At 37.7% G+C, this 72,089-nt stretch overlaps 4 protein-coding genes across 4 annotated transcripts in view; 2 read left to right on the top strand and 2 right to left on the bottom strand.

The window, feature by feature from the left end:
* LOC103954833 (transcription factor EGL1) overlaps nt 1–2,578 on the top strand; it is a 4,711-nt gene extending 2,133 nt beyond the window's left edge. Inside the window, 7 exon segments of the mRNA XM_009366663.3 lie at nt 181–277; nt 425–439; nt 614–670; nt 774–971; nt 973–1,641; nt 1,719–2,162; nt 2,304–2,578. Coding sequence (XP_009364938.2) covers nt 181–277; nt 425–439; nt 614–670; nt 774–971; nt 973–1,641; nt 1,719–2,162; nt 2,304–2,372 — 1,549 coding nt within the window. The 3' untranslated portion in view covers nt 2,373–2,578.
* A 4,051-nt stretch (nt 2,579–6,629) lies between these two features.
* On the bottom strand, nt 6,630–9,962 carry LOC103954826 (GMP synthase [glutamine-hydrolyzing]-like). The gene is made up of 6 exons (XM_009366656.3): nt 9,250–9,962; nt 8,159–8,409; nt 7,673–8,048; nt 7,441–7,572; nt 7,175–7,350; nt 6,630–7,023 (listed from the first exon to the last, which is right to left on the bottom strand). Exons 1-6 carry the CDS (start codon nt 9,793–9,795, stop codon nt 6,900–6,902), a joined length of 1,605 nt encoding a protein of 534 aa, XP_009364931.2. The 5' UTR covers nt 9,796–9,962; the 3' UTR covers nt 6,630–6,899.
* Nucleotides 9,963–27,023: 17,061 nt separating this feature from the next.
* LOC103954831 (probable carotenoid cleavage dioxygenase 4, chloroplastic) lies at nt 27,024–28,990 on the top strand. The gene has a single exon (XM_048590065.1). The coding sequence runs from the start codon at nt 27,063–27,065 to the stop codon at nt 28,827–28,829; it is 1,767 nt and encodes a 588-aa protein (XP_048446022.1). The 5' UTR covers nt 27,024–27,062; the 3' UTR covers nt 28,830–28,990.
* Nucleotides 28,991–48,887: 19,897 nt separating this feature from the next.
* On the bottom strand, nt 48,888–54,442 carry LOC103954830. The gene is given in 7 exon segments (XM_009366659.3): nt 48,888–49,772; nt 49,867–50,223; nt 50,300–51,740; nt 51,743–51,910; nt 52,353–52,420; nt 52,492–52,703; nt 53,943–54,442. Coding segments are annotated over 6 exon segments (2,760 nt in total). The 5' UTR covers nt 52,676–52,703; nt 53,943–54,442; the 3' UTR covers nt 48,888–49,230.
* Between the last annotated feature and the right edge of the window lie 17,647 nt (nt 54,443–72,089).

Below are 72,089 nucleotides of genomic sequence, written 5' to 3'. Positions count from 1 at the left end.
TTATATTCATTGATCAACCATAGCGTCAATTGCAAACTTTAGAAGTTGAAGCTTGAAAAGAGATTATGATTTGGCTAGACAATAAGCACTGTATTTTGTAAAAGACAGAATATATTTTGTTCTACATTCATGTCTTCATAGTTCTTATGACTTACAATGCTCTTCCCTAAACTTTTTCAGGTTGCCGGGAAGAACATTAGCAAATGGTAAACCTACCTGGCTATGCAATGCTCACTATGCGGATAGTAAATTTTTTTCTCGTTCACTACTAGCAAAGGTAGCTTGCTGTTTCTTCATTTATATAAGTATCATGATTGGTTTCTGGTTCAAGTTACTTAACTAGTTTGCTCAGAATGAAGTACTAAAACATCTGTTTTCTGTTTGGTTTTCTTTCGATGCCTGGATTTGTACCTGTCACCCTCAGAGCGCATCCATTCAGGTACGGATACAAGCATAAGATAAATTTTCTGGTATATGTCGCCACAGTTTCAGACAGAGCAGACTTCTGAATTGTCAAAAAATGTTTTCTGCAGATTATACAATTAAATTGGGCAGAATGAATGCACAAAGATGATTTCTTAATCTAAGCATGTTTTTCTTATTTGCTTTCCAGACTGTTGTATGCTTTCCTTTTTTGGGAGGAGTGATCGAGATCGGTGTGACTGAGCTGGTAGGTATTATTGCTTTAGAATCCTGCCTCAGGTATATTCAATTAGAATTACATATTGTTTCCGAATTCTGATCCACTGCATATTTTTACTTTCTTTTTGTAGGTTCTGGAGGACCCTAGTCTCATTCAGCATGTTAAAACATCTTTCTTGGAGGCTCCGTATCCAATATTAGCTTCCAAGAGAACCAATCCTAGTGCAGGAAGCACAAGAAACGACAATGATCTTGCCTGCGCCATGCTTGATGATGATGTGGTTGACACCAAATTCATTCCTGTTGTAGGATACCCAGAAATGGATGTGACTTCACCCTGATGACAGTTCAAATTGTTTGGGTCGTCCGAATCAACCAGTTGATGATTCATTCATCATTGAAGGGATGAACAGGGGAGCTTCTCAAGTGCAAAGCTGGCAGTTTATGGACGACGAGAAAAGTAATTTTGTGCATCATTCCATGGATTCCAGTGATTGTATATCTCAGACTTTGGTGTACCCAGAAAAGGTTCTCTTCGGTCCTAAGACTGAAAAGGTAAATGATCACTGTCCGCATGAACTTAAAGAGTGCAATAACACGAAAATGACCTCTTCAGATCCTCAAGGCAATGACTTGCAGTATCAAAGTGTTCTTTCTGCCCTTTTAAAGAGCTCACACCAATTGGTTTTAGGGCCACACTTCCAGAATTCTCATCAGGAATCCAGCTTTGCCAGTTGGAAAAGAGGGTGGTTTGTAAAATGTCGGACACAAAGAGGAGGAACACCGCAAAAACTATTGAAGAAGATTTTGTTTGAAGTTCCTCAGATGCATGTTGATTGTGTGCTGGTGTCCCCAGGAGATAAAAGCAATGCAAATGGAGTTTGGAGACCAGAGGCTGATGAAATTGGTACGAACCATGCATTATCTGAGAGGAAGCGAAGGGAAAAACTGAACGAAAGATTTTGCATTTTGAAATCAATGGTTCCCTCAGTTAGCAAGGTAGGTAAAACTCGATTAAGATTTTGTTTACTGACATCAAATGCGAAGTAATTTGTTTTTTGACTTTGTTTACACAGGAGGACAAAGTATCCATATTAGATGATGCAATAGAGTATTTGAAAGATCTTCAGAAAAGGGTTGAAGAGTTGGAATCGATACGGGAACCAACAGATTCAGAAGCAAAAATAAAGAGGAAACTCCAAGATACAGTTGAAAGAACATCTGACAACCGTTGCAACACCAAAATTAGCAACGGGAAGAAGCCCATAGTTTATAAGAGGAAGGCCAGTGACATGGATGAAACAGAACCAGAAATCAGTCACATTGTATCGAAGAACGGTTCAAGTGACAATATAACAGTGAATATGACCAACAAGGATGTTCTAATAGAGATGAAGTTTCCTTGGAGGGAAGGAGTGTTGCTAGAGATCATGGATACCACAAGCCGGCTTCGTTTAGATACTCACTCGGTTCAATCATCCACCGCAGATGGGATTCTTTCCCTGACCATTAAATCCAGGGTATGAAATTTTAGTTACATGAAGAATATGGTCTATCTTACATTTTTCAGTGGTTTAAGGGAACGATTCACCATCATGTGATGCACTTGGGTTCTTGGAGGCCTGCAAATAACTAACCATCGTTTTCTTCTTAATTTGCAGTTCAGGGGGACGAGTATTGCATCAACGGGGACAATCAAGCAAGCACTTCACAGAATTGCCAGAAGTTGATGTATCTCGCGTTCGTAGTGATCTCTTGAATTCTGTCATTGTACAATTGCATAACGTTGAAAGGATCTGTAGATTGACGGTGTAAGAACCATGAGCCTCTTTGAGGATTTTTTTTTCCTGCAGGTAGTAGTAGTCGTCGTCATAGTCTAGTGAAGGAATTAAGGACTTGTGTTAAATGCATAATTTTCTTCAAGAATTTATTTATATGTGATTCTGTACCTAAGAAACCTGACCTGTAGCTTGGAGTTTTAAGGCAGCATTTCATTCAGCAGTGTGATCAACTCAAGGAGGCTTAGAAATCAGTTTGTTATAGAACCAGATAGTTTTAGACAGAAAGAAGCATTATTATTGTTATCAAGTTTGCTTCAATAGTACGTAGCATTGAGTGGTACAAAAAATGAACGATTGAGATTGAAAATCGAAGATTTAAGTTCTAACAGCTAAAACGTGTGTAGTACTCAAGCGTTGAACCCATACCAGTTGTTATTGCTTGCACAGAGAACGGATAACATTGCACATAAGAATGACATTGAAATTTTTAGATGTCGATTGTTCGCCATTCGAGTACGAAGATTAGACAAGGTTCGTATAACATACATGTTTGTATAAATTTTAAGAATTAACGATGTAGACAGTGTTTTCTTACGACATAAGTTGTATGTTTGAGGTGATTATAAATACAATTGGCCATGTGCAAAATAATTATAGAACTTGTAAGAAATTACGACAAAGAATGCTTGCAGCAGTAGACAGAAAAGAAAAGGTAAGGTGTAATGTTTGCAGTGGTCCATTATTATTTGACAACACTCATACCAACAAGGCCCCATTAAAACGTCTGTATCATAATTTGACTTTGCAACCAGCCCGTTTTGGCCTCGCCTAAGTACTAGACGGCTAACCACCATCCCAATTAGTCTTTAGGCACCAGCTCGTTGCCCAACTAATGCCTAAGATCTTTTAGAACCTTGCTTCCAGCCATGGCCTGATCAAATTGAGCATGCTGCTGCTTTCTCCAAACTCCCTCATCCCCTCCCGTCCCTCTTTCGGCCATGGCCTGATTGTAGTGGGCGTCAACGTCAATGGCTTTCCGAACGTCACTATTATTGATGTTTCCTGTAATTCCTGAGTTCATTCCAAATTTGACAACCCAGAGAAGACAATTTATTTCACTAACAAGGTCCTTTATTTATTTATTTATTTATTTATTTTCACATGATAGATTTGTTAGATTAGAGATTGACGAAGTTCGAATCCACGCCATAGTGCAAGGGCAACACTCTTCTCCATCACTGTGGTAAATAGCCACTTGCTAAGTTCCGTTATTTTAGATCCCTACACTTTTTCCTTGCTTTCTCATTATTATTATACAATATATATATATATATATATATATATATATATATATATATATATATATATAACTCAAGATTTGGCACAAACTTATTATTAGATCAACTCACTTTTAATGGTTGAGATATTATCCGACATATCAATTAATTTTATCAAACAAATGCATATTAGAAATAAAAATCGAACTTCGAATTATAATTTCTCAATTATTTATATTAATTATGTTTAAGGGAACTGTAATTAGGACTCCAAAAATCTTATTCTACACTCTCGTAAGTATTTTTTTCTTCTAGTTTTAGAAAATTTGAAGTGCTAAATGGGATTTTAAGAGTGTCAATAACAATTTACATGTTTAATTCTCTCTTTTTTCCCTTTAATGGTCTGCTCGATCTCATTCTTTTTCTTTTTTGTTTGGAATTCTCTCTTTGTTTTTTTTTGTCTCCTCGTCATCTCCGAGTCTCTTGCATTCTTATGACTCGTGTTGAAATTCTTCAAGGACTTGTTACTATTTGATTGTACTAGTCCACCTAATTTTGTTGTTAAGAATTACCAGATGTGGTCGTCGTAGAGTTGCAGCCTAGTAATCATTTTCAATTTTTGGAAACAAACCCAAACCCAAAAACCCTTTACTTGGTGGCGGCGGCGGCGGCGGTAAGAAAATTTCTTCTTTTCTCGCGGTGGTGTGCAGCCATACATGATTTCCCATTCAATATAGGCGTGTAACAAGTTTCCTTCTCATCAAGGGTTACTTGGTAGCGGCGACGGCGGCAGCGGCGGTAAGAAATTTTCTTCTTTTCTCACAGTGGTGTTCAGCCATACATGATTTCCCTATTCAATGTAGGATAGCTAATCTAATGGTCTAATATTTGTGTCAAATCTTGTGTAAAAAATATGATGCCACATATTTATCCCCTTATGTATTTATGTATATTACACATTTTAAAGGTATCGGGAGCATAGGTCTATGCTGACACCATAAGCCTATCATAAGAGAAAAACATAACTTATGTTGAATCAACTGATGAGACAACTACTTTTATACTTGAGCTGTCACATTAGTCTTGATGAGAATCGTAGAAAGATTTATGTAAACATTTGGCGGGTATTCATGCACCTTAGGGTCATGTCAATTTGTAAAGAAGAATTGATAAAAAGGGTTAAAATGCATAATTGAAGAGATGATAGATTTCACACTTAGGACCTCAATGTCTAATCATTCTACATAGGATATCTTTTTAATCCTAGATAAGTACTCCAATCAAATTTCCAAATCCTCAAGAGTTTGAAGGTGCTAAGGTCAGTGCACTCATGATTAATCTATGGATTGGATTCATATTTCCCAAAGGTCCCCCCCCAAATTGTCAAAAAATAATAAATAGAGACAAGAAGTGAAAGCAACAAAGTTTACCAAGCAACACAAAAGTTGAATTTTAACCCTACTGTAGTTATCTCTTCGTACAAGCCCCATCCCATCATTGTCGAGTGAATTTTAGATTGGTTTTTTAGCTTAAATGATCACTGATAATTTCATAACACATAATTTTGATCATTAAGATTTAAAATTAAAATCAATAGAAGTGGTCCTTAAGATTGTCTACCATTCACTATTTTGGTCATTCCATTAAAAAACACCATTAACTGGTCCCTGAGCTTTTTAACGGAATGACCAAAATGATCGATGATGGATAATCTCAGGGATCAAAATTATGTGTTATGCAAATCTCAGGGACCAAAATTATATGTTATGCAAATCTCAGAGACCAAAGTTATGTGTTATACCCTCAACTTAATAGAGTTTTTTAACGGAAAAACCAAAATAATGGATGATGGACAATCTTGGGAACCACATCTATTGATTTTAAACCTCATGGACCAAAGTTATGTGTTATGCAAATCTCATGGACCATTTTGACTAAAAAAGCCTTTTAGATTCATTGAACTCCAACAGGATCCTCTCCGAATTCTCTTTGTGAGGATTCTGGAGATCCGTGAATTATATTCGTTCATCGTTTATCGTGTGACTAGTTTTGTTAGGTACTGTTTGTTTTAATTTTAATAAAAAGAATTAAAATGATTTCTGGCCGCACGATGTACGATGAATGGACACAATTCACTGATCCCCAGGATCCAGATTCCATTGAACTTGAGTCTATCGTTACCTAATTTTGAGTTGGGAAATTCTTTCTTCTGGACGCTCGGATAAAATAGTTGTTTAGTGAAATTATATTAGACTAAAAAGGTTGGATGAAGAGTAACAACATGAAACGAATTCATTATCACTTGACGTCCCATCAATATCATGTGTCAAATATTAAAACTATGATAAATAGACCAGAGAGATATTTTCTGGATGCCCGGATAAAATAGTTGTTTGGTGACATTAAATTAGACTAAAAAAGATTAGATGAAGAGTACAGATATGAATCGACTTCACTGTCACTTGATGTTCCATCATATCATGTGTCAAATATTAAAACTACGAGGAATAGACCAGAGTGAGATGTTTTCATGTCTTTGAGCAGATGGGTGAGAATGAGATTCCCCCTTCCCACCCCCAAAATTTCTCCCAAACTTCCCACCCCATAATTTCTCCTAAAAATGGACATGAATTTGTCATTTGCTTTTACATTCCTATCCAGAAAGAATGAATTAAGTTCGTATAGGCATTTTAGATGCTGCTATTGAAATAGCCCTTTTAGCTATATTTTTTGCTACTCTGCTCATTTCATAAAGTATTCTACCGGGTTCAACGACAGCTACCCAATATTCGAGAGATCCTTTCCCCAAACCCATGTGTTTTTATAGGTCTTATTGTAACAAGTTTGTCTGAAAATATGTCTTTGGCTAGAGTTATTTACGCTAATCACCTCTTGAGGTTTTTCATATTTTAACAAAAACCCCTTCAAGTTCCAAAAATTAACTATCATCCTTTTAAGGTTTTAAATTGTTTCACATAATCCCTTCTGTTAATTTCCCGACAGAAAATTACTTGACCCATTGAACAAGATTCCTATGGCCATCCCTAAAAACAAACATAGAATACAACTTACAATCATGATGTTCGCATAATGTTCATGGAATTACCATTCAAAACCCCATCCAAAAAAATCATAGCTTTGTGAAGACTAGTTAACTTTGCCACAAGTGCAAGTCCTGAAGCATCGAACGGACGAGGCATCATTCCCACTCAATTGTTGATGGGGGCTTTGACGTAATGTCTTGAACCACTCTGTTTACACCTCGAACACTATTGCAAATCTTTCGGGACACATCATCAAGGAACTTATGTTCAAAATAGTACCTGAAATTTTCAAATTCGTGTTCATACATCAGGGAACTTATGACCATCGACAAGTGCTGTTAGCACACCTAATGACTTAGAGAATATACACAACAAACGTAAAGGTAGGAAATGATAAATAACATGATATGTGGCACAATTGAGGGCATACCAGTCAGCTGTCATCCCATCTTGACTTGTTACAGCTCTGAGGGCAACAACGTGAGAATGTGTTCTTTGATCGCCCTGAACCCCAACGGATCTTACAGGCAAAAAGACCGCAAATGCTTGCCAGATTGTATCGTACAACCCAGCATCTTTGATTGATTGTATGAATATCTCATCAACCTGAAAAGAAGTAAACAAAGAAAAATGTGACCAACAAATATTAGAAAACCAAAGTAGTCAAGCATTTAACTCCATGACAAGCAAATATACCAGGCGGAGGATATCCAATGCATTGCCTTGTGTTACATCACCCAAGACTCGTACTGCAAGGCCAGGGCCAGGAAATGGATGGCGCTTGAGAAATCCCTGAGGAACATCTAAGATCCTCCCTAATTCGCGAACCTTTATATGTCAGGGAAAGAAAGACGACAAAATCAATAATTGTGCACCAAAGGAAGATTAATGCATGGCATATGCTAAATAGTAGGAGGGTGGAAGCTACCTCATCCTTGAATAGAAGTTTAAGAGGCTCAATGAGCTTCAGTTTCATGTCTTTGGGAAGCCCTCCAACATTGTGATGGCTCTTGATGGTGTGAGAGTGAGTCCTTCCACTTCCAGGTGGCGGGCAAGATTCAATCACATCTGGATACAGGGTCCCTTGGACCAAGTAAGTAGGTTTCCTCCCTAATTTTTGCTCCAAATCATGTGCAAAAGCATCAAAAATGCAAATGAACTCCCTTCCAATTATTTTCCTTTTTGTCTCAGGATCAACAACACCTTTAAGCTTACTAAGAAATTGTTCTGTGGCATCCACACAAGTAACAGGCAAATGAAGATCTTTTTCAAAGGTTTCCATCACACGTTCTCTCTCCTTAAATCTACACAAAGAACAAAGTTTAATAAGGGAAGCACATAATATACAATTTATAGTCTACAGCAAATGCAAAGTGTTAACCTGTCCATGTGGTTAAACTGCTTCTGCTCTCACCTCAATAAACCATTGTCAACGAAGATACAATGAAGCCTATCGCCAATTGCCTTATGAACAAGAGTTGCGGCAACTGTGGAATCGACACCTCCTGATAATGCACATATGACATGATCTTCAGCCCCAACCGTGCTTTTAATCACTTTTATTTCTTCATCCAGTACATTTTCCATACTCCATCCTGCACTGACTTTACAAATATCAAATAAAAAGTATCGAAGCGTCTCCATCCCTTCTGGCGAATGAGTCACCTACACAGGATTTCAAATCTCATTTAATGAAGCAATTTTAAATGCCAATAACATTTTGAAATTTCAACCGATAATACTCAACATTTCAAATGCTAGTACAAACAAGAAGGACAATAGGCATCCTAGAGCAATTCCTCTAACATTTTACATCACTTTTTTTTACCACAAGACGACTAAGTTCCAAACAAAAACCAAGACTCCTAAAATACAAATATTCTCTAGAAATTTAAATGAGTTGCACACAATTATTATTATAAATAAAAACAATGAAACATTACAGCAGAGTCAGAACACGTGAAAAAATATAGCATTAACAGTTAATGATGAAAGTTATTTTTATGCTACACCAAGATAAACATAGCCGTTCGACAATCATTAAACATCAACACCCAATTTGATAACATCCTTCAAACCAATAACACTCCGAAGAAACCCAGCTGATCCACAGAATTTAAATAATTTAAGAACACTTAACTTAATGTACCAAAACTGAAAAAGTTGTTTTCTTCACTTCATACCAAATGATGACTTCCACTGAAAGGATGCAATCAAATAATAACATAACCATGCCAACAGCAAACACCAAACTTCCTAAAACTGATAATCCTCGGAAAAACATAAACTGATCGACATAAATTTTCATAATTTACATAATCTAAGAACACTAAATTTAATGTACCAACAACTGAAGAAGTTTAATTTCTTAATACCAAATGATGACTAACACCAAAATGATTCAATCAAATAATAACATAACCATGCCAGCATCAACAACCAAATTTCCCAAAGCAAACTATCCAAAAACCAACTAAACCAAAAATTCAAACCAAACCCAATTACCTCCGGGTGGTACTGCAACCCATAGAACCTCCTGGCCGGACTCTCAATTGCAGCCACCGATCCCTGCTGGCTTCGCGCCACGACCTCAAACCCTTCCGGCAGTTTCACCACCTCATCACCGTGGCTCATCCAAACCAACTGCTTATCCTCAACCTTCTTGGACCCGAAAATCCCGGTGTTTCTCTCCACCTCAACCTCCATCCTTCCATACTCCTGCTTCTCCCCAACCTTAACCACTCCACCGAGCCTCTGCACAATCAACTGAAGCCCGTAGCAGACGCCGAGCACGAACACGCCGTTGGCCTGGGCCCACTCGGTGAATCCGGCCGGGAAGCTGGGGGAGTCCGGGGTGTGGACGGAGTGGGGCCCGCCGGAGAGAATTACGACGCGGGGGTTGAGGTCGGTGATGGATTTGAGAGGGCTTGTGCCGGAGACGCAGAGGGAGAAAACGGAGAGGGATCGAATCCGGCGGGTGATGAGGTGGGTGTATTGGGAGCCATAGTCGAGAATCAGGACCAGCTCCGTTTTCACGGCGTTTGGGTCCATAGACTTGGTAGCGGTGGGCGAGAGGTGGCTAGGGTTTATGCGGAGGTGTGGGTTTTTGAGGTTTGAGTGTGAGTGGCTGTGCGTTAGGTTGGAGGGTAGGGTACTAGGGTTTAAGGAAATCGACCAAAAAATGGGAAATTTGGGTTTTTGGAATGTTTGGCGGGAATGGGCCTTGGTTGGTTACTTATCCTGTTTTTCTTTTCTTTTTTCTCCATTTATTTTGGGTAATAATAACCAGTGACCGCGCTTTTTTTTTCTTTTTCTTTCATATCTAGGATGTTAACGGTTCAGTTTGGAAACGTAAATACTATATTTATCATTAAAATCATAAAAAATAATTATATTCATAACCGCAAATTAGCCATTGAAGATTATCGATAATCATATCCACCGGGTAACAGATTATCTATCAGTTAACGATTATATCCATCTTCATCAATAGTTCTAAAACACATTAGGCGCTAGTTGAGCGATAGGTTGGGGCCTAGCGCCTAGGTGGATTTAAATAAATCTTTTATATTTCATGTAAATACGTGTTTGTTATACTTAAAATATATATAAGTTCATCATAAACTACAAAATAGAATGACATATATATTATGAAGTATTGGAACACAATGAAAACATAGAGAAGTAATCAACAAGTCTTTTACAATTTATTGAAAAAAAATAAAATTCAAAATGAAAGTTATCTATTTTCTGTCTAAGTGAGTTGCAACCTATGCGGGTGCTTAGGAGGGTCTGAGCAGGCTAGGCAGGTGCCTAGGCGGTCTAAGAGAGAGCCTTAGCAGGTTTAGGCACCCCTTCTTAATTTTCAAACGCCTAGGCATTAATCGGGGCGGTGACTAGCCACCTAGTGCCTAGATGAGAATTTTTAGAATAGTACTAAAAATATATTCGTTCAATATGTGTATTATAATATAATAGATACTAACGTCGTCATTATAATATAATAGATATATTGGTGATGTAGGCTGATCTTTGATCCCTCCCATAAGCCATTGAATTCTCATTGGTTTTGATTCAAAACTTTTGAACCTTTTCACAAAATGCAACTTTTGTAATTTTTAAGGTAATGGGTTTGGTGAATATATATATAATATGTATTATTTGAGTATGGGTTTGGTGAATATATATATATATATATATAATATGTATTATTCGAAATTCCCCCCTAGATACTAATGTCGTCATTATAATATAATAGATATATTGGTGATGTAGGCTGATCTTTGATCCCTCCCATAAGTCATTGAATTCTCATTGGTTTTGATTCAAAACTTTTGAACTTTTTCACAAAATGCAACTTTTGTAATTTTCAAGGTAATGGATTTGGTGAATATATATATATATATATATATATAATATGTATTATTTGAGTATGGGTCTGGTGAATATATATACATATACATATATATATATATATATATAAAATATGTATTATTCGAAATTCCTCCCCCCCACCCCCCGCGGGCCCGGCGTCCCCCACACACACACTCTATGCTATATATTATATATAATATGTATTGTTCGGGTCGATTTTGGATATAGATACGGATTAGACCCCTTATAACCATATCCACAATCATAACCGAATAATACTTTCTGTTTTTTCCCATATTCGAAATATAACCGAATTTTCATCCCAAATTCGTTCCATTCGGGTAGTTATCCACGGTTATATCCACAACTATAACCTAATAATACTTTCTGTTTTTCCCCATATTCGAAATATAACCGAATTTTCATCCCAAATTTGTTCCATTTGGGTAGTTATCCACAATTTTTGGGTTTAATGGTTTGAATTGTCATCCCTATTCATATCTCTACACTCTTCCATTTAACCATATTTGTTTTTTCTATTTTAATTTACTTAATTTGTTAAAAAAATGCGTAGGAGGAAAAAAAAAAGGTGTGATTATAATTTTCATCTTTTTTGGGTCACATGATGGTATTTTTACTATTCTGATTTAAGGAAACAGATTCAAACTTAGATGCCGAAGACCGAATACACTACATATTCAACCCAATATGCATCTTGTTTGTCTTTCATGCTGCTCTTTTTTCAAGATCTTTCCCTTAATTTAGTACTGCTGAAAGGAAAAGGGTGAAGTTGGTGTATCGCACTAACACTTTAACATTATATTTATTGTAGCTTAGCATCTAATACTTGGTGAATGTTTATTGAGAACAAACTATAAGATGATAGAGAGTCCCACTTATTAGAAAGTCTCTTTAGCATTTCTCATGTTTTTGACATAAATTCAAGATTGAATCAGGTTTGTAATAGATACTAGTTAGTGCAACATAGGCATTGCTTTTGTCTTTATAAAAAAAAAAAAAGCAACCTTCAAAACAATCCACTACATGCAAGAATATCGTCATTACTCGCTATTTACTTTCTCGTTTGGGGATAATAGTTGGGCACTCATAAGTGAGTACTTACTTTAATTTTGTCCAATAATATTTTAACACATGTTTTATTGTTTAAAAATTAATAGATATGTTTTTAATTTTTCTTGGGCTTTAAAAAAACAAGGAACATGTGATATTTTTTAATTGGGTCAAATCGCCACTCAGTACTACGGTTTAGTAATATTCTTTTTACTTTTAGGTTCAAATCTCGTGGATGGCAAATTCGATTTCAAATTAAGTTGCCCATTGTGTGACTTAGCCAAACTCTCTCCCCTAAGTGTAAAATATATCGTTGTACTAAAAAAAAAAAAAGTTGGGCCAAATCAGAAAGTGAGTACATAGAATACTCACTAGTGAGTATCTAAGTATTATTCCTAGTTTTGGGGGCATTGTGTCTCCTTTATTTTTTTTATTTTTTTATTTGTGTTGCAGTTGATGTTTTATTTATGTTTCGTGTATCAATGAATGCAACGCACCTGGATTTCAAAGATTGCACGCAGTAAAAAACGATGTAATACTGCCCATTACTGTTTCAGTAGACGAGGTAAGCTCCTACTCCTTTAGCTTTCGAGAGCGTTTACAAGCATTTTCACATTTGGACAGAACCACTGAGCAGCACCTACCACCGATAATATGGAGCTTTGATCACATTCAATTGACTGGTCGTACAATGACCCTTTGTGAATTCTAAGTCATTTTGTTGTTACGAATGTTTTTACTTATGGTGCAATCCAAATTAAAAGTTTAAAGATTGGAGATGAATTTAAAGTGGATGGACATCGATTGAAGACTTACTATGAGCATTTTGAGGAGCATGTCGTAGATGATGTACCCCTCCATGCCATAGGTCCTAGTGTGGATTAGTTGGACGTACTGTCTGGCTGGAAGACGTTAAAGTAAGCACTTCTTGGAAGGCAACCCATGTGGATCAAAGATGGAGATGATCGAATTCACAACTTCTACAACTAGATTTACTTTCTTTTACGCTTCTCTTTATTTTTATTTTTATTTTTTTACTTTGCCATACTTGGCTTATGTTGTGAGTCATGTTTGCTAGTTTGTCTTTTATTGTTTGAGTTTTATTTTTGAAACTTTGAGGACAATGTTTGGTTTAATTGTTGGGGGAAGAAGTAAACATATTGCTTTGCATGAATTTTCTTTGAATCATTACTAATGTTGTTTTTCACTGTTGAGTAAAAAAAATAAAAAATAAAAAAAGGGAAATTTTTGAATTATGAAGTGTCAATTTTCTTATTTTATTAGTGAATATAGCTTTAGGAATTGATCTTGACGTGAGCAGCCTTGAAGTAGCCCATCTTACCAGAAGACCTGCCCTGATAATACTAGGGGGGTGGATATTCGTCACCTCCATGACTAGAGAGAGATGCATCTTGAAAAATTAATGCATGGAAAGCACGAAGAAAATATTTAGAAGACGGTTTGAGGGAGAAATTGAAAGAAAAATATACATACAAAGAATAGGGGGCACCATGCTGCAGCCCAACACCCTACAGCCTAGGTGGTAGTGCCCCATAGTGTTAGGACCTGTCCTTGATTTTACAATATTTGAATACTATAAGTGTAAAATGATCAAAATGTCATAGAGGCGATAAAGTTGACTTCCGTTGACCATCGTATAGAGAGACGTATGACCCATTCTTTTAGCGTATTTGTGTAGTACTCGTCACTATACGAACACGTAGGCGCAAGTAGAATTGATTTCGGAATTACGATGAAGATTTTACGAAATTACGTAACTCGAGGGCATTTTAGTAAATTCAATATCCTAAATATTTTTCCCCTTATTATTTTATTAATTTTTTAGGCCCGTGGGTCCCACACCCCACTTCTCATTTCCCCTTCTTTCGCATGTCGGTTTTTTCCACACTCACCCTACACGCAAGGCCAAGAGACACACTATCATCACGTGAGCCAAGGGGACCCACTCATCATGTGACAGTACAGGTCCACTCTGTGGCTCTAATACCAAGATAAAAAGTGTATCAGGGTTTAACTTTTGTTTGTTATTCTTCTCCCTCTTGGAGGAAACATTTATACACTTTAGCCGCATCTCTTGCGGTACAAGAATCATAGAAGATACCTAGACTAACTAGGAAGTACAATCAAATCTCCAATTAATAATTACATTCCTATTTGAATATGGACCCACGTCAACAACATGCCCACATTCTCCGGAAAAGGATCCTTGCTAGATCATTTTCATGAGAATCCTGTGATCGTGGCCGTTCATCGTACATTGTGCGGTCATAAATCATTTGAAATTTAAAATTTAAAATTAAATATAAATAGTACTTAACGAAAATTGACCGCACGATGTATGATGAACGACAATGATCATGGAATCCCAGGATCCCCAAGAAAAGGATCTGGCAAGGATCCTTTTCCGCATTCTCCATCCAAATAAGGATAAAAAGTCCTTTTAGCAACCTCATCAGCTAAGAAACTAAACCATGGGGCATTAAAATCTAAAAGCCTTAAAAAATAAATTTCATCATCCAACCGATAATTTTTGAAGTCTTTTTTGTTGTAGTTTTATTAGATTAGGAATGTGATTGTGTAAATCCTAGTAGATCTAGGAATATCTCTTTATATTCCTATTAGGAGTTGATTACCTATTAAGAGTTGTAATCCTAAAGGGTAAGGATTTTACCTATCCTCCTACTATAAATAAAGGCACAATGGGGTGAAATAGAACACACCTCACAATTACACATCTCTCTCTTTCTCTCTACTATTGCCGCACCCTCTCTCTATGGCCTCCATAATTGTTCAGTAAATTATGCCTACAACATGTTATCAACACGCTCTTGACGCTGCGCTAAAGAGAGTTTGATCTTTAATTAGCGGAGTATTACGTTTTAATCATTCTTTTTATGATTAATTTATTATTTTATTGAATTAATCTACATGTTATTGATTCAATTTAATTTTTCTTTGTTGAATGTGATACAACACATTGGAAATGCAATTCCGGCTTTCAGGGAAAGATCTTCTACAAATTCAAAGGCTCAGTTGTTTTCTGCCAATCGAGTTCTTTTAAAATAAATTAAGATATTTGAAACAACCATGAAGTATGACAACATTCCCCATGATGCATGAACACCCGATATTTATATTTTCCTTCCAATTATATATATTGTATATTTGTTCATATATTTTGTCAATATATATACTTGTTCATGCATTACGCAATTATGCTATGTGGAATTTGTGAGTCAAAGCATCGAAATTAATTTAGAAGCAATTAAGCTTTTCACCTTAAATATTCGGAAAAAAAAAAAGGGAAATTGGGATTTTTGCGGCACCACTGCCCTGGCTTGAGCCTAGCCGTGGGGAGGACCCTCTCAAGACAACGTCATTCGACATCTTGGACCTTTGCCAAAGCCTTTGGAGTTCGCTGCATACTGTGAACACTAGGCCATAAGCCTAGTTTGGTTTCGTACCACGGGCTTGCAGCCTAGACCCGAGCCAGCGCAAGCTGGGCTGGCACCTTGTCTCGGCCCATGCCAGCAGTTGTGCTGTCAGGCTTAGCTTTTGCCATGGCACGTGTTCCAATCAGCCAGCCCACGAGGCTAGACTTAATCCCTATGGCCCAAAACCCAAACCCAGCTCTAGCTGGGGTTTCCCCGCACCACTTGCAACCAGTCTTTGGGCTAGGCTTGCTCTTGTGTATTGGTCTCGGCCCAAACATGCCAGCAGCTTGCTGCTGGGCTTTTTGTCTCTTGGCCCGTGGCCTGCAGCCATATGTGGGCTGCTTTTGTAGCCAACTCGAGGCCCAAAAAAGCCTTTAGGGCTCTGCTCTACTCACGGCACCCAAGCCCAATATTATTGGGCTAAGGTTTTTCGAATCCAATGCTATATTTTTGGCATTTTAAATCATTTTAACCCGAATGTTATTATTATTTTTTGCTTCCATGATCGACCCTGTTTGGTCCTGATTTATTGAATTAATTAAAGTGACCAGCAATTCATTAATCTGACAATTAATCCAAAATTATTGGCCTGAAACTCACTTTTTGGCAATTAACGATTCAATAAATTATTTCGTTTCCTTGAACCGTTGACTCTCTTTTGTAGTCCCAAAGCACTCACACTTGAGTTCTTGAAGCAACCCAAATCTACTACACTTAGTTGTATATTGTATTCTGTGTTCTTGCAGGAACCTCTTTTTTATGAACTAAACGTTCATAAACTAAATTGAACTTGTAGTTTCAAATTTAGTGCCTTTGAAACATGAAGTTTTCATAAAACAATACACCTATGAAAACCCGACGTTTTTCATGAAAACCATGTCTTAGAACTCGAATGTTCTAACTTTGATGCTTATGGATGATTCATTCCCATAACACCAATCCCAATCTTGTTCCCTCCAATTCAGTGGATTGTCGAACCGTCACAAGTTCGATTTTCCTTATTTGGATGTTTCTAATAGAAACGACTTTATGTGGGGTACAAGACGTGAATCTCCACTTAACTACCAAGTAGCTTAGAAACCATTGAATCCAACAATGGCAATGAAAAGCTGAATAAGCCTCTGCCATACTCTTCATTCGAAGAATTATGCTTAAAGCATTACAAAAGGAAGTACCTCCCGAACAAGGATTCCATGGCTCTTTGGCTTGCTCTTACAGACTATCTGATCATGCAAGATATTGCCTGAAACACACCATGATTATGTCCATGAATGAGTATGATTTTGAAGTTTATAAATCCAATAGAATTTTGACCGGAGAATACTTTTTCTCGTCCTTCCTTGTTTTTAACTCGTTTTTGAAGCAGTAGTGTAGAAAGTGGAAGTTTACCAAATTCTCAGGTCTGATTACTACCACAAACGTGAGAGAAAGGTATAGGCCCAACTTCGGCTAGAGTCTAGCAAATCGTATAGATTCAGTTCAGCTAGAGTCTACCAAACGGTATAGACCTAGTTTGGCTGGAGTCTATCGAATGGCTTAACCCAGTTCGGTCAAAGCCTACCGAATGGTGGTGCTTTGCTTTGGCAAGAATGCACCGAAAGGCATGCTCTGCTTCGGCAAAAGTGCATCGAACGGTATTACTGACACACCCCGACCCAGAAAGTCCACTTGGACCTTGAATCGAGCTATGCTGGCCGACACTTGAAAGGTGGCGAAGCCATAAAATGTGATAGAGTGTAGAAAAATGTGAATAAATTTGAACCTAAAAATTTTAAATACCAGAGTGCGTTGTGAGCGGGAGCGAACCCATTTCACACACGACGTCAAAGCATAAGTAAGGTACAGAAATGTGGGTAAGAATCATACCCTCAAAAATATCCATCGATACTAAGATTCGCCACAGATCCTTGTCGATACAAATTCAGCAGCTAAAACCTGAAAGGCACCAAACAGAGAGTGTGAGTGAGCAATAAAATCAAGCTTCCCAAAGTTATTACCTCTCTAAAAGTAATGCCTTTCAATGTAAAACCCGTATCATTTTCCATAAGACAATACAACATATATACATATATCCAAACCATACACAAAAATGGCCAAAACCACGGTTTGCCATGTCCATTAACTCCACCATGCGTTAATAAGTAGGCCAAATGAACTTAATCAATACAAAATGATATATTAGTTGGAGTTATCTAATATGACTTGTACGATTGCACCCATATCTCATCACATATCTCATCAATCATGGCTAACATATAAGTCGGAGTCACCTCTTGTGACCTGTACGACTTATCCATATCTCATCAATCATGGCTAGCATATAAGTCGGAGTCACCTCTTGTGACCTGTACGACGTATCCATATCTCATCAATCATGGCTAGCATATAAGTCGGAGTCACCTCTTGTGACCTGTATGACTTATCCATATCTCATCACATATCTCATCAATCATGCTAGCCAATAGGTCAATAAGTATACCTGTACATAAGTCGAAACCATCTAAAGTGGTTTGTACGACAAGACTGGGTGTAAATAAATACGCTCAAGTGCTACGATCACGTGAAGACTATGCGAATAATCGTGGGTCACCTACGAGTCGGAACCACCTAAAGTGGTCTGTACAACAGGACTGTGCACCTACCTTGGATCCAAGGTGAGCGTGAGGTGCGGGAGGTGAATATCACGTGAAGGACTGTGCCCTGGCCACGGGCGGGAGCACTAAAACCAGGGTGCAAGTTTATGAGCTATAATATATCTCAACACAATCATACTCACTACCATCACTATCATCAACATGTACTCACCTGAAGCTTACATGGGCATCCGCGGCATCATTTAGCACTTCAAAGCATTCACAATAGTTAGATTCAAGTAATATATATATGAATATGCCATGATGCAATCTAAACCCAAACAGTTCATGATATTCCCAGAATATAAAATACGGCGTAACATGTACAATCAATAGCACCCTACTCCCAAACTATTTACTTTTGAGAGTAATCATCAATGATAAGCCCAATTAGACACTAGTTAAATTAACTATCATTACTTACCTTTCCTTACTTCAATTTCTTGATTCTTCACGCATTGATTTATGATCAACATTTAATCACCAAATCATAAAGCTAAAACTCACACTTCCCACCAATGTCCCTCACATTGCTTAATTTACTAAACAAGGCTATTGTCTCAATTATTTAATCTCATTTATTATATGGCTGCATCTAACGTTTTGTTAGGCTGCCTACGTACCCTAAACAGGAATCAAGCCATTTGTAGTTCGCAATGATTAATTGTAGGTAACAAGCATAGATCACTTTAGAAGTGTTTGTGGAACTATCAATTATATGCCTATGAAAGAAAAAGACCCACTCACCTGGAGTCCACGCTATGATTATCTTGCACGCACATTGAGACATTACGATCTATCGTCGCCTGTGACCAATTATCAAATCACGTCTCAAAGTTCTTACCAATAGAATACATAATTTACATAAAACATATCCTCAAGGACCTTCAAGAATAATTTGAGACCCATTGACCAAAAGTCAACCGTCGATCTTTGATCGACTATAGGATCTACAACCCTGTATAACTCGATTCGGAAGATCCGCAAATCAGATTTCCAATCCGTAACTTCCAAAGATTCACATTATGCTTCTAGAATAACATACTAAAATTTTATTATGATCCAACGGTTGGATCCTCGCCAATTCCCAAAATTGATTAGCAGTTAACGTTTTATTTTATGAACTTACAAATCCAATTCGGAAAGATCTGTATGTTGGATTCCCAATCTGTAAGTTCCTACATTCTTCAAATATTATGTACTACAATGTAACAAAGTTTGGTGACGATCCAACGGTTAGATCGTCGATTCACATAAATATCTATTAACGTATCGTAGAGAATTTAGGTTTCAACGATCAACCTACAGTCAATCAAATATCAAGACTAAATTCAAGATATTTAACATAGCCTAAAAATAGCATTGCCGGCCCATTGGCCACGCACTGCCGCACGGGCCGCCGTGGGTGGCGGTCGGTTGCCCCGACTCACCGGAAAATCTAACTATTTCTAAAAATTACCAAAATTTACAGGAATAAAGATCTCAAAGAGAGGACCAACTTTCATACCTGCCACAAAGTCCAAATGTGGACAGAAGATGGTCAATTTTGCCCACGAAGCCGGCGGGTGCCTAAAGCTTCCCAATGTCGATTCGTTGTCTACGGTGGTCCAACGGGGTCAAGGTTGGTTGGGTTTTGCTCCTGGGAGGATGGGCTACAAAGCCAAAGTGGTGGCATAGGCCATCGCTTTGCCGATTTGCCGAAAAATAAAAAAGGGTGGCCGGAGCACCATGAGAACCATCAACTTTCGTGGCCTCAAACCGCCACATACCGTGATTAATCAAGGTGGTTCTTGGGTGGGTTTTGTAGAGGGGAATGAGAACTTCAAGATGGTGGTGGCGGCGTTAAAAAACTCCACCGGTGTTGGCCGGAATCGGCCTTGGAAAATGGGTGGTCGCGAGTGGAAAACCCCAAGGGAATTTTTCTTTCTGATTTCTCATTGGTCCTCCATCCCTTTTAATTTGATTGGTCCCTTTTGCTCTTTACTTAAGGCTGATTAGTTAGTCTTCCCACAAGGTGGGAGTTCAAATAATTTAACTACCTTTAAATAACCAACTTCAAACGTCTGTAATTATACCATTATAATTCGGACTCGCAAACGGCTTGCGCCTATTCGTTCATAGTGGAAAGTACTACGAGGATATGCAAAAAGAATAAGTCATACATCACTCTAGCCGATGATCAACGGAAGTCAAAGTCCTTACCTCTAGGGCATTTTCGTAAATTCATGCTTCTAAAATTAATAAAATCGTAAAATTTGGGACGGGTTGTCACAATTACTCTGCTTCGGCAGAGCCTACCGAATAGACCCCTCCAGCTTCGACTAGAGCTTACTGAACCCAAGTCTGGGTCTATCTTTCTCACAATCTAATTTCGAGTGTGTTTTTACAACATATGGTAGAATTAGGGCTTGCTAAGGTGTGGCATCATGCTCGAAACATGATCTTTGGCACCTAAGACCTAAAACTTCAAGAATAAGGGATAATATTTCAAACCTTAACCCTGCAGAATCTGCTTCTGTCTCGATGAATAGATCATTGGTTATGCATCTGTTTGTGCACCTACCAATGTCGTTGAGGATTACCATTCTCGTAGTCAATATGTGAAACTAATTTTGCTCCACCAAACATCATTGGAAAAGCATAATTTTGACATGGCTAGCCTTCTTAGCCGAATCCTTTAGTATCTTTGGTTTACTTTGTGAATATTTTTCCATGTTCTTGGATTCAAGTTTGGTGTTTATTTTAGTTGTGGATAATCTTATTGATATTTTCCTTGAATACATGTTAATTGAATCATGTTTCTTGTATACATGTGACCGAATTCAGTTAAATACGTGATTAAGTGCGAATATGGGACAATTAGTTGTCTGGATGAATGTGATACTACGCACACTAACTTTACGCCTAAATCACATCTTTAGCAACCGCTTCAGGTCTATCTAACTTGATTAAGAGCATTGGCACGCTCATTGCTGTATGAATGGCACTACATTACAACTTAAGAGACCCTATATTCTCCCCATTCCGGAAAAACGTCATTGAGTTTTAAAGGATATTCGAGATGACAATGATCATGAATGAAACCACTAAAGAAAATAAAGTGAAATATCTTTGCACCACCTCCAAAAATGAGCCTGAAGCTTTGCTTTAGGGCTAATGGGCTATCTCCCAACTGGGAACACACCACATGTAGTCGGCCTGGAGCCTGGTGATTAAGCAGTTTACTTGATTTGGCATGACATTTTGGGACACTTAGGTCGAACAATGATACTACGACACATCTCCTTACCCGAAGTAAGGATATTGTGCTTACAAGCACACTTTGCCAAACCTGCTTGTTGGGGAAATTGATTTTCCAAATCATCCCTAGCAAAGATACGAATCACCTTTTTTCACAGTGGATTTAAGGGAATATATGTGGACTAATTCAACCAAAATACGGACCATATAAATACTTATAGTTTTGGTTGATGAATCGACAATCTAGTCACATGTTTGTCCACACACAGTGCTGCCAAACCCACTAGCCAATTAAGGGTTCACCACTCTACTTATTCCTTAAAGTTTGAGAGACTAGATAATGCTGGGGAGTTTATATCGACAGTTTTCAATAAAGTATTGCGTGTTTTGGGTTTATGATTGAACATCGAATTGCCATGTTCACCCCAAAGAGCCTCGCCTAAAGATCATAAAGCGCAATTTAAATGATCGCCCAGACATTGGTAAATGTACCAAGTTTTCGGTTTCTGCCTAGGGCTATGCAATCTTGTACGCATCTATGTTGGTTTGCCTTGAGGCCACCCAACCTATTTGACATTACAGTTGGTTACTGGGTACGAACTTGACGCTTCGTATTTACACGATTTGGGTGTGCATTCCATGTGCCAAGTTGCGCCGCCACAACATACTAATATGGGTCCTTAAAAGAAGGATGTGAATCTTTGTCGATTATGATTCTCCTTCACCTTAGCTCTCTTAGAGCCCTTGCAAGCGATCTCTTTACAGCTTATTTGCTGATTGTCACTTCAATGAGACAGTCTTCCCGCCGTTAGAGGGAGATAATAATGCCAACGTTCCTGTAGAACAGCACGAAGTTGTGTGGATGTTGCCCACTATGTCTCATCTCTATTCCTGTACCGCACAAATGTGATAATCAAGTACGATGAATTCTAGCTTTTAGAATATTGCTCCAGATGTATTCCTCTGATCTAGCTAAAGTGACGAGATCATATACCAGCTGTAAACATGCCTGCAAGGATAGACGTACTTAACGGACATCGAGTCAACATCCCTAGGAGGGTGTGCTGTCCCTGTTGGACGGCTTGGACGTCCTTGTTGGACGGTTCGGTATACCCGTGGATAGCTAATCAATCGGTCTAGGCCTGGAGCACGACAAATCACTTGATTCATAGGATTCATTTCCCGAACAGCGCAAAGTTGTGTGGATGTTGCCCACTATGTCTCATCTCTATCCCTGTACTGCACAAATGTGATAATTAAGTGCGATGAATTTTAGCTTTCAGAATATTGCTCCAAATGTATTCTTCTGATCTAGCTAAAGTGATGAGATCATATACCAGTTGTAAACATGCCTGCAAGGATAGACGTAGTTAACGAACGTTGAGTCAACATCCCTGGAGGGTGTGCCGTCCCTGTTGGACGGCTTGGACGACCTTGTTAGATAGTCCGGTATACCCGTGGATAACTAATCAATTTGTCTTGGCCTGGAGCATGACAAATCACTCGATTCATAGGATTCACTTCCCTAGAAGAGGAAGACACGACACAAAATAAATCTATACTTGATCATTGTCTCAAATCATTTCCATCTTATGACATAAATCCGGATTACTCTCGAGACTTGAAGTTCTTGGTTCAATATACTAGTTTGGATGAGAAAATGAAATTGAAATGAGATTACCATTCATGATGTTTTCACTTATATAGTAGCTTCCAACATAAATGAAAAGAGACGATATCGAACCGTGTTCCGTTGATTAAGTGACAATGTATAACTGATTGGACAACCGAAACTACAATCCAGGTTAAATTCCTTACCAAAGTGTGTTTTGGACCTATCTTTTCTACACTACCCAAGGTAACCCTGTTGTGTTACAAGTGGGAAAGGAAGCGTAATGAGATGAATGAAATAGTGCAAGCGCAAGATTTCTCTCAAACGTCATGTGATTGATTGCAGCATTATGAAATGTGGTTAGTGTATCTCTATGGGGATATTGATATGGAGATTTACATATAAGTTCCCGAAGAATTACATGGACTAACTTAAATAGTTCCAAACCACAGGAATACCCTCTCAACTCGTTTAAGACATTCACTTATGGTTGAAGCAATCCGGCGGATGTGGTATACCCATTTAAGTGATTGTTTGATCAGTCAGGGATTGAATGAATGCCCTTGCGTGTTAAACTAAGAAGTCTTATTCTGAATTGCTAGAGTTACAGTTTATGTTGTTGACATGAATCTCACTAAGACTCAAGAAGAACTTAAGAAAACTGTCTCGCACCTGAACACGAAATTTGAGATGAACGATCTTAGGAAAACTCATCTTGACTTGAAGTTTAAGCATTGTTTTGACGGTACTTTGGTCCACCAGTCGAACTATACCTCGAAGGTGTTACCTTTTGAGTATACCTATGATCTTCCATATGCTATACGCAAATGAGACCCTTGAAGAGGTTAAGAAACCTGAAGTTCCATATATGAGTTCAACTTTGTGCTTGTTATACTTAGCTCATTGCAATTAAAAAGAACATCTCTTTCGTTGTTGATCTATTGGTAAAGATGCAGCACTGCATCTACATGCAGCCATTGAATTAGTATTAAAGACGTTTTCGGCTATCCTGAAAGTACTACGGATTTGGGCAAATCCCAACCCATCCCGAGCAGATCCGACCCCCTGATCCTAGGAATGATGCTTGCCTTATTTGTTATGCTGACGCAGGTTACTTATCAAGCTCGCACAAGGCACATCCCCGAATGGTTATGTATTTACCATTAGGGGTATTGCAATATCTTGCAAGTCCACAAGATGACCTTAGTTGTGAAATCTTCGAAACGTTCCAAGACTCACCTCACTTCACTACGTCACACGTGAGAAATGGTTAGGTGTTCTTGTTGAGCATATTTGAAGTACTTGCTATTTTCATCCATCGTTGAGTCTCAGCAACGATCCATAAAGACTATGTTGTACATATCAACCTGACCAAGACATGATACATCAACAAAGTTGACATCAAGACGTATTGCGTCCACATCTATATCAGCAAAGCATTAGGAGATTGAAGTCATGCAAACCGATCCTAGACAACCTTGCCGACCTCTACACGACGTCATTGCTGAAGTCAACCTTCCAGAAGCTTGTCCGAAGAATTGGTATGCCTAACTATTCTTATGCGATGCTTATAGTTCTCATTTGGAAGTTCTGTCAAACTCAGGGGGAGTATCTAGAAGTATACTCACTTGATCTTAATGTATTCTTTTTCCTTATGATTATGAACATTTTTTCCACTGGGTTTTTGTTACCTAACTAGGTTTTAGCGAGGCACCCATCATGGGCTGTTCATACCCTTGTGAGCTCTTCTACTTACGTCCAGAAGACGTATAATTTTGATTTAATATAACTTCTCACTTTTCTTCTTAGTCTATGGGTTTTTCTCCCACCTTGGGTTTTACCATAGCGAGGTTTTGTGAGTTTTACCTTTTTATGCATTCTTTTGTTAATTTGAGACTCGTATTCTCTCATTGTGCTGACAACTTTCTCAACTGTACTTACTTCACCACTGAAGACCTGATGCGCCATTTACTTGAGTATTTACACACTCGAAATGGAGTGTTGCAGTTCTATTAGATTAGGAATGTGATTGTGTAAATCCTAGTAGATCTAGAAATTTCTTTATATTCCTATTAGAAGTTGATTACCTATTAAGAGTTGTAATCCTAAAATGGTAAGGATTTTACATATCCTACTATTATAAATAAAGACACAATAAGGTGGAATAGAACACACCTCACAATTACACATCTCTCTCTTTCTCTCTACCATTGTTACACCCTCTATAACCTCCATAATTGTTTAATAAATTATACCTACAATACTTTTAATCCCTTTATATTTATATGTTAGTTGACCAAAAATAAGAAGAAAAAAAGTAGCCCTTAATAATACAAATTGAATTATTCAACGAAGCACGTTACATTGTCTAGAAGCATATCTGGAATAGTAGATATATAGGTTGGACGATAGCTGGCCACTTAATTTGAATCATTTGAAGTTAGCTGACAAAGGAACAGTATTGGACGTCAGTGTGAGGTCAAAAAAGTACGCAACTTTTTTTTTGTCAAAGGATAAAAAGAAAAAAAAAAAAGTACACAATTTAAAACGAAGTCAATTTGAAAGGGATGTCGTCAGTGTCAAATAAGGGATCAGCATTCTCTCCTAATCTAAGGATAAGGATCCTTATGACCAATAAATGTGGACCGTTGAATGAAAATCTAACGGCTACAAATAAGGATGTCCCTTTAAAGTTATAATAATTATAACCGTTGGATTTTCATCCAACGGCCCACATCCCTTAGTCATGAGGATCCTCATCCTTAGATTAAGAGAGGATTCTGATCCGTCAAATAAGTACACACACTACATAAAATCGAATAAATATTTGGCAGAAATGTTAAAAAGGGATGTCGTGAGTGGAGTATAATACTCCCTTTCTATTCTCATTCTCTTTTTTTCTTTCCTCTTACATTTTGTTTTTTATCATTTTGTTTTTGTAAAAAAATCAATATAAGAGGTAAACATTGCTTAATCATAAATGTTCAAGTAAGAGAGGAAGGAAGATGAGAGAGATTAGAAGAGGAGAGAATCCTCTTCTGTTGTGAGTTTGGTCGGGAAATCTTATATCATTTTCAACCGAAAGGGCTAAACATAGCTCCGTCCAAAATTGTAGCTTTGCAAAAAATTATTTTTGAATGAACAATCTCAGACCATATTCATATACCATCACCAATCGAAGACACTAAACATAGCCCCCTCAATAATTCATTGGTTTTAACTTTATATTTTAAATTTATTAGTTAATTTAATTAAATTACCATTGGATACTTTCAAATCTAGCTGTTGAGTTTCAATTAATTATTATAAATGAGGAGCTGGGCCCTAGAAAATGGGTTAAGATGAGGGCTACATTTGGCTAGTCTGATGCCCCTTTAGCCAAATAATAATCTGTTGGGATCCATAGCATTATAATCCAGCCATTAGTTAGAGATGAGTTTTTTTGATAAGTCAGGTCATTTGTTGGTTATTGGGTCTTTAGCCCTCTCCATTGGAGATGGCTTTAGAAGTTAGAAGGAGTGTTCAGAGCACAGTCCAAAGGCTTAGATTGTTATTATTATTTTCTTATAATTACAAACAATAGTACTATTATAAATTAGATTAAGTGAAAAGGTAATGGTTTGAATCAAAATACAATGAGATGAAAAAGTTGCTATTAAACTTAGTTTATGATTTTTGCTTAAGATTAGATTCAAGTGGATAATTCACCAGATTCAACATATTTCAAGTCACATGAGCATGTAGTGTGTACATCAAACATCGTCCTTGCAAATTGAGAACCTGTATTTAGCATGTATTGTTTGACTAGAAGTCTGCCCTATGTTTGAAGTTGATAACTTGCTAATATGGACTAAATTGGGGTCAAGTAAATTGACTTGGAATTCATATTTAATTAGCTCAAAATCCTAACATCCCTTCATTGCATGCAACGTAATGATCCCAATCTACATGGATGCGTTGTGTTCTTCTTTTTTGCCCACAATTTCCACTTATAAAAATCTCAATAATCCGAACACAAGAAAACTGCAACCTCCAAAGAGAACTAGTCCTTCTCCATCCTTACCCGTACTAGCAGCTATAGCAACAAATGTTGATGATGATATTGCTCCAAAGAAACGATGTGCGATGATCTTGAAATCTCTGGATGATTTCATAAACAACTCCATAGAGCCTCCACTTCTCCGACCTTCAATCGACCGGAGGCTCGTAGTCTCTGACAACTTTGCTCCGGTCACCCAAGAGCTTCCCCCAACCGAGTGCGAGCTGATACATGGCTCTCTGCCACCATGCCTTGACGGTGCCTACATCCGCAACGGCCCTAACCCCCAATTCCTTCCCCAAGGGCGGCCTTACCACCTTTTCGATGGCGACGGCATGCTTCACTCCATCATGATCTCCCAAGGCCGAGCAACACTTTGCAGCCGCTACGTCGAGACCTATAAATACACCGTGGAGTGCGAAGCCGGATATCCTCTCTTTCCCAGCATCTTCTCTTGCTTCAACGGCCTCCTTGCCTCTACCATGCGCGCGGCTCTCCTGGCTACTCGAATCATTGTTGGTCAGCTGAATCCTGCTAACGGCTTTGGTGTCGCAAACACCAGTTTAGCTCTCTTTGGCAACCGTCTCTATGCGCTTTGCGAGTCTGACCTTCCTTACGCCATGCGCTTGACATCAAACGGAGATATACAAACTCTGGGGCGGCATGATTTCGACCAGAAGCTCTCCACGAGCATGACAGCTCATCCAAAGACAGACCCCGAAACAGGAGAAACCTTTGCTTTCCGCTACAGCCCCGTGTTTCCATACCTCACCTATTTTCACTTCGATGCAGACGGAACAAAGCACCCGGACGTGCCCATATGCTCTATGCGCCATCGATCTATCCTCCACGACTTTGCAATCACCAAGAAATATGCCATATTTGTTGACATACAAATGACAGTGAATCCCATTAAAATGATCACTACGGGAGGAACTCCAGTCGTATTTGATCCCTCCAAAGTGCCTAAGATCGGAGTACTTCCCAGGTACGCAGTTGACGAGTCTGAGATAAAGTGGTTTGATGTTCCGGGGTTCAACATCTTGCACACCATTAATGCATGGGACGATGTTCAAGAAGATGATAGCATTGTTCTGGTTGCACCAAATGTATTGTCCGTACAATACGTTTTTGAGAGATGGGACCTGTTCCGTGCATCGGTAGAGAAAGTGAGGATCAATCTTAAGACAGGGATTGTGACAAGGGAACTCATCTCCATAAGGAATCTAGAATTCGGGGTGATCAATCGGGCTTACGTGGGGAAAAAGAACAAGTTTGTGTATGGATCTGTCTCTGAAGAATCAATGCACCCTGATGATTCAATACCGAAGTGTGCAGGGTTGGTGAAGCTGGATCTAGATGTGTCGTCCAACGTGGATGAACCCACGTTGGCCTGCAGGATGTACGGACCAAATTGCTACGGCGGTGAGCCTTTCTTTGTTGCTAGAGAGCCGGAGAATCCAAACGCGGAGGAGGATGATGGGTACGTGGTGTCATTTGTGCATGATGAGAAGACAGGAGAATCTAAGTTCTTAGTGATGGATGCGAAGTCCCCGCAGCTTGATATAGTGGCGGCTCTGAAGCTGCCCCGCCGGGTTCCTTACGGCTTCCATGGCCTCTTCGTGAAGGAAAGCGACCTTCAAAAGTTGAAAGAAAATTAGCCAAAACGATCAATTTTTCTTGTCACAAATGTTTATGCGGTCGATATCTATGTTGCAAATATTGAAGTATAATCTGTTAAACTAAAATTATTCGGTCCCATTTCGAACTTACTACTAGTGTGTATAAGTATAATGTAATGTAATAAAAGTCGAACCATGACTAGGGGTGGGCATAAAAACCGTCAAACCGCAAAACCGCATCGAACCGTAAGAAAAAAAACCGAAAAAAACCGTGTTGACCGGAAAAGTCAACTTTGAGTGAAAAACCGAACCGAACCGTTCAAATCGGTTCCGGTTCCGGTTTCGAATGACCAAGAACCAGTCGAACCGAACCGAACCGTTTTTAATAATAAATAAATAAATAAATTATATATCACACACATGTCATGGTATAATAGGTTGAAAAATTGTGTACAGGAGCTGCTGCTTCCTGCTTGCTCTCTGAAGTCTGAAAACCTGCAATTTGCTTCATCATTTTTTTGTTTGTTGACTGATTGACCAGTGCATATGTATTTTAGTTGTCTCTTTTTGTTGACTTGGTGCCACTACCAAAGACATTTGCATTAAAAAAGATGTGTTGTATGCAACTTTATGTAATCAGTTTTAGAAGATGTATTTGAATGCATAATGATTTGGTGTTCAAATAATTTATTATTAGGAACCGTAAACTGGCAAGAACCGAATCGGAACTGGTATAGACCGAACCGTAATGTTCTAGTAATAAATTTAAGTGGAACCGCACCGAATCGAACCGTTAATATATTTCGGTTCCGGTTCCAGTTTAGGGGTGGAACCGCACCGAACCGCACCGTGCCCACCCCTAACCATGACATAAGCCCTTCCTGGACTCATTTAATAAACAAGAGAAACTTGAGATTTTGTATCCTCTGCTCATAAAATTGTGAGCCTTGTTTGTCAAAATTTTACTTAAAATTAAGCATTTTTTAACAATAACGTCAAAGTATTTCTATCTGCACATTCTGTCCAAAAACAAAAGATTAAAGCGTCGTGTTTCTTTTATTATTTTCAAAGTTTATTTGAGCTATATACAGATCTTTCGGTATATAATATTTGTGTTTTTAATTTTGAAGTTTATGTGTATAAAATACCTTTTAAGCCACGTTTGGTATGCGAAAGAGAGCTTGAGAATGAGAAAGTGTCGCATTTCTCATGTTTAGTAAGTCAAGGCTTGGAAAATGACAAGGGAGAAAGTGAATCCCTCAACTCCCCTTCATTTAACTTTCCTTCACCATGAAAACAAAAAATAAAATAAAAAACATTGATCTCACAAATTTTTCCGCTTTAACATTAAAAATGCCCATTATATTTTTTAGGGGTTTTTGAACATTAGTCCTTGCAAAAGATTAAAATTTAAAAAAAACCTGGTGCTAGATTACATATTCAGTTTAATCCCTTAAAGTGTACTTTTATCAAAATTTATATTCAATTTTTGTTATTTAATGTGTATTTTTATTTAATCTCTCCATATTAAATTTTAATTTTATTAATATGCACATATTTAGTTCTTTAATTATAAATGAACATAAATGAGAAAATATTAAAAGAAATTTGTGATACAAAATTTATAAATACATGATTGTATCGTGCCGAAATATATATAATTGACTTTTTTGTACCTACATGATTGTACCGAAATATATTATAATGAACCTAAATATATGTACCGAAATGTATTATATTGAATTAATGTACCTAAATATCAATACCGAAATGTATGTACCAAAATGTACCTACCAAAATGTACGTACCGAAATATACGTACTGAAATGTACGTACCAAAATATATGTACCGAAATGTACATACTGAAATATACGTACTGAAATGTATTATATTGAATTAATGTAACCTAAATGTCAATATCGAAATGTATGGACCAAAATGTACGTACTGAAATGTATGTACCGAAATGTATTATATTGAATTAATGTACCTAAATGTCAATACCGAAATGTATGTATCAAAATATAGTATATTGAATTAATGTACCTGAAAGTCAATACTCAAATGAGAGGTATTATGTTCAAATCTTGTGGATGGCGAATTCGATACCAAATTAAGTTGTCCATTGTGTGGCTTAGCCGAACTCCCCTTACCTTAGTGTAAAATATATTGTTGTACTCAAAAAAAAAAAAAAAAAAAAACTCAAATGTGTGTGCCAAAATGTATGTACCAAAATGCATGTATATGTTTGTATCGATGAATTAATGTACTGATATGTTTGTATTGATGGATATACCGAAATATTCAAATATATTAATGTACCTAAATGAAGAACATACAAAATTGTTATCGGACTATATATTATAAAAAAAAATTAGTTGCCTAAATGTAGACATTAAAATATTATGATAAATGAAATGAAAATTAAATTTAAATGTAATTAATACATTAAAATAGGAATAAAAAGATAAATAAAACATCAAAATATAACTAATAATCGAGAGGTGCTAGGCAGCGGAGATGCAGTCCGGTGTAGGATCTTTGGACGAGAATGCCGTTCCACATATAGTTGCGTGCCGCCTTGATTTGGAGCTTCCTTGACTTCAATCTTTCAGTGGGTAGTGTGCCGTTGACCAAGTAGTCTATAATAGAACTTTGCCAGTTGGGAGTTACACTAAACTGTGACACTTCGGTTATCGGTTCCATCTCTATGCTTGGCTTGTCTAGATATTCCACTGGAATGGAGCGTGTAAATTGGAGGTTGAGAGTGGAGCCTAAACCAGCTGGCTCATCTGTATGGGCATTGTCTGCCCGCGGAACTTGAGTTAAAGTGTAAGTCTGAAATGCCTTAAGTTGCTGGCGTACTTTCTCTAGGTATTGCGCCATCCTTGGATGATTTGCCTTGTATTCCCCAGTAGCCTGGCTGGTGATTAGATGGGAATCATAATGAATTGCGAGCTTCTTTACCGCCAAGTCTTTTGCCATTTGGAGGCTTGCTAGTAGGGCCTTATACTCTGCTTCGTTATTAGATGCTTTAAAGCCTAAAATGATCGCCTGCTTGAACATTGAGCCGTCTGAGGTAACAAGGACCATATTGGCCAAGTTCGAATGCCCATTTCATCACTCGTTGAGAAGCGTCCGAACCATCTAAGATTGATCGTAGAGGATACTGAGTCATGAAAATGATTGTATAAGCTTGAAAGTATGGTCTGAGCTTCCGAGCCACAACTACTAATGCCAAAATGAATTTTTTGATCTTCGGATATCTTATTTTCGCATCAAGAAGAGCTTTAGAAGTGTAGAATACCTGCAGTTGGGCCCTCAGCTCTTCTCGCATGAGGGCAGAGCTCACTGCTACTTCAGAGACTGCCAGGTAAATGTATAAATCTTCAAATGCTTCCAGCTTGGATAGTAAAGGAGGTGATGTGAGATACTTCTTCAAGTCTTGGAAAGCTTTTTCACACTCTTCATCCCATTTGTCTCATTTTGCCCTCTTGATAGCTTTGAAAAAAAGCTTGCATCGATCAGTGGACCGTGAGTGGAAGCGGTTGAGGGCAGCTGCTTATCCAGTCAAGCTTTGGACCTCCTTCAAGGTAGTTAGAGACTTCATCTCTAGGATCACTCGGATTTGGTTGGGATGTGCTTCAATTCCTCATTGAGTTATTAAGTACCCTAGGAATCAGCCTAAAGATACTCCAAACGTGCATTTCTTCATCTTGTACTTTTTAAGGATATTGAAAGTTTCTGCCAAGTTGCAAATGTGGTCTGACCGTTGCTTGCCCTTTACCATGATATCGTCGACACAGACCTCTATGGTTACCCCAATTTTCTTCTTGAACATCATATTTACTAGTCTTTGGTAAATGGCTCCTGTGTTCTTGAGGCCAAAAGGCATGACCTTGTAGCAGTAGGTGCCCCGTTATATCACGAACACGGTTTTCTCCTTGTCAGGCTCTTACATGGCTATTTGGTTGTAGCCGGAGTATGCGTCTAAGAAGCTAAGCAGCTAGTTCCCAGAAGTTGAATCTACTAGTAGATCGATCCGGGGGACAGGATAAGGGTCTTTTGGGCATGCTTTGTTGAGGTTGGTGTAGTCTACGCAAACCCTTCATTTGCCTTCTCTTTCTTCATGACTAGTACGACATTGGCAAACCATGCTGAGTATGCTATCTCTTCTATGAATCCGGCCTCCAATAGCTTGTCAAATTCTACCTTGATGATCGCCACTTACTCGGGTGTGAAATGTCTTCTTTTTTGGATCACCGATTTATCTGCGGGATCGACGTGCAACTTGTGGCAAGCTATCTTAGGGTCGATGCCAGGCATGTCAAATGGTGACCATGCAAAAACATCTCGATTTTCCCTCAGGAAAGCCGTGAGTTCTTCCTTCTCGGCTAGGCTTAGACGTGAGTTGATTTTAGCCATCTTTTCCGGTTGTTAGGGATCAAGGATGATGTCTTTAGCGTCCTCTTCAGGTTTCCATCCTACTTTGCCTGCTTGGGTGCCATCTTCTTGATTCGCCTGCTGTAATTGCTATTTGGTAGCTTCGTCATCCCTTTGGATCTCGCTGGCCTCTACGGGGATAAAGGTCTTTTTCTTTAATTATTTCAATACTTGCACAGTGCATCGTCGGGATGCGGCCTGGTCAGACTTGATTTCTCCAACTCCTCTTCTTGGGATATGAAATTGGATTTTTTTGGTACTTGACGGAAGTAACAGCATCCAACTTGATCAACCAAGGTCTCCTAATAATCCCATTGTAGGGAGATAGGTCATTTACGATTGTGAATATTTGCTTTGAGATAACTGGCGATGTCTTCACGTCAAGTGTGATATGGCCGATGACAGTTGAGGTATGCCAGTTGAATCCAGTAAGTACTTCTGCTCGTCGTATGATTATGCTTTCTAGGCCCATCTTCTGAATGACTGAGAGTTAAAGTAAGTTGACTGCACTTCCATTGTCGACCATCATTATGTCGACTATAGCGTGGGCTAGTTGGACAGATACTACTAGTGTGTCATCGTGTAGGAAAGTCAACGCCTTCTGCATCCTGCTCGGTGAAGTCAATGATGGGTCTTGGTTGGACGTTGGCTGCTTAGACTTGTGAGACTAGTAGTGCCTGCTAAATCTTCCTTTTTTTGGAATTGCTGGTGGTCCCCAAATGCTCAGATTCAGCCAATATTCTATTAATTTGATTCATCTTGGTTAGTGGCTCCTCATTGTTGTCTACGTTCCTACTAGGCTGCGCAGATGGCTTGTCAAAGTATCTGTCGACCTTGCCTTTTTTCACAAGCTTTTCTAGGTAGTTCTTCCAAGTGTAGTAGTCGTTAGTTGTGTGATCGGGACCTAAGTGGAATGCGCAATACTTGGTGTGATCCAACTTGGAAGTATCTCCCTTTGATTGTTTCGGTAGTTTAAACCATGGCTCATTCTTGATATCGTGAAGGATTTGGTGGATCAGAATTGAGAACTTAGAATAGCTCTTGGTCGTCAAGGCTTCTTTATTCGTGGGTCAGTCCATACGCTTGGCCTCCTGCCTACTTTTACTGGACTGTTTCCCGTCTTCCTTCCTTTGAGCCACTGTCGACTTTTTTTGAGGTTGCTCGGGCACCTTCTTTGCTCGCTGAGCGTCGTCCCAAAGTGCATGCTTCTCTGCCTGGGCAAAGGAATCTGCTAGAGTTAGGTATTCTTTCATGATCATTTCTCCAAACAGTGGGTGGTCTGCTAGAAGTCATTTTTGGAAGGCTGCACTTGCTATTGAGTGATCGCATTCGACGATCTTTGCCTTCTCTGCTTTGAACCTCTTCACATAGTCGCAGAGTGACTCTTTCGAGGTTTTCTTTACGTTGAACAAGTGATCAGACTTTTTCTTGATCGAGCGATAAGATGAGTATTCTTTGGTGAAAACCAAGGAAAGATCATCATAATTCTGGATGGATCATGGTGGCAAGGTGTGAAACTAATCTTGTGCCTCGCCTTGTAGAGTGGTGGTGAATATTTTGCACATAAGGGCTTCATTGTTTCGATAAAGGACCATTGTGCTTCGGTAGTGCTTCAAGTGCCTCTTTGGATCTCCATCTCCTTTGAAAGATGTGAAGTGCGGCATGCTAAACTTGTGTGGAGGCTCTGCTTGCTCGATCTCATCCGTGAAAGGTGACCTGCTTATGCTGGTCATATACCGCCTTAGTGCTTCAACATCTATTGGGTTGCGTCGGAAATCACGCAATCGTTCATTGAAAAGTCTTTCTACCTTTTCTTGGATTTGCCTTTGTTAGGGTAGTGGAGCTCTCGGCTGCCCTTGGTCTTGACTTGCTGGTCTAGGCTGCTCTTCTACACGCTCGGCTCTTCTATGCCGCAGCTACAGTATATGAGATAGATTCCTAGCAGGTGAGGGGTTTCTTCGCAAGCTGCTAGTTGAACTTGAACCAGATTGAGTGATTGCTGTTCTCCGTTCGTCATGTTGCCTACTCCGATGTGATGTGGATAATGTTCATTGAGGGCCTAACCGTAAATGAACGCTTTGCCTAGAAGGCTACTCATGTTGATTATCGGAGCGTGGCCCCAACCATGAATGTATACTTGTCCGTGGGCCTAGTCGAGAGTGCACGCTCCTCCACGCACTAAGACGGGAGTATACGCTGTCTCGGGGGCCCAATCGGGAGTGTACACTGCTCGAATGCTTGATTTGTGGTTGGTTGAGTGGCTGTTTGCCAGGACGCTGCTTGAGAGGTTCCTCGTCTGCCCTTGTCCTACTTCGGGACACTTTATATGGGGCATGTTGGATCTTGGTGCGTTGCAAAAGTTAATTTACCAAGGTCGTCTATTGTGCAAGGGCGCTCGTCAATTCTATGACTTGTCGGGACAAGTTTTGTTCGCCGTTCGGATTAGAAGAGTTTGGATGGAATGTGCCTCCTTGAGCAGTAGAAGGATGGTAGACCCTAAGCACGAGATTTGAGTTGGGAATGTCAAATCCGTGAAGAAATATGGTGAAAATGCCCCCGGCTCGATGATTGGTCGAGATGGTCTCGGCCCGACTTGGGCTGCTTGAGAGACCACAGGAGTAGGCTGTTTGACGGGAGTAGGCTGCTTGGTGGGAGCAGGTTGGGCTGCAGGAACAGGTTGCTCGATGTGTGATGCATGCGAGAGTGAGGCTTGGGTCGTGGCCTTAGTGCCGTAAGTCGCCTTGGATGGCAAAGCTCGGGCCGTGGTGAAGGCACCATGGACCTCGCCATGGGTGTCTACCGAGGTAGCCACTGCGGTGGTTCCGTGGTGGAAACTCGTGGTGGTGGTGCTGCTCCACTTATTGTCACATTTAGCCCCATGGATTGTCGTGGTCCCCTTCCTTGGATATTGGAATTTTCACTTGTGGAATTTTCTAAATTTCTAGCCATTGTATTCTTCTTTTACGTTTTATCAAAGAATCTTTGCAAATAAAAAAAATTCTAATAATAAGAATGTACAAAAGAAAAAATACAAGTGGACTAGAAATTAGAGAAAAACCTTTTTTATGCGAGTCTACAAGTGTGGATTTCTTTTCTCAATGAAAGCACCAATTTGTGGATGCAAATTTCTTCCTCCTTCTTGGACAAAATTGCACCTACAAAGCAATTAACACCTTAGGGTCAAGGCCAAGAGCCTCATGCACCCATGATGAATTTGGGGGGGGGGGGGGCTTTGGCTGAAGAACCTTCGATGCTAAAGTTAGAATTTAGAGAGAAAGTGTTTAGAGAGTTTTGGAATTTTGCAAAAGTGTGAACCTAGGTTTTTAGAGAAAAGTGGGTAATATTTATAGGGCATGGCCGGTCCTCCTTGGAGAAAGAGTGGCCGGCCCTTTATGTATATTTTGGGTGTTATTTGGTGATTTAATTAGCAATTAATATATTGATTATGAATAAATATATTAATTGGCTAATTAACATAATAAAAGGAATGTTTTTGGGAGGTTATGTAATTTATGTGGAATATTTTGTAAGTTATGGAATGATGGCTTAATTGATTAGCTAAAAGAGGGAAAAAGAGGTAAAAAATATATGGAATGAGATAGGTTTTGGGAATTACCTTGTAAAAGGGATTTGATGAGATGGATTTTGAATTGTTACCTTTTTTGGGCATTTTTGACTTAGTTGAAGGATGATTCCCCGCTACTTGCGCTTAGGAATCCCGTTGTACCTCAAGGGTATTTTTGTCCTCTCATGTCAAGAAATCCACGTGTTGCCTTGTGATTATTTTTGGCTCCACAACGTCCTTCCATAAGATATTCGTCAAGGATAGTTCACTCCATTCCTCCTTAGAACTACACCTGTGGTTTGGTTCCCCTTTCCGGAGATATGTAGGCAGTCCTATTCAGATTTAACCACCCCCAATCAACCTCATTCTCCCCATGCCATAGATCATGGGCAAGTCCGATTGGATTTCGCCTCTGTCCGCAGATGTGCGCGAATTTGATTCCAAATATCCCGTGCCAAACAAGTGAATATTTCTTTTGACAAGTAGCTGACATATTAGTTAAGAAAGTTTTATCAAATATTTGCAGTCTTGAAAAGGTATATTCTGACAAATTGTGGAATTGTGAATTTCATTGATCTGAATATTGATACATAAGGCATTGATTTATACATAAGCTATAAGTTATTTCAAGTAAACAGAAGGTACAATCAAACTAATTATATTTACATCCTACAGTTACTCTAACACAAGAGTTGACTAATCACCATATGCTAGAATTGCTCACAATCAGATGGACTATACGATTCTATAAATCATGGAGATTATGTGAGTTAATGACGGAAAATTCAAGAAAATCTGATTCATTAAAGAAGGAAAATCATTAAAAATTCATGATTTCATTGAGTGCAAGGCAATGAGACCTATAAAAAGGTGTTCTTGGGGCCTTGTATTATCGAAGTATGTAAGTTTCATCCAGATATTAAGAAAATGTTGAAGATGGAGTTTAAGGGCATCTCGATGCCGATGATGGTGATCCTGTTAATCACCGGATTGCACTCGCTTACAACGATTGTCTCCGGAGCTGCCTCAACACTTGTCACGACGACCCCGAGAAATGTTTCGATCGATGTCATGGGTTGAGTTCCGAGAAAGCTCCAAGAGATGTGGATCGATGTGGATCGGTTTCAGTGCAACTGCAAACTTGACTGCTCACGTGAAAAGTGTTTCAGATATAGCCATGGTTTCCTCTCTCCCTTTCTCAACACACTTCTTAATTAGTAGTTCTCTCTCTAATACATGTTCTTGTGATTTCTCGTTGCAGATAAAAAGAAAATGGAGAGCTGCAGACATCACTGCTCACACACAAACTGCAACAACAGAGATCCTTAGTCCTTCTCCTCTCTATTATATATATATATATATATATATATATATATATATATATATATATATATTGTTTTACTATATGAAATAAATAATTAAATAAATATTCTGATGTACACTCGAGCAGAAAATTTGGGTTGAAAGTAAAAAACTGAACCAAAACTAGTTAGTAACTGATTCTGTGGTAAATTGGACCTTCTGGTTCAATCGATATTGGGTTGGTCCATTGGTTCAAGGTAATTAATAAATGCTAGGACACCATATGACACTTTATTTTTATTTTTTTATTTAACTTTATATCTACAATAATTAAGAGGTGAAAAAATATATTGTGAATGCAAATTTCTTTCTGCCTGTTTTTGGACAAAATTGCACCTACAAAACAAATAACATCTTAGGTCAAGGTTAAGAGCCTCACGCGTCCACGATGAATGGAGGGGCTTTGGCTAAAGAACCTCTGATGCCAAAATTAAAATTTTAAGGGAAAAATGTTTGGAGAATTTAAAGAATTTAGCAAGAGAATTGAAATTGAGTTTTGGAGAGAATAAGAGGGCTTATATAAGGATATGGCCGACCACCTTGGGAGGAGATGGACCGGCCACTTGGATGGTTTTGTGGGTTAGGTTCTTGATTTGCGGTTAATTAGCTAATTAATGGAATAATTATTTAATTAATCAGCTAATTATTATAATAAATGAGGAAGGATTTGGGGGTTACCTTGTGGAGAAGATATGATGAGGATGGATGAAATAGGTTGTAAATAAATACCTATTTGGGCACTTTTGACTTGATTGATGGATGATTGTCCACTGCTTGCGCGTAAGAGTTCCGGTGTGCCTCGAGGGTAATTTTGTCATTTTCTACCCAAAAATCCACGTGTCACCTCTTGATTATTTTTGGCTCCACAAATACCCCCACACCTATTAGGCTACTCGCAGGAAAGGGTAGTAGATGTAGAGATCTTCTTGCTTGAGGAAACATAAGATTATTTCCTATTTTGATGTAGATTCCCTCTTTAATTGGAAATTAGATCCTTCTAGGAAAGGGAAATAAAAATCCCTCAAAGCCTATTTAAGTCTACCTTAAGTGGATTATTAAATCAACTTTGGAGAGCGATTTATTCTACCCTACAAGAGAGAGAGCTTAGAGGATATTTATTCTCCCTACTCTAGCAATCTTTTACATCTTGCCTGTGCAAAGGATCGTCTTTTGTTGCTTGCTTCGTCTTCTCCGCACCACACTGAGGTAAGAAAAATTTAATTTTTCTCTTCTTCTTCTTGGATAGTGCTGTCACGGGGCAATCGTTGGGGTGGTGCAGCACATCGACTAGCAGGGGCCAGGAGTAAGCTTGGCATGGGCCGATGAGGTGTTGTGGCAGGGACCACCGCTTGGGCTGCATGGCTTGGCTAGAGCTAATGACAACTTGTGTGGCTGGGGCTGCGAATTAAGGCGCTGGGGCGCAGTGCTAGGCAAGTCGCATGACTTATGTCTTTTAGGCTTTTGGACCTGACGTGGGCCAAGCAGGTGATTAAGAGAAATGAGGAGGTAGCAGGCCTCATGGGCTGCTAGAATGTTGGGCATCCAAGCTTCTTGCGTGTTAGTCTGAGAGAAAAGATGAGGGAAAAGCCAGTATGGGTCGAGCTCCTCTGCTGAGTACCGTGAATGACATTGGCTACTTAGTTCTCTTCGCCAGGAGAAAGGTGGGCTACTCCCAAGAGATGAGGTAAAAAGGATCAAGGCAGATGCACTGGCTCATCTGATCGTTGTCATGGAACCTACTATGAATGAAGGTGGAAAGAAGAGATCTTCCCCACATGCTTAAGAAATGCTAATTGAGAAAAAACTAAAGACTTTCTCCGCTACTCGTGAGGGTCTGCCTGCTGTCGAGAGGCCTGTGATTGACATGACTTTTTCTAATGGGAAGAAAAATGAGGCTGCTAGATCTGAGCCTGTGGCGCCCTGCCATGTCGAGAATGGCTAATGTGATTGTTGATAGAATTGCTCAGCGTAAAGGTCCTGTTATGCCCCCAGTGTCGAAGTTTGTACCAAGATGTCATTTGGGAGCTAAGTTCGGTTCACCTTTGGAGAAGCTTGCTATTATGAAGAGCAATAAGGTGGACTCTGCTGCTAAAGTGGCGCTAAGGCTCACTCATTCTGCTGTTGAGATTGATTTGCCTGCTGGGAAGGATTAGACTGCTAACATGGGCACCTATGAGAAATCCACTAAGCCTGCTTCTGGGGAGGCTGCTAAGATCTGTGCACTTTTGAAACCAGATTTGCTTGAAGACATTGACGCTTGTTTCTTTATTTTTCTGGAAGGCTTGCTTGTCTTTACTTTTGAGGCTTCTATTGGTGAAGTAGTCGGAGAGATTGGTGCCCAGGCTAGAGCAATCGAGGGTGAAGCGCTAGATGGTACCGTTGCTGAGAATTTCGCGGCTGCTGAAGGTGCGACGACCAAGTAGTCGTGAAGTGTCTAAGTTGCCGAAAAGTAATCTTCTAGGTAGTCTTTAGGATTTTCTTTATGTTCCTTGTTGCTTTTTCTTTGCTTGAACTTATTCAGTCTTTGCTAGTTACTTATCAATTTTGCTAGAAAATTTAATATACTTGTTTTCTTCGTTTTTCTCCATCTTCGTTTCTTTTGTTCATGCCCTAACCTTTAGACTTTATAGACCAGTGGCAGGCTTGCTACTTTTCTATAAGCAGACAGGCCATGTAGCCTACGCAGCCATAGGTGTTGGTGTAGAACTTTGCAAAGTTGTTAGCCATAGGATCGACAGCCAGACACCTTACTTACAAAAACAGACAAGTCCGAGTGACCACTAGGTTGTTAACCTTGGCTTTCTCCAATTCTGTAGGTTGCGTAGCAAGTATCACAACATTTTAGGATTTGGTGTAGGTTGTTCCTCGCTTGGCAGAGGTGAAGCTTATTGACTATGTAGCATGTCGGCAGTGAATAAAGCTTCGTATATGCATGCTAGCTTGTTTAACCTTTCACAAGAATATGTGGTTGTATAAGTCTAGCATGGCTTTACTGTTCAAAAGGCAATCCGTAGGCAGTCTTTTGGAAACCGTAAGCTACCTTAGTGCACTCGATAGCAACTTTAGGTTTCCAGGGTAGCCGTCCATAGAGCGCACTGCGTAATGTGCCCCCTCTATCTCTAAGGCCCTATTCCCCATGGATTAGGCCAAGAGACACAAAATCCTTCAGTTAACTAAGCTTTGAAAAAGACCATTGTGGCTACTTCTAGGAATCCCGACGCAAGTTATCGTGCACCTAGTTATACCAGGGCAGGCTGGCTCGTCCACATCTAGATATTCGGAATGTAAGTTTATCTTCTTGCCTTGGAGAGCAGACCCATGTGGGTATTAAGGAATTGGTTTACTTACTCGTATTGGAGAGCAATTAGTTTATCCTCTCACACTAGAGAGCAGACCATGTGGGTGTGAGGGAATTGGTTTACCTTCTTGCACTAGAGAGCATGGTTGGTCCTTCGGGGGGGGGGCGCAATTCCTGCGATGAGTTCCTAAGAAGGGCCACGATCTTCTTTTGCAGTACATGAGTGATAAGTTGTTATAAGCATGCAACTGCCAAGTTGTAGATTACTTTTGAATTCCTCATTGAAAAACGAGTGAAACGAACGAATAACTTAGCTGTAAGGGACTGCATAACAATTGGATAGTCATCAGCTTGCGAGGTGGTGCGCATCGAGCTGCTTGAGTCTTCGAGTCTTGATATAGTGGAAGGTCACGTATGGTACTTCCTTAGGTTGTAGGCATTTCATTGTTTCTCGATCTCTATGTCGTTCATGGTAAAGAGGGTGTAATTACCCTTACCGCCTACTCTGCTGATCTTGTATAGATCTTCCCATATAAGATTCATCTTTTTGGAGCCTTCTCTGCATGCAGTGATGATGGCTTTTTATAGGACTAGATCTCCAGGTTGGAACTATCGGATCTTGGCTCTTTGGTTGTAGTTGGAAAGGAGTTGCTGCTGGTAGGCTGCGATGTGGGTGTTGGTACTATTCGTGTTTTTCCTCTGCCAGATCTAAGCTTATGGTCATCTATTTTCTGTTCTGCTCAATGCTTGGCAGTAGAGTGCTGATACTTGGCATAATGACATTAGGAGAAATGATTGCTTTTTAACCAAATGCCAAAGAGAAAGGAACCTCACCAGTTGCTCGTCTTTTGGTGGTGCGATATGCTCATAAACATCTAGGAAAGTCGTCTAGCCATTTTCCTTTCTTGTTGGTGAGGGATTTCTTGAGCCAGTCGATGATCATCTTGTCGGATGTTTTGAAGCCTAGAATGATCGCTTGCTCGGGTATCGAACCGTCTGGGGTGAGAAGGATCACGCCTGCTCCTGAACCTTTATAGTTGGATGCGTCGTTGACATGCAAATGCTAGAAGTCTCCATTGGGTGGAGGAGGCGCGGCTAGGGCATGCTCGGCTACTTCTGGGGCATCGTTGAGTTGTTCTGTTGTGTTATCTAGGCTAGGCTTGAAGGGACAGTAGGGAGCCATGGAGCCATCGTTGGGTTGCCCTGTTACACGCAGCAGTAGATGCTCAATTGTCGGTATTGGGCCACTCTAGAGTTGAATTACGAAGCAAGGGTCGGCTAGGGCCGTGTGACACGTAGCATGAGGTAGTGTTCAATTGCCGGTAAATGTTGCTTCTACGTAGAATATTTTAGGGCGACGAGGACAAAACTTGTTTCCGAGTATGTCTTTCTAGTGTTCTTTTGCCCTTAGCGCGCCTTTTAAACCAAGTTGTTGCATTCGTCAGAAAACTTTGCATCTGCTAGTGTCTATACTTTTATCGTTGTGCATTTGGATTGGGCGGAATAGTGCGTTGTGAGGATAACTGCGTGCGTTTGAAGGTAAAACTTAAGTTTCCGGGTTGCAACAACAGTCGCCAAAGTTAACTTTTGAATTTCTAGCAGCATCAAGGAGAGCTTTTAAACTGTGGAATACAAGTAGTCGAGCCCCCAGCTTTTCTCGTATGATGATAGAGCTTATTACTACTTCAGATAACGTCAAACATGCGAACAAGTCCTCCGCTGCTTCTGTTTTGGATAGTAGGAATGTGATCCTTGAATGTGCATCGGCGAGCCTCGTCCCAAAGTGCATGCTTCTTTGCCAGAGTGAAATAGTTTGCCAGAGTTAGATCTTCTTTCATGATCAATTATCTGAACAGCGGGTGATCTGCTAGAAGTCCTTTTTGGAAGGCTGCTCTAGCTCTCGAGTCATTGCATTTGACTATCCTTGCCTTCTTTGCTTTAAATCTTTTCACATAGTCACGAAGCAACTCCTTTGGGTTCTTCTTGACGTTGAACAAGTGGTCGGACTTCTTCTTGATCGAGTGATATGATGAATATTCTTTGGTGACAGCCAAAGAAAGTTTGTTGAAACTCCGAATGAATTGTGGCGGCAGGGTGTATAACCAATCTTGCGCCTCTCTTTGTAGAGTGGTGGCATATATCTTGCACATGAGATCATCTTTGTTTCGATAGAGGATCATTGCGTTTCGGTAGTGTTTTAGGTGTTTGTCTGGGTCTTCATCTCATTTGAAGGATGTGAAATATGGCATGCTGAACTTGTGTGGAGGCTCTGCCTGCTCGATTTCATCCATGAATGGTGACCTGCTTATGTGGGTCATAACCCGGTGTAGTGCCTCTTCAATGACCTATTTGTGTTGGAAATCGTGCAATCGCTTAGTCAGGAGCCTCTCTACTTTTTCTTAAATTTGCCTTTGTTGGGGTAGCGAAGCTCTTGGCTGCCCCTAGTCGTGACTTACTGATCTAGGCTGCTCTTCTATGTGTTTGGCTCATCTATGCCGCGGATACGGTGTATGTAGTGCGTTCCTAGCAGGTGAGTGAGTTCTTCGCAGGCTGCCGGTTGAACTTGAGCCGGATTTAGTGACTGCTTCTTTCCGTCTGTCGTGCTGCCTATATGAGGTGGATGATGCTCATTGCGGGCCTAGAAGCGAATGAACACTTCGCCTAGAAGGTTACTCATGTTGATTATCGAAGTGTGACCCCAACCGTGAGTGTATGCTCGTCCGTGGGCTTGACTAAGAGTGCACGCAGCTCCGCGCGCTAAGACGGGAGTATATGCTATCTCAGGGGCCCAATTAGGAGTGTACACTGCCCAAACACTCGGTTCGTGGCTGGTCGAGTGGCTGCTTGCTGGAACACTGCTGGCTAGGTTCTTCGTCTGCCTTTGTCTTACTTCAGGACACCTCATCTGAGGCATGTTGCATCTCGATGCATTGCAAAAGCTGATTCACTATGGTCATTTGCTGTGCGATGATGCTTGTCAATTCTATGACTTGTCAAGACAAGTGTTGTTCTCCATTTGGGTTGGAAAAGCTTGGAATGAATGCATCTCCTTGAGCAGTGGAAGTGTGGTAGAGTCCGGGCGCGAGATTCGAATTGGTGGATGTCAAATCCGCATAGAAGTATGGTGAAAATGCCCCTGGCTCGATGGTAGGTCCAGATGGTTGAGATAATCTTAGGTGGACTTGGGCTGCTTAGGAAACCACGGGAGTAGGCTGGGCCATGAGAGTAGGCTACTCGGCGTGTGGTGCATGCGGGTGCGAGGCTTGGGCTCGGCTTGGATTTGGGCGGCACTGGGCCGGTTTGCCTTAGGCTTGGAATGACACGGCTTGGGCTGTGGCCTTGGTGTTGTAGGCTTTGGATGGCACAACAAGCTTGGATGACACGGCTTGGGCCATTGTGGTGGTGCCATGTACCTCGCCGTGGGTGGCTACCATGGTGGCCACTGCGGTGGTTGCCATGGAGGAGCCTTGTGGTGGTGGTGCTGCTCCACTTATTGTCACGTTTAGCCTTGTGGATCACCGTGGTCCCATCTCTTGAACATTGGAATTTTTGTTCGTTGAAGTTTTCAAATTTCTTGCTACTTTTCTTTTACGTTTTACCAAAGAATTTTTGCAAATAAAAAATTCTAAAAATAAGAACATATAAAATCTAGAGAAATAGAAAACCTTGGATAAGTCTTCTACGAATATGGGACTCAACTCCCAATGAAAGCACTAATTTGTGGATGCAAATTTCTTCCTCCTTGTTCATGGACAAAATTGTACCTACAAAACAAATAACACCTTAGGTCAAAGTCAAAAGTCTCACGCGCCCACGATGAATTTGGGGGGGGGGCTTTGGCCGAAGTTAGAATTTTGAGGGAAAAGTGTTTAGAGAATTTATAGAATTTAGCAAGAGAATTGAAATTGAGTTTTGGAGAGAATAAGAGAGCTTATATAAGGATGTGGCCGGCCACCTTGGCAGGAGATGGACCGGCCACTTGGATGGTTTTGTGGGTTAGGTTCTTGATTTGCGGTTAATTAGCTAATTAATGGAATAGTTATTTAATTAATTAGCTAATTATTATAATAAAAGAGGAAGGATTTGGGGGTTACCTTGTGGAGAAGATATGATGAGGATGGATGAAATAGGTTGTAAATAAATACCTATTTGGGCACTTTTGTCTTGATTGAGGGATGATTGTCCACTGCTCGCGCGTAGGAGTTCCGATGTGCCTCGAGAGTAATTTTGTCCTTTTCTACCCAAAAATCCACGTGTCGACTCTTGATTATTTTTGCTCCATAGATATCAAACTCATTATCCACAAAATTTGAATTTTTTGTATTTTTTTGGTCAAGACTTTAGACTACATCTATGGTGAGAAAGGGTTTTTGAGTCTGTTGACTCATTTGAATTGGCCCAAGGCCTATGGGTGGGATGTTGAAGTCTGCCAAGAGGAGAATTTAATTATGATTAATGCTTGTATTTCCTCATGTGCCCATAGGAAACTTAGTTGTCGCCTTCATTTACGATTTATGCATCTTCACCATTCGAACATCACAACTGAAATTGTTTATTCTCTTTACCATTATGTAAAGATAAAATGCTAAAAAAAATGACATTTTAGCCATTTATATACATCAAACAAATTGACTGTGTATCATAAAAATGCTACTTATTACCTAAATCCGTAAAACGTTGACTGGTTTGACACGAATGCATCAAAGAATATGACATTAATTCCCTCTTATTGGTGCAACCTCCGCCCCATAATCAAGGTTCATACTTGCCCTGCGAGAACGACTTGGATGACCAACATCACGGCATTTACCGGTTCTACCTCGAGGAGGAGATGTGCCGGACAGGGATCGCTTCATTTATGTCCCAATTGATGTGGTGAACGTTTATGTGGTGGGTTATGCTTATATGGAAAGTAATGAATCCTACATTCTTCAAGGTAATGCCGAAAATGGGGTCCGACGAGCATTTTATTCCCGTGCAGCATTAGGGAGTGCGCAGACCCAGCTGCCCTTGAGGTTTTATAAACAAAAAGGGTCAAAGTGTTAATTTTTTTTTTTTTTATACAAACATAATTAGTTTTCAATTTTATCATAAACAGGGTTGACACCAAACACATATTAATACCATCCATCCAGCTTGTATAGAGTTATCCTCCTCCCCGGAGCCATTTGCAAGCCACATACTTGCAAGGCTAAATTGAGTGACTGTGACATTGGAGTTCCATATGTTAATGCTCCCTCTTCCTGCACGAGGGTGTCCGAATTCGAGCACTGCAGACGTTCCTAGGTAAGGAAACGACGGCAATTACCTCATGAATCAGTGAATTCAAATACAATATTGAAAAGCTATTAGTTTATTTTGGATGGTTTTTCATGACAAGTTTACTTACTTGATGGCCCCGTGAATCAAACGTATTTGAGCTGCGCTTGTGAGTGCTTGTTGGATAGTTTAATCCCAAAGACTCTGCATTTTCAGCTAGTATTAGATCCTAATTCGTTGTTCTTCTTATGGGCACGGATTCTTGTGCGCACTGTACGTTTCTAGGAACATATTGTGAATACGCAGACATTTTCCAATCTTCATTTCCTTGCTCTCTTGGCACTGTTGTAGTTTTGTCTGCATATATTGAACTATTTGAACCGCGATAAAAGTTTAGAGTTTGTCATTCATGAACTCGTGGACGATTATATGAACCAGTAACTGGCGTGAAGTCCACACCAGTAAATGGTTGCTAATAATTCACTAGCGTGACATTGATGCAAGCAAAAAAAAGAGTCAATCGTAGACCTGAATTGTATGATTCTTGAGCATAGGATGATTGAAAGCACGTTGTCTGTAGATATCAATGCAATCTACAATATCACCATGTTCAGTCTGTTGGTGGAAAAAGAGAGAACAAAGATATGACTATAAAGCAGCAGAGTGTTGGTGGAAAAGAGAGAACAAAGATATGACTATAAAGCAGTAGCAGAGTGTTTGGTAAACCTTAGGGCTGGTTTTGTATTACTGTGCTTTAAAAAAAAACTGTTTTTCCTATGCTGTGAGAATAAGCAGTTGAATGTTTGGAAAACTTTTTTGTGAAAATGCTTTTGGAAAAAAAACAATATTATAGTGTTTGGTAAACTTTTATGTAAAACAGCTATGATTGTGTGAAATGACTAAAAACAGTATAATATTAGATGTGTCATTAATTTAATTTTATTAACAAATAAAGGTGAATTACTAAATATACTTTATTTTTAAAAAAAAATTTATAAACTTTATCTTAAACATATAATTCAATGTTTAACATTCAACATATAATCCAACATTTATGCTGCTTCACGTTTTCAGTTTTTTTTCAAAGCTCAATTTTACTATTTCATGTTATCAGCTTTTTTTCACCCAAAACTGTGAAAATAAGCTGTTTTTAAGTGTTTACCAAATACCTTTTTAAGCTCAGTTTTTTTTTTTTATAACCAATTTTTATAAAATCACCTCAATATCAAACCAGTACTAATCCTATAAACCAGTGAATTCAACTATATCTTCTGTAGAAACTGTAAACTGTCGGCATCTAAGTAAACAATTTCATTACCCGGAAACTCTTCACTGCAGGTTTATTGACTAGTTTAGGCTGTGTATCCAGCTCCAGTCGTCTTCTTTAGATAATCTTCCCCGGTCTTGGACTGCACCTGCAACAAGAGGATAGCAAACGCTGCCAGAAGCATAACCATCACTTCGTTGAAGTTTTTGGCAGCCGTTCTCATAGAACCAGTTTATGTACTTCTGAGTTTCGGTATACTATGAAACCAGGCAATTATATAACAGAGCCCTAACAATTAGAGTTCAGATTACCTAATTTAATTTCCTATTCAAAATGAACATAAATTTTAGCCCAAGTTAAATGTACAGAAATTCGTAGTATCGTTGTCAGCAGTAACTGCACCTGTACATGGAAACATAGAAAGGTTCCGAGTTTGCTTAACAAAAGAAGAATAGGGTTCTTATTCATTTACCCAAAAAAGGGTTCCAATTAGAAAACACGCATTTAGTAATTAAGCTCTAATCCATTGCATTGTACAGTTTGTACTTGATGAAGCTAATGCTGTCCACTAATAATCCCACTAGCTGCTGTACAACCTGGACAACAGAAGGAATACTCCCAGCCAGACAATCACATGGCTTCTGACGCTTTTATTGTTGTTTAGTTTCTGCCACCTTTATTGTTGTTTATTGCATGCGTGTATATGCAAACTGTATATAAACCATGCTGCCATTGCAGCATCGGTAAGCAAAATATAAGTCATCAAAGACAATATTCTTTAGTACTTGCACCCAAAGAAGCAGGTATTCATGAACAGGTTAAGTTTCTTATGGATTAATAAATATCCAAAAGAGTGTCAATCTAAGAAATGTAAACAACACAATTTGAACGAAAGCAACAAGTACTTGGAACAGTCAACCTTTCATATTATTTATCTTCTTTACTTCGTTTTGTTAGCTAGATTGAAATACATTGTTGACTTATTCCGTCGACACTAGACCATAGACACAAGGCTTATTATCTAGCTTGATACATACGTTGACCTCCCCATACAGTAAACTATACACAGTGTACACAAAATGAGATCCAAGCGTGCCCAATACTGATTTTTGCATGCTTGTTCAAGGAGTCATAAGACATTTCTCAAGTGACTTAAAACCAGTTCTTCTAACCTACCCGAGTGCCTAATTTCCATTGTCCAATGCAGACCAAATCTATAGGTAGTATAATTTTTCAGAAGGGCTGCTAAAATATGGTTTCCATGATCAGTTCTTCTAAAACATCTTCTACCATCTCGAAAACAACCTCCTCAGAATCATTCCGGAGATCTAGCCATGTTCCAGAGCTTGTTATGTCCTTTTCAACAATTTTCTGCAACTTCCGTGGTGATGAATGCGGTAAGAGGTACCAATCAACAGACTTCATCACCTCATGAATCACAGTTTTCTCAATGGAAAGTTGTCTTGAGGCAATTGGCTTGATAAATGACACCCACGGGGAGTATGGAAGCTGAGTATGATATACCTCGACAAGGACTTCATTTATACAGTCAAAGAGTAGCATACAATCATCACTGAATTGGTAAGCCTGCAACTTGACTGCATCAAACAAGAATGGGTCAAGCAGTTGATCTGATGAATGCCACATCAGTGAAAGCTCATCCCAATTTAAGCTGGAAGCTTGAAGCACTGCCCTCACGTACTCCGAGATAACTTGGTGTTCACTCAAAGAAGAAGTTTCAATGTACAGAGGGGACCTTGTAAGAGGTTGAGATTGGAGCTCTTCGGCTGCAGAAATGGATGCATGGTTTAACTCAGTCACATGAAGTGGATAGGGGAAATGAAAAGAAAGAAAAAATGGTAGGTCCTTATGAAGGCTTACCAGGTTCAGATATGGTGCTTGCGGGACTGGTGACGTCTAAATAATAGTGCTCAAGTACAGAAACTGGACTTGGCTGCTCTCGTTTATCTTCAATGTTATCAGAACTCTCCACCCTCTGAATAATTGGAGTTGCTGAGAAAACATCTGGTGAAGATGTTAGTGGCTGATCCTCAAAAGGATCAGTTTCTCCTTGGCATGTAGCATCACTAGTCTCTGTAGTGTTGGTCTTCTCCATGCTATCTGGTTTGGTTAGAACTTCCAAAGAACTAGGTTCTCCTGGGCGCATAGAGGACACTCCTATGGAATTAGTTTCTCCTCGGTGCGCAGTGGAATTATTCTTTACAATTTGGACACAGCCTTCAGAAGATTGATTATTAGCTAAACAAAGCTAAACTAAATAGAACATAAGTAAACAATGAAAGTAACTCCATACCTTTAAGCCTTGAATTATCTCCCAGCCCTCTGGTGTGAATATTTCGCTGTATATCAATAACTTGCAATTGATCATCAAGTTTCTTATTCTCAGGCATGGCCTCTATGTCCTGCCTCAGTGGACTCGAGTAGCAGGTTTTCTTTTCTTTCTGAAGCCTAGACTTGTTCTCATATACCAGTTGGTAATTGCCGTAGGGTGAAAATCGCATTGGTTCATCAACAAATGTATTTTCCCAGTCCCTCGCCGGACTGCGTGTAGGCAAGAAGTCATACTCAGGAAATGATGCCACCTTTTCCCAGGTTTTCTGTGCCTGTCTTTCAAAGTTGTTCTTGTCCTTTTTTCCATTCGTTAACAATTCCGACAGATGTTCCATAGCCTCCACAAAAGTTTCAGATTCTTTTCGCTTTGGTCGGCTAGCAAGCGAAATGTTTGAGTTTTGAAGGCCACATCCACTGGTTGACGCAGCTTCACATCCAATGTTTGATTCACCTTCATTCACCTTGCTTATGTTGACTCTGTTCTCGATATCAAGAGAAGACTTGCTCACTACTCCACTGTCAGCAGCATTATTGGAGCCAGGTGAATTTCTTCTAATGATCTCTACACCTTTTCCTTTAGAATCGTCTTCAGAGACTTGGCAAGGAGATATTTGAAGTGTACCATTGATTGTCTTCGAGTCCTGCTCTTTGCTGCTTACCCCTATAGCACGTCTCAGTTTCCTCTTTATATGGCTGAGGGAAAAATTTGCAGGCCTCTCAGTTTCCCCATTACTTCTCAAGCTGTAATAAGATTGAATGGAGGAGCAAGAATTGATACTGTCTGAAGAATTTTGCAATCTCGGTGGGGTAGGTGTTAAAACTACTATTCTCTCTGAAAATCCACAATCACCACTTGCCTGAGATGGGTAAATATCACAGGAATTTAACTTGTGAATGCCGGAAGGACCTTCAGATTGCCTTGCTTTACTTGTCCTTTGTTCTGAAATGTTCTCTTCACAGACAGATTTACTCTGATGTTTTCTTGCCTGAGATTCTCGGAGGTCTTCGATGTGTTTGACTAGCAGAGAATTGGGGTCTTGTAGGAGTTTTATAAACAATTCTTTATTCGAATTCAAAATCTGCAACGCATCTGAGAACTGTTTAGACTGGTAGTTCACCCCGTTAATGAATTTTTGACTTACAATGGCCTCCACTGCATTCATTTGTCCCGGTGGAATATTATTCTCATTAAGCTGGTCATACTTTACATAATCAATGCTTTTACAGCCACATCCTGTTCGCTTTTTTCTATGCATCTCTTTGCTTAATACTTCCGGCAATGCTGCTGAGTGGGGTTTTTCCACTGAAGTTGAACTAGGAGGTTTTCGATGCTTAGTTTCATTCTTCAGACCGTGAAGTGGTATCTCATTAGATCTCTGATGATTATTGCTAGTACTTTCCATTATTCTTTGGTAACAGGACAAACGAATTTAGAATCAGATTGCATATGTTTCACTTCATCAGTAGCAATCTTCTTATTTATCTGCAGCTCGGTTGACAACTCTTCCCCCTTAAGCTTTCTTGTACTTGTCATATTTGAGTCAACTGTTTGAGTTTTGTTCTTCATTGCATCCTGAACAATTGAAAATGCTTATCAAATATTTTGTTTTAGTGTTTACTCGATCAAGTAACCATGTCAGCTTTCAGTTGTGTGAGAGTATATCAGAGAAACCAAAGCAAAAAACGAAGAAAATTTTGTCTACCACTAATATTTCTCTCAGATGGTTTGAAGAGCCTATTAATATATCAGTTCCATTTGTTTTTCTTGCCTAGTACTCCAGTAATTGATCAAATAGTATTTTGGCAATGTATGTACACGCACAGAACTCAGAAGACTCGAAACAATAGAGAAAATCAGTTGACATATATATTTCCTTCGTCTTCTATAAGTCAAAACAAAAAAGCTAGCAGGCATCATGAATCATAAGAATCGGTTTTTTGAACAAACATTCAGGTACGTGAAAATATGCACCATGTTCGATTGTAAAAGTAGGCCGGTGGAACTTGGAACTTACACCCATGTTTTCGCTCTTCTCATCCATTTTGTTAAGCAAATCAAGCTTGGTCTTAAAATTTCCGTCATCTGCATACAAAGAAGAATTATGAACCTTTTCAGTACAGCAAAAAAGCATTCAATTCACAATTGTGCCTTACCAGTTCTCTTTAAATGGCTCTGGTGCGAAAGCAGCTTCTTATTCGAACGACCTTGACGAAAGTTAAAGAGGCCATATAAATGCCACATACATCCTGTCTCGTACTTTTCGCATATCATAGGGCTCTTCGGCATAGGGCTTTTCGGCATAGGGCTTCTTGGCATAGGGCTTCTCGGGGGTGTCATCCTTGCCACGATGAGTGAATTGGGAGAGCTTGGCAAAAGAAAATAACACCAAATTTACATCACCAAACTAGAGAAGGTGCGAGGATGGACAACGAAGTAGCATACAAGTGTTCGTAATTTCAAACCCAATGACCCCAATAAGAATGCAGTTGTTTTTCTCCCGGGTTGCATATAAACACACACAAAATGACATGAACTTAACCAAGAAGAAATACCATAGAAACGTAAATATATATGTATGTATGTATGTATGTTCAAAGTCGACAATTGCGGATTCTGGTTTTATATAAATATAGATGATTGTGATGTACCATAGTCTTCGTGTGTGTGTATATATGTATGTTCAAAGTCGACAATTGCGGATTCTGGTTTTAGATAAATATAAATGACTATGATGTACCATAGTCTTCGTTTGCGTGTCCCACCATGTGAGCTTTTTTCAACGATGCATAGCCATAGAGATTTGTTTATTCAGAGAAAGGACAAAATTAGAAAAGAAAGATATCAAAAGTAAATTATAAGTAGCTGATATTGAAGATAAAATAAGAGAAAATCGATTAAGATGGTTTGAACATGTGAAACGAAGACCTGCAGCGTTCCGGTTAGAAAATGTAATTACAACTCAGGATCAAAGGAGTAGAGGAAGATCCAGGAAGGCTTAGAAAGAGACTTTGAGAAAAGACTTGGAGTACTTAGATTTATTGGAAGACATGACACAAAATCGAGTGCAGTGGCGTTTTAGGATTTATATAACCGATCATACTTTGTGGGATAAAACTTTGTTGTTGTTGATGTAGATAAATAAAAAAATCAAAACTACCTTTTGAAGATGTAGCATAATAGACAGGTTATGGTCATCAATTCATCTCCCAAGAAATTTCCACCTCAAAAGTTGAAACAAGTAAATAAATTTTCACTTTTCCAGCGGTTCATTGGAGACTAAGGAACACAAACAGGAAAAAGAGGAAATTCAAGCCAAAATATCTTTTACTGGGCCTGTGTTAACTCAATTTTAGCAGCTCAAAAGCTACAAGCTAGCTGCACCTACAAGTGTGATTTGCTCTTAATTAGCTACTAATCAAATTTTGTATAAAGAGACATTTTCTGTTTGTTTCTATAGAAAGTGAAAAATCTTGTCTGACAACCAAACCAAAAACACGAACTATTCTAATAAAAACATGCATACCCAGGATTTAAAATTTCACAAATATCAACTAATTCAAGAGATTCATACAATGAAACATAAGAAACAGAGAGAAAGAGGTACCTGGAAAACTTGAGAAAAAATGGAAGCCTTTTGCTCTGAATATGCAGATTCCTCTGGATTTCTTGCAGTATATATACAGATCTTGGAACTTCAACGTCAAACTGAATGTGTAGAAAGAAACCCAGAAAGCATAATCTCAAATGGGAGATGGAGACTGGAGAGAGTTGAACAAGGAGGAGGAGAAGTTATGGAAAATTAATGAGAAAAATAAGAAAATGGAAAGGGAAAGAAAGAGAGAGATATATATATAGCAGAGGATGTCAGAGATTTTATGGTGAAAGTGACTGGTAAATTGCAATTTGCAGTGACAACGAGGATGAGGATTCGGGAGGAAAGCTTTCAAATGAAGAAAATATTAAGTTGGGTTGCTCTCCAACTTCTCTCTCTGTCTCTCTCTGTCTCTATCTGGCTTTCTGCATTTCCAACTTTTAACGGTCATCAGACAGACTCGTCACCTCCTCCTATTTTTTTTCAAGAGTACTCTCTCTCTGCACGCTAAGCTGAAGATAAAAGATATTGTCTGTTACGTGTGTGAATCTTATAACAAGATTGTTATCAGCTGCTATTATATAATGATTTTTTAACATGAGATTAGTGTTAATAAAACAATGATATTCAATTCCCCTATTGAAAATAGGATTAAGATTCTCTTCCTTCTTTTTTTTCATCATCTTTCAACTTTTCCTCTCATATTCTCTATTTTATCTTTCTCTTTTTATAAAGAAAATTAATATAAGATATTGACTTGATTTAACCGTGATCGTTCAAATAGAAAGGAAGAGAAAAAGAGGAAAAAAAAGAGAGAGAATCATACTCCTTGAAAATGGGCGGCCCTTGGATTTTCATATTGTTTTCTATCAATCACACATGTTATATTTTATGAATCCTTTGCTTTATATACAAAAAAATTCAAGTAATGTCATTCATATTATGCTTTTATATCACATTTTCATACCACCTTAGGTGATATTTGATATGGACATCCACATCATTTGAATTAATCAGATTTTTAAATTTAGTTCATTATTTAATAAACTAATAATTAAGGAAAACTAGTTAATTAAATGATTATTGTGGTACGAGGAGACTTTCTCCTTCCTTTCCTTGGGTTTTACAAATTTTTCAGATAATGTGATTGTTCACGTCAGATGCCACCTAAGGTTATATAGAAATGTAATATAGAAACATGGTATAAATAGCATTACTTACAAAATTCACACTAAACACTAAGTCACGCAATAAATCAGTTATAAGAATAATTGAATATCAAACGTGTTATTTACAAAAGTCAAATACAAAATGTCTCATTCCATTTCCCAACAAGATATTGTTTGCCTTCGGATTGTGTTGACCTGCATGGACATCAAATCTCATATCGCTTAGGTAAGGGAAAATGATGTGTGCTTTAGGAAAACACCACCCCACTAAGGCAATTACCGCCCGGGACATTGACATATATATATATGAGATTTGATGTTAAAGATTCGAATTTGGATCGGAAATTCCAATCCAACTTGTCACTAACAAAGACAACTCTTCCATTCTCCATAGGAAATTAGTTATTAATAATATGAGGAGTGTTCCAATGAAACTAACTTTGTATATTCTCTTGCATGGCTTCTTTATTTTTTTGTGTACGATAACTGCATGTTAATTGTAAATTTCTTTCACATTTCAACAACTATGGTTTTTTAAATTATTTCAGTTTTCAAAATCAAAATCAAACCAAAGTTTTAGGAATAAATTAAATCTGAAAATAATTATCAAACAATTTTAGTTAAAAAAAAAAAAACCGAAAACCGAAAAGAAAAAGAAAAAAAAAAGGATTGTTGATCGGCCCCTGAAGTATAAACATATGAACAAAATGAAAAGCTGCATTTTACATTATGGCGATGGAGACTTGTGGGGTTTGGGGGATCATGAAATTGGGCGCGTTTTCGGATTTAGTGGGAGAGTTGTTGTCGTTGGTGACAAAACACTCGTATTTCGCCAAAAGTTAATAACGTGATCGGGAGGGAAGCAGCCAATCCATCCATGAGGCATCCACAATCTATGGCTGATTGGTTGATCAGAAAAAAAATTTAAATTTGTCTGTCTTTACTCCCAAAGTTTGAAATTCTTGTCTCATCTTTTCAAATTTTGACCTCCATGATTTCATCTCACCGCCATGGATTCTGGCTGGCTGGCTAGTTGGACAGCAGAGGACTGGACTCTCTCTTACATTTGTCTCCTGTACTTTTTCTGTATTAAGATATCAGAAGAGAAATCATATCTCATGCATGCAAATTTTGTCCAGTCCAATTTGATGTCAGAAATAATTTCTCCAAATAGTCTCGTCCTAATTGAATGGCCAATTTTTCTACAATATAACGGAGCGAAAATGTATTCCGAAAAATAAACGACGAGAGTTGAACATTGAGATTGAACTGCTAAAATAAATATACCTTATATAGTGACAAGTTCAGGACGTTTAATACCACGGAGCATTGGAGCCATACCCTTGAATATGGCATTATATGGAGTTCTTAATTCAGAATGGTCCCAAAATTTGTTAATGTATTTATTGAATTAAGTTATAATTTATGAACACAAACAATGAACTGTTCAAATTAAAGACTAGTAGTCTAGTAGAACATGCATGCATGTTGTTTGGCTCACCAAAAATAATGGTTTGAACAATGAACTGTTCAAATTAAAGACAAGTAGAACATGCATGTTGTTTGGCTCAACCAAAACTAATGGTTCGGACATGTGTTACGTAGCTCTAAATTTCATCTACAATAGTCATGGAAAATAATTATTATGAGACTAATCAACACGCTCAATTGTAGATAGCCATCAACTTTTATTGTACCATATTGAAAAATGAAATTGGTCGATGCATACATCAGCACTGCCAGAAAATAAGGCTTGCCCTACATAATCATGCCCGACAAACTATATTTTCTCGGGTAAAAGTACCTTATCCGATGATTTTTTTAGTTAGTAAGGCAAAACTGGTCAATATTGAGGGTTTACTCAAAACTTTTACGAGACAAAAAAGAATTGTACGGCAATGCTATAATCATCAGGCAAACTTTTGACGCCAAGAGAAATAAAATGGTGCATAATACCTTAAGGTTTGCGCGATGAAACTTGTGTTCGTCGGCTAGGTCCTATTTACCCAATGGGCCACTTCGTCGGCCCAAGCTTTGGCGACGTTTGGCAAAGGCCCACCATGACGTGATAAAAGATCTACAGACAATTATTTCTGCATTGGTTTGCCGAGCATGTAAGTATTTTTATTTTTAAAAAATTTAAATTGATTGTCTTTTGAAAAAACTTACACATTCAGTGGTCATTGGACTTTACTAGATGCAACAGTTAAGAGAAGACAAATGACCCTTGTTTGATGAAGAATTATTCCAACTAGCATGTTGTCACGTTAGACCCGAAACGTATGTTGGTTGTCACGTGAACGGAGTTAAATTCTTAACAGCTGAACGAGACGATAAATTGTGCACTTAAAATTGTGGATTTTTGTCCTGGGGGTAAATGAAACACTTATTTTTTGGGCAAACTTTAAGTATGGTTCAATTGTTATACACAAACTGCAAGGAAGTCATGCTATTCAAGTGTCATTGGTTTGATACGAACTCTAACAAAGCAAATAGTCTCATTCAATATATATATATATATATATATATATATATATATATATATATTTGTTATCGGTCAACACAAACACCAGTGGTTGAGGTTGATCCCTACATCCTTGCCAATATGGCAAAACAAGTATTCTACTTAGGTGATTGAAAGCTCAATGATGGTTGGAAAGGAGTACAATTCTTATTACATAGAAATATTTGGAACTTGCTAGACAAAATAGCAGGATGACGATGAAGATACTAATGATGACCAAAATGTTTACAAGGAAGATTCATCTGCAACCACTCAAAACCTTCCCGGAGTACGAAGCAACCACATTGTTGAACCATTTGAGATTTCGGGTGTCCCCACATTGGAATAGATGCAATATTTATTGACCTCGGGCGCCTACCACCGATTCGGTGAATTCATTGTTTGAAAATAGCAACGATGACTCAAGCAATGAAAGCGATATTAAAATGGATAATATGAAAGTAGACGAGCATATTTGACAGTGATTAAGTGTTCAGTGATGCAATGTTAATATGTACCAAATAAAATATTCTATTAATTTTATCTAAGTACAAAGGCCCATTTATCTTATTATTTTGAAAAATAACTTATGCTTCGCCTGACGGAATAGAAAATATTCGTCGAGTACAGAACTCTTGCCCGACAGAATCGAAACATTCGTAGGTTAAAGTATTTAGGGTTTAGGGCTTAGGGTATTCATCAGGCAAATTGCCCATAATCCATCAGGCAAGTGTATTGGCAAATTTCGCATATATGAAATGTATGAAATACGTATGAACAAAGGAATAAGAATTTTCTTACTAAAATTGGAATTCGCAACAAATGGAAAGAAATTGATAAATTCTACTTAGATTATGGAAATTTTCAATTCCGTCGAGGATTTTCGTAGTCAAGGAAATTAATTTCCACAGCCCAACTGTCAATATAGTTGGTATATACTATGAGATTGTATACGCCAAAAATCACCAAAAAACAAATATTCGGAGATTAGATAACGAGACGAAATCCTTCGACAGTTAGAAACAAAAAATGAATATTTAACGGTTATTTTAGCTCTAAATTTAATTATTTTTACAACTACACTTCTCAAACCGTTAAACTTGTTTGAATATAGTACGAGATCGCATACATCAAAATCACCAAAAATAAAACTTTGAGGGAGTAAAGAATGGGACCAAAGGTTGGACGGTTACAAACTTAGCATCATGATTCAACGGCTATATCACCTTAGATTTGGGTGATTTTTTTTTCTTCCAAATATGCTATTTGAGGGTTCAAACCCACATTAACACACTTGATCATCAAATTCGATGATCGTTTAACTGTTGCAAAAAATTATTATATTATAGTTTTTAGGAAATATAATAAATTATGTGTATTATAAATTTTTATGAAATTTAGATTTAAAGCAATGGAAGTAGTGGTGAAATAAATATGTTAGACAATTTATAAAGTTTGGAATTTTTAGGAAAAGTTTACAATTTTTTTCGAGATATGCCTAAATTAGGCCTGGCAATTTCTGACACGACCCGATAACCCGACACGACACGACACGAAATTAACAGGTGTTTGGGTCGACACGATAACGAATCGGGTCTTATCGGGTAACCCGATAAGCACCTGTTAAGATAACGGGTCGGGTCGGGTATACACGTGGGTAAACACGATACACGATAAGCAGAATATTATTTTTATAATTTTATAACCCCTAAAAAAAATATTGTAATAATTATATACATTAATTTTACAATTTTATACCCCTAAAAATTATAATAAATATATATATATATATATTAAATTAACTATAAAATTTATAATAATTATAATAATTATATATACTATAATAATTATACCCCCAAAATATTAAGTCTATCTATACTAATTATATTATATATATATATATTAAATTTTATAAAAATTATAATGCATATTAATTAATAATTTAATATGCATGATCATGCATTTGCCAACTTGCCGTCCTTTTTGGAAAAAAAAATGGAGGGAAAATGAAAATGTTAAGAAAAGTTGAAAATAAAACAAAAAAGTGAGGGAATTAGGGAAAGATGTTGGAGGGAAAAGTGAAAATGATAAGAAAAAGTTGAAAAGGAAACAAAAAAGAGAGGGAAAAATGAAAATTAATAGAAGTGGTGAGAAATTTTTTTTTTTTTTTTAAGTTATTAACTTTTTATCACACACATGACTGTCATGACATATCTCACTATTTTTATAATGAACACGTGACACGTGATGTATGTACTATTCCGTGTACCAGTCAATTATAATTTATACGTACAAAATAAATAGATTTAAATCTACTTAATAAATATATATATACACACACATACACACACGGAACTTGATTGATGGCATACGAATTCTCCAAAACTAATTTCAACGATCCAAACCGTCAAAATTGTTTTTATATGCTTGGAGATCATATCAGCAAAAAATCACAAAAAAAAAACATTCAGAGATCAAGTAACGGGACAAAGCTTTTCAACGGTTATAAACGAAAAATCACGATTTAACGGTTATTTTAACTCCGATTTTGATGATTTTTTATAACTACACTTCTTGACCCTATATGAATACAATGAATGAATTCGATCTTCAATTTAAAATATTTACACAAGTGGATACCACAAAATCTTATGTTATACTTAATAAAAGTATAAATAAACTCTAAGTGTTAGTCAATCTATCGTTTTACGAATTCTCCAAAACTAATTTCAACGATCAAAACCGTCAAAATTGTTTGTATATACTTGGAGATCACATCAGCAAAAAATCACAAAAAAAAAACATTCAGAGATCAAGTAACGGGACAAAGCTTTTCGACGGTTATAAACGAAAAATCAAGATTTAACGGTTATTTTAACTCCGATTTTGATGATTTTTTATAACTACACTCCTTGACCCTATATGAATACAATGAATGAATTCGATCTTCAATTTAAAATATTTACACAAGTGGATACCACAAATCTTATGTTATACTTAATAAAAGTATAAATAAACTCTAAGTGTTAGTCAATCTATCGTTTTACGAATTCTCCAAAACTAATTTCAATGATCCAAACCGTCAAAATTGTTTGTATATGCTTGGAGATCACATCAGCAAAAAATCACAAAAAAAAACATTCAAAGATCAAGTAACGGGACAAAGCTTTTCAACGGTTATAAACGAAAAATCACGACTTAACGGTTATTTTAACTCCGATTTTGATGATTTTTTATAACTACACTCCTTGACCCTATATGAATACAATGAATGAATTCGATCTTCAATTTAAAATATTTACACAAGTGGATACCACAAAATCTTATGTTATATTTAATAAAAGTATAAATAAACTCTAAGTGTTAGTCAATCTATCATTTTACGAATTCTCCAAAACTAATTTCAACGATCAAAACCGTCAAAATTGTTTGTATATGCTTGGAGATCATATCAGCAAAAAATCACAAAAAAAAAACATTCAGAGATCAAGTAACGGGACAAAGCTTTTCGACGGTTATAAACGAAAAATCAAGATTTAACGGTTATTTTAACTCCGATTTTGATGATTTTTTATAACTACACTCCTTGACCCTATATGAATACAATGAATGAATTCGATCTTCAATTTAAAATATTTACACAAGTGGATACCACAAATCTTATGTTATACTTAATAAAAGTATAAATAAACTCTAAGTGTTAGTCAATCTATCGTTTTACGAATTCTCCAAAACTAATTTCAATGATCCAAACCGTCAAAATTGTTTGTATATGCTTGGAGATCACATCAGCAAAAAATCACAAAAAAAAAACATTCAAAGATCAAGTAACGGGACAAAGCTTTTCAACGGTTATAAACGAAAAATCACGACTTAACGGTTATTTTAACTCCGATTTTGATGATTTTTTATAACTACACTCCTTGACCCTATATGAATATAATGAATGAATTCGATCTTCAATTTAAAATATTTACACAAGTGGATACCACAAAATCTTATGTATTACTTAATAAAAGTATAAATAAACTCTAAGTGTTAGTCAATCTATCATTTTACGAATTCTCCAAAACTAATTTCAACGATCAAAACCGTCAAAATTGTTTGTATATGCTTGGAGATCACATCAGCAAAAAATCACAAAAAAAAAACATTCAGAGATCAAGTAACGGGACAAAGCTTTTCGACGGTTATAAACGAAAAATCAAGATTTAACGGTTATTTTAACTCCGATTTTGATGATTTTTTATAACTACACTCCTTGACCCTATATGATTACAATGAATGAATTCGATCTTCAATTTAAAATATTTACACAAGTGGATACCACAAATCTTATGTTATACTTAATAAAAGTATAAATAAACTCTAAGTGTTAGTCAATCTATCGTTTTACGAATTCTCCAAAACTAATTTCAATGATCCAAACCGTCAAAATTGTTTGTATATGCTTGGAGATCACATCAGCAAAAAATCACAAAAAAAAAACATTCAAAGATCAAGTAACGGGACAAAGCTTTTCAACGGTTATAAACGAAAAATCACGACTTAACGGTTATTTTAACTCCGATTTTGATGATTTTTTATAACTACACTCCTTGACCCTATATGAATATAATGAATGAATTCGATCTTTAATTTAAAATATTTACACAAGTGGATACCACAAAATCTTATGTTATACTTAATAAAAGTATAAATAAACTCTAAGTGTTAGTCAATCTATCATTTTACGAATTCTCCAAAACTAATTTCAACGATCAAAACCGTCAAAATTGTTTGTATATGCTTGGAGATCACATCAGCAAAAAATCACAAAAAAAAAACATTCAGAGATCAAGTAACGGGACAAAGCTTTTCGACGGTTATAAACGAAAAATCAAGATTTAACGGTTATTTTAACTCCGATTTTGATGATTTTTTATAACTACACTCCTTGACCCTATATGAATACAATGAATGAATTCGATCTTCAATTTAAAATATTTACACAAGTGGATACCACAAATCTTATGTTATACTTAATAAAAGTATAAATAAACTCTAAGTGTTAGTCAATCTATCGTTTTACGAATTCTCCAAAACTAATTTCAACGATCCAAACCGTCAAAATTGTTTGTATATACTTGGAGATCACATCAGCAAAAAATCACAAAAAAAAAACATTCAGAGATCAAGTAACGGGACAAAGCTTTTCGACGGTTATAAACGAAAAATCAAGATTTAACGGTTATTTTAACTCCGATTTTGATGATTTTTTATAACTACACTCCTTGACCCTATATGAATACAATGAATGAATTCGATCTTCAATTTAAAATATTTACACAAGTGGATACCACAAATCTTATGTTATACTTAATAAAAGTATAAATAAACTCTAAGTGTTAGTCAATCTATCGTTTTACGAATTCTCCAAAACTAATTTCAACGATCAAAACCGTCAAAATTGTTTGTATATGCTTGAAGATCACATCAGCAAAAAATCACAAAAAAAAAACATTCAGAGATCAAGTAACGGGACAAAGCTTTTCGACGGTTATAAACGAAAAATCAAGATTTAACGGTTATTTTAACTCCGATTTTGATGATTTTTTATAACTACACTCCTTGAAGGCAATAGATCAAGCCAAAGTTCCAATATAATTTCATGATGTTCGATGTAAATTGAAGATTTTGTAATTGGAGGTGTAAACTTTTAAGAAAGACTTACAATCTTAAAAACAAAAACTCTTTATCCTTGCACATTTAATATTTGTAATAGATTAGTAGTGTATGTATTATTTTTTTTATTAGGCTTTCATTTTCGAGTGTAGATATAGTACTTGAACGAGAAATGTTTTAATGTTTTCAAGTAATATTTATGTCGCAATGTGTGGTATATGCAAATTGTAAAAAAATATATTTTTTTCTTAACGGGTCATAACGGGTCGGGTCACTTTACCCGTTGGGTAAAGTGACACGACCTGTTAAGGACCCGTTAAGATAACGGGTGTGACACGACACGACCCGTTAAGATAACAGGTGTTACACGAAAACGACATGAACACGACAGACACGACCCGTTTGCCAGGCCTAGCCTAAATTGTGCAATAGTCGCCGCATTAGTATAGGTAGAAACCTCATAAGAGAATGATAGAAGAATATAACTCAGAACATATACGTGCGGCAGACCTATGAGTTCATTCAATATTCAATCACTCGATAGTAATCCTCATCCAGAATAGGTTCTCCATGGCTACCGATAGACGGAGGAATATCTCCCTCGAAGTGAAGCAGGTGCTGACGGCAGAGCTTTTGGTAAATGATTTTTATTTAATAATTTACTAATTTTAGTTATTCTAGATAATTACTTAATGCATTTTTATACCTAATACTTGTTTTTTGTCTATTTCAGATCAATTTTGAGATCGACATGCAAGACCAGGATACGGCGGTCCTACATAACCCGACTGTGAAATGATTAGTTTAGGAATAGCACGTACGAGCTGTGCAACCACTACAGGACTTTTGAAAGTCATGAAGAAGCTCTGACCCATCCGCCCCCTGAATTTGAGTATAGGATGGACAAATGGCATTGGCTCTGCGGATCTTTTCAGAATTTATAAATTCTGAAAATGGACATCTTCCAAGGTGAAGCATTTCACATCGAGAATAAATTTGTTTTTTATTTTCAATATGATTGTATGAACCTTATCGTTATATTAATAAAATAAATTTGTTTAATATTAAGATATTATTATAATAAAATTATGAATTAAATTTACACATATTTTAATATATGCTTTTAATAAAGCTTACTGAAATTTGAAATTTTTTTTTTTTTTTTATAAAAATACTAAATTTGGCCCGAGGAAGTTATTTTGTCGTGTCAAAGCTTTTTGTGGTCAGTGCAGACTTAACCGATGAAAGTTTGTCGGCCCATTCGCCGGGAAAGGTAAAGTTGCCCGACGGAATATAATTTTCCTTGATTAAAATGTCCTGCGACTGGTTTTTTGCGACGACTTTTGCGTGACAAATTTCCATTGCCTTGGAACCTGGGTGACGAACGTCTGTTGTAGGAGACGAATTGTTTTCATCTCGCAAGTGGTTTTTTTTTTTTTTTTGTAGTGCATGTTCTTTTCGCACCAAATCTTATACATTAGCAACATTAAGATGTTAAATCTTTTAACAACCATTTCATTTTTAAGTTATAGCTTTAACTTTTGTAGTTTAGAAAAGCATACGAGAGAAATGAGGAATGAAAGTGATGAAAAAAATGAGAGTAAATTGTGGCAATGGTGCCTTAACTTTAATTAAATTGGAGTAATGATTCCTCAACTAAAAATCTATTACCACTGATCCCTCAACTTATCAAAATGTGTAGTTGTAGTCTTTTTCACCAATTGCGTCAAAATTTTGTCAAAAGAAGTTATGTTGGAATAACCATTTATATAATTAGGGTCCCTCAACTCATCAAAATATGTAATTATGGTCATTTTCGTCAACTATGTCAAAATTTTTGTCAAAACGAGTTATATTGGAAGGACCATTGCTACAATTAGATTAAAGTTAAGGGATCATTTCTCTAGTTGAACTAAAGTTGAGGGACCAATGGTAATGTATTTTTAGTTGAGGAACCATAGCTAGACGTTTTAATGAGTTGAGGCACTAATGGTAATGGATTTTTCGTTGAGGGACCATTGCTCCAATTGAATTAAAGTTAAGGGACCATAGTTACAATTTACTTAAAAAATGATAGTGGACAAAAACAGAAAACAATTTAAAGTTGTTTTCAATATCAACTTTTTAATTTCAACTCCTTCATTTCTCCCTATTCCTTGCCACCACCTTCCCTCTTCCGTCTCAGTTTCTCATTTCTAGCTCTCATATACTTTCTCCTTAACATAAACAAAAAAAAAAAAAAAAAAAAAATTACAATAAAAAAAAAAAGGTTATCAAGCTAGCCATTAACTTCTCCTATTTTTATTTAAATTAATAAGGAAGGGGACTCTAAATTTGACCAACAAGTGTTCAAAAATTTCATACCAAGTGGTGAAGCTGCTGTTGACTTCCCAACGATACTAATCATACTATTCACAGCAAACCTTCAGAGTTTTTATTATTATGCTTGAGATGAATATTAAGCCACACAAAAACAATTTGGCCAAGCAAAGAAGATAATTGCATCCAAGCAAAGTTGTGTTAAAATTTAGGCCAAGCATGTATTATGAAAACCATAGATTATATTGAACCTTATTATATAATCATACATGCATACATACATATATATATATATATATGTTACAACAACTCCATGATTTAGTTGAGTCAATGCAATGATTCTTACAATGCATATATGTTACAATAACTCCATGATTAAGTTGAGTCAATGCAATGATTCTTACAACGCGTATGCAAATATATATATATATATATGCATGCTTATGCGTGTAACTACTCTTGGCGTCGCATGCGTTGCGTTAGGCTCAAGATTCCAGTTGGGACAAGCAAGCACCAACAGCCAGATAACTATTGCAATTTGCAAGTTTGCCAACAAGAAGCCTTAAAATTTTGAGGAAATTAATGCTCCTACGATTGCACCAAAAGGTTTATTAGCTAATTTAGCTTTATATACATCGTTGATTCGTTTCTTACAATTTAGGTTTTTGGAGCCGTTTATTAGAGGTTTGGTTCAATTAAGTCATCATGGGTTCAAAGCCTCCAACTCTCATTTGTACATATTATCAATTTTACATAAAAGTGAGACTGCACATGAGGGAATGTATCAGATGCATATACACATGAAAGAATTTGTTATTTTTTGCAACAAAATAACATATTTATTAAGAAATACATTTTTGACTTGCTTGTATGTAATTGCTTCTCTAGAAAGCACCTATGCTCATAAATATAAATACTTTTATTAAAGTTTCCTCTAAAAAGAAAATTTGGAAATGCTCCTAAAAACATATCTGCATAAAACACTTTTAACTTTTTTTTTGGTAGTTTTAATAAAAAACCCACGGTACTATTCACTTTAACGAAAAACCATATTTTTACACTAAAAAGTCAATCCTGATACTATTCACTTTACCTTTTATTTTTTCTTTATCGTTAAAACTCAAAGTTTTCAAGTCCTTTTCATTAGGTTTTTTTTTTTTTCGCAAAATGCTGTTAATTAGAAGCGCGTCTACAGTTCAGGATTTTTGGCCTTTGTTATTGTGTAATATTGAGGGCCAAAACTATGACTTGGTCAATGTCTATATAACAATTATAAGTCATATTACAGCAATATTATTATTTGGTAATAATACTGTATAATAATCATGATGATATAATCAAGCACCCAGTTATTACTTTTTGTATAATGATATTGTGGGTCTACTTCCTGCAATTGAATATGGTTCTGTGTGTTTTATCCAAATGGACCATGCCCCTCTTATACCATGCAACATACGACAAAGTTGAAAATTTAAAACGATACCTATCAACCTACTTATTGTTGATTTGTACATATATTAAAACCAAGACATTGTATGAGAAGAACCAAATCATTAAGACAGAGAAGAGTTAATTTTGTATTTATTTAGATACGTTTTTTCTCTCTCTCACTATTACAAAATTACCTATAACTGGTAGTCCTAAAACAGACAAGAAATCCTAATTTATGTCGGATATTAGATAAAAATCCGACATAAACCCATGTAATGTTAGATAAAAGAACTAACATCATTGCTAGTATCACGAAAAGGCTTTTGATGTCGGTTAGTCCCCTTAATCCGCCAAGAAGAAGGAAAGCTATATAAAATAAAAAAAGAATAGTAGTGTTGGATAAAAGTGACATTGAAACTCATGTTGGATATAGATGACATTAAATACTAAGAAAGACAGTCAGATAGAGGAGATTAGTGTTGGTCCTAACCGACACCACCTAACTATTTAATAAATAAAATAAACAACTGTTGAAAAGTCTAGTGGGTAATGAATGCCCACATAGAAACTGAAGACATTGGGTAGATTTTCAATGCCCATAAAATTAATCTTGACTTGGGAGATGAAGAAAGATTATATTGTCAAAGATGTGTACTTGGAGTTGCTCTATAAATAGAGCACTCCGTATGCTTTCAATACAGAGCACAGAGAGAGAGATGAGGGAAGAGAAAGAGAGGAAGAGGAGAGGAGGGAATATATAGAGTTATCTTTGCACTCCTATTATTCCAAATTATAATGAAAGCATCACTGCTGCCCGAGGACGTACTCCAGTCACACTGACTGTAGAGGAACCTCGTAAATTTTGTGTCTTGTTTTATTTATTCCACTGCACACACACCGTCGATTTTACAACACGTTATCAGCACGAAAAGCTCTCATGTCAGTGGAAAGCACAGCACCATAAATCCTGTGAAGCACTATCCACCTCTCACCTCCGTCATCTAAAATCTCACAGAATAAAAGGTATGTCCATTTTTCGTTTCTCTCACTGCGCCAGAAACGCCTCACCGAATTTCGGTGAGAATTGAAATTTACGACCTGAAGTCGTCACGAGATGAGAAAACTCGTACCTGACAACTGGTTTCCAGAGATCCAGAAGAATCTCATCAGACTTGGAAACCCAGATCACATTGTTTTCGACGGATCTTGAGAACTCCCATGAATACTTGGTTGTTTGAGATGGTGATGGCAAGAATGAATCCACACAAGCCTCCCTCTCTTGTGCCTTCGTCAACCCCACTGTCATCTATGTCTCTGTAAGGAGGTTCTTGCTTAACGATGCCATATTTCCTAGGTCATGCAAGAACAACGCCAGTCTCTAGTAGCCTTTTGGATTGAATTGAATTTGGGCAACCTCCATAACTACCCAGCTGGCCTTGTGTTTCGAGACTGGCAGAGACAGTGAAGGAAGAAAAATAATAGAAAATGGGGATTGATGGAATGGCAAGGCACATGTGAAGAAGAAGAAAATGGATGTTGACTGCAACCTAAGAAAAATATATATAAAAAGGATTTGAATGGTGCATGACACCATTTGGTCAACATAATATAAATGGTTTCTGTTAGTGCATGACACCATGCTGCAGAAATAAGAAAAGTAACAATAACAAGGTTTGAATAAGTGCTGACAAAAGAAAGAAAAATAATAAATAAAAGGAGGTATGATACTTCTTGTTATTTATGTGAATTGGTGTTGGTTTAAAACCCTTTCACAAGTTCTATTATTTTAAAGCAATTTATTTATCATGGACGGTTTTACCGCCTATCGCTTTAAGTTTTGATTTATGTGAATGGTGATGAATTAAAGCCCTTGTCACAAGCTTTATTTGCTTAAATGCAATTTATTTATTATGGCTGGAATTACCGCCTATTGCTTTAATTTATTTATTGTACTTCTTTTTGTTACGATGAGTACATACTGGACCTGAAGTTCCTTGATAAGATCAGAACATGCAGTTTCTTGATCCTCATCATATAAAAATGGTTGGACCTGAAGTTCCATCATACAAAAAGATCGGGCATAAAGTCCCTTGATCCTCAAGATCAGGACATGAAGTTCCTTGATGAGTACCTTAAGTTTGAAGAGCCAAAGTGCCTCAACTTAATTGCAATAAAAGCCATAAGAGTCTTAGTCTACAGACTATTAAATAAGGACCAAAAATTCCTTATGTCCATACTCAAAAAAATGGTTTAGCAGAAGTATTTATTAAGCGGATGAAATTGATTACCCTCGTTCTACTGATGAAAATGAAATTACCAAGTTTTTACATGGGTACATGCCATTTTGCATGATGCATTATTGATTTGGTTGAGACTTGTTGACAACCATCAATACTTCTCAGTACAACTTGTGTTTGGGAACCAGCCAAACTTTATACATTTACGAGTTTTTGGTTGTGCTATCTATGTGCCTATTGCACTGCCACAACATACTGAAATGAAGCATCATTGCGGATTAGGCATTGATGTTGAACATCATCTATCATTCAATATTTAAAACCCTTGATTGGGGATATATTTACCATGTGGTTTGTGGACTGTCATTTTGATAAGACAATTTTCCCGCCGTTAGGGGGATAAAATAACTTCGTTTCAGAAGAACGATGAGCAAATATCATTCCAGAAGAATGATGAGAAAAAACCGTTCCAGAAGAATGAAGAGAATTTGTCTTATTTTGATTCATGAAGCAATCAATATACAAACGAAGTGAGAATAATTGAATGATGCAACGATATGCAAATCAAATGCTAGATGCATTTAATGATGAAACGAAAGTGACAAAATCACATATACTTGCTGCGAATGTGCCTACAAGAATTAATGTCCCTGTTGGACAAAATAATATGACAGCAAATGATTTATCTGTTGCACGCCTAAAGCGTGGCAGATCCTCAGACTCAAAAGGTTTAGTCATTCGAAAGAAGAAGAATATGGCACTACTGAACTATTGCATTCTCGAAGCATAACTGTCGTATGCTAGACGCATGACAGTTGCCACAAGGATACTTGTCCCGGAAAGGTCAATCCGCGGACATGGGAATGTTGATGTCTCATGCATGAAGCATGATAGACGTATAGGTTCCAATGACTCAACTCCCGAAGTGGAGATTAAAATCCAAGCTCTATAACGCTCAAAAGGAGGTTATGATCCGCATTCTCTAAACTATAACTATCCTGGAAGATATAGTGTAATGCCCTTGAAGAGGCAATGGATATCTCAAAAGAAATGAAAAGCTTTTATGCATGCGCATGCACATGAGAATATGGGATCACAGATTGATGATAACCAATGTTAATTTTGGTTTTTACAAGTAGCTACTAAATTTATCAATGAGCTGTGGTGATATTGAGTCCCGTTCTTTTTCCATCAACAAAATTATGGGCCAAAATGGATAAAGGCAAATCCATTACAATTTTGTAAGAACGTGGAAAAATAGACCTATATACTTGGATACAATACAAATAGCCAAAAGATGTTGAACCTAGAAGGTTACATATGGGCATTTGTAATACCGTGAAATACACTCACATGATATGACACCTGGTTGTGAAGGAGTTCATATAAATGGAGAATTATATACGAAGGGTTATGAGTCGCCCACATCATATCTCCATAAGTAAATCCCGCAAATATACATGGAAGCGAATTGCTCTGTATAAATTCTAAAGGAAAATGTGTCATAAAATGTAGAAAATCCCTGAAGGATTCAAATTGCTTGAAGAAAGCCCCCGAAGGGTAAAGCATAAAATATGTACTCAATATCAATGGATGATATAAATTGCCTTAGTGAGTACTTTCATTATGGTATTGTTGCAACATACTAAAATCTCTTGCAAGAGTTGATGATATTAAATTGGGACTCCTGAAGAGTCAAAAAAGATTATAAAGTGTTGAGAGAAATATTGTCTCGAACTGCAGAAACGAACAATATGCCAACATGAATCTTATCCATGATGTTTATGATATTAAAGAATCATATGGATTGAAGATTATGAGTTAAATACTCAGATGATTTAGATACTAAGAATGATCATTTATCTTCGCGAGGGTAAAGATAAATTGATATTTGGTCCAGAAGTACCACATCTTAGTGAAATATATGCTTTATTGTATTTAACACAATACACTGAATGAAATAAAGCTTATATATTAATATCTCTGAGAAATTACATACACATGAGTTAAAACAAACAAATAGGAGGGAACCTTCACAAAGGTTGCTCATGTGAAGCCTCAGTACTCGGAAGTACCCCAGAAGGGGGAGACATCAGAAGTTGATTATTTGGAGTCTTAATACTTGGTGGAACTCCAGACAGCTGAGATAATGGATGTCTTTGGAATAAAGACTCGAAGCCCCGATTGTCATTTTGAGTCCGACCTTCGGATTCTAGTAGCTGGTCAAGCTTTCTTTTCATGCTCGTAGAGTAATTATTTGCAAGCATGTGTAACACTCTATTCTCATGCTTGAGCCCTCTAATCTCTTGTTTAAGACTTGCAACCTCAGCCATTAATGATTTAACTTGGTGAGTTCGAGCAAGTAGGTGCTGGCCCATATTGGATACAGAGCCCACACATTGAACACTGAGAGCCAATGAGTCTTGAACGGCCGCCTCATCAGACCGGTTTGAAAGGATTCTATTATCCTTTGGAGTGAGAAGATTCATGGCTACCACTGTAGCGGTTATGTTATTCTTCATCACAGAGTCCTCAACCGTAAGAGGACCATTAGAAGATGTGAAGGACGGGCGCCATATGTTATCTCGACGCTGCTCATCTGTATCAATCTTGAGACTCAAATCTAAGCAAATGTTAGATGAGCAAGCCATTTTCAGAAATGATGAAGGAAGTCAGATAAAATCTCAGAAGTGCAAGAAAGGGAAATTTCTGCAGGCAACAATTTTCTGAGTGTTTCTGAACAAAATTGATATCTTTATAAAAGGAAGGGCAACAAGACCACTTATTCAAAAATCGAAGAGACACCGATTTTCGAATTTCAAAAGCTGGATTTCCC

The sequence above is a fragment of a genome, unplaced genomic scaffold (assembly GCF_019419815.1).
Source record: "Pyrus x bretschneideri cultivar Hongxiangsu unplaced genomic scaffold, Pyrus_bretschneideri_v1 Contig30, whole genome shotgun sequence".
Lineage (NCBI taxonomy): Eukaryota > Viridiplantae > Streptophyta > Magnoliopsida > Rosales > Rosaceae > Pyrus > Pyrus x bretschneideri.
The sequence above is the reverse complement of the archived record's forward strand: the minus strand, read 5'-3'. Positions and strand labels throughout refer to the sequence as shown.

Coding starts and splice junctions, on each gene's coding strand:
- LOC103954826 (XM_009366656.3), bottom strand. CDS start 9,795: ATGGACCCAAACGCCGTGAAAACGGAGCTGGTCCTGATTCTCGACTAT. Junction 8,410..9,249: donor GGTTGCAGTACCACCCGGAG/GTAATTGGGTTT, acceptor AATCCTGTGTAG/GTGACTCATTCGCCAGAAGG. Junction 7,024..7,174: donor GATGGGATGACAGCTGACTG/GTATGCCCTCAA, acceptor TGAAAATTTCAG/GTACTATTTTGAACATAAGT.
- LOC103954831 (XM_048590065.1), top strand. CDS start 27,063: ATGATCCCAATCTACATGGATGCGTTGTGTTCTTCTTTTTTGCCCACA.